A 72,089-nucleotide genomic window follows, 5' to 3' on the forward strand; every position below is an offset into this window, starting at 1 on the left:
TTTGTGTTTCATTTGTATATGAGCCGAACTCCCCCCCCTGTTGAAAGACGGATGGGTCTCGGTACACCATAGAAAAAAATCCTGCCTTTTAAAACCCCCACATGCCAAGTTTGGTTTCATTTCCTTGATTAATTCTAGAGTTATGAGGAAATTTGTATTTTATTTATATGGAAGCACCCCCACCCCTCTTAGAAATGGAAGGGGTCTCAGTACACCACAGAAAACATTCTTATCTCCAAAAACCCCACATGCTAAAATTGCTTCCTTTTGCTTGATGAGTTCTCTAGTTATGAGGAAATTTGTACATTATTTGTAAGGGAGCCCACCTCCTAAAGAGGGGAGGGGGCTCAATTCACCAAAGAAAAAATTCTTTCCTTCTGAAACCCCCACATGCCAAATTTGGTTCCATTTGCTTGATTAGTTCTAGAGTTATGTGGAAATTTGTATTTCATTTGTATTAGACCTCCCCCCCCTCTTAGAAGAGAAAGGGGTCTCAGTACACCATAGAAAAAAATCCTGTTTTCTGGAACCCCCACATGCCAAATTTGGTCCATTTGCTGCTTGATTAGTTCTCGAGTTTTGAGGTAATTTGTCACATTTGTATAGGAGACCACCCCCCTCCCTCTTACACCCTCCCTTAAATTACCCTTACCCTTAAAATTGCTCTTTTATCAAGTATTTTAATTTTATCGTATTCGACGCGCAAAAGCTGCTTATCCGTACCAATTTGGAGGCGATATACGCACTGAGGAATAATTTTGAGCGATACACTTATATAGGTATTTCAATACGATAAGATCCGATTAAGCGCGACCAGCTGCATGCAGCTATATGAATTTGTGCTGAAAATCGTATTTTTGTTAGTTACTAGCATTATAAACGATAAAATATCAATATTTTCAAACATACTGAGAAATAATTTTCAAAATTTTGAAAAAGATTAATCACATCCTTGAAAACAAGAATTTTGTAACTAAGAAATTCATAAGGAACTTTTTCTTGTATGCAAGAAAAGAAATGCTTTGCAATAACGAATCATTCACTGTGACATTTAGTAACACTCAAAGTGTTACTACAGGTCGGACTCGATTATCCGGGGTTTCGATTAATCGGGAATTCGATTATCCGGGGATTCGATTACCCGGGTTTTTAAACTCGATTATCCGGGTGAAAAAAAAATTATTTTTTTCAATGATTTATTTTAAACCTTAATGTTATAGTTTTCATGCTACATGATGATTCCAACTTGACAAGTATTGATACATCTCCCTAAAGCTACAAAATTCCTTTCTTATATTCCTTTTATGGGCGAACAAAACAAAAATAAATCCTGCGATGATGGAATCAATTTTTTTTACTTAAAAATCATCATCATCATCACCATTACCATCATCATCATCGTAATAATCAATAAAAAAAATTGCAACAACGGAATTTTATGACTTTAGGGGAGATTGATCAACAATAAAAAACGTTTATAATACCTAAATATTGAAAAACATAACATACAAAAAATAATATGGTACCAAAAAAAAATTATCAGTGGAAAAAATCGTAAGAAAGGAATTTTCTGACTTTTGGGAAGATAGATCAATAATAAATAAAACATTTCTGATACCTAAAAGTGAAAAAACATGCCTAAAAAATTTTTGTACCAAAAATGATGTTTCGATTATCCGGGTGATTCGATTATCCGGGCTGAAAATAAAAATTGTCACCCGGATAATCGAGTCCGGGCTGTACAGGTATGCCGATTTATTTGCTAGGGTGATTTATGTATTTTGGACAAGCGTTACGCCTCCTCTATTTTGGACATTTTCCATTTGATTTTACTGTAAAAGTCCAAAATAGAGTACGCGTAACGCCTGTCCAAAATATATAAATCACCCTATGTGTACATCAAGATCAAACTATACGAGCGATAAAAATTAACCGAAATATCATCTTTCTTCTTTAAAAACTTTCGGACATAACAGTAAATTGAATATGTGATTTTGTGTGTTGAATTATTCATAAGGAGCAAATACCTTCTACTGGCAGGCACGTGTTTTTGTAGCCGTTAATGATGTGCGCCTTAAACTTTGGAATGAGCGCCTCCGTCACTCATTAAAACTACTCGACAAGAAATTAGCATGAGCAATTTCTACTGGCTGCCATAAAGAACGTTTTTTTTCACACTCATTGTTAGTAATGGACTTTAGTTTATATAGATTGTAAGAGTCTAATTTGCAACAAATCGTTTAATAGAAAAATTTTAAATGCGGGGTAATGAAAACTTCAAATTTATACTCATAAATGTATAAATATATTAATTGCATGAAAAATTTGTCTTGACCTTATATTTATTTATGCTCAAATATAACACGTGAAATCCACCGAAACTACTTTGGTTAATGAGGCAATTTGCTTTATTTATGTGGAAGTGATTGATTGGTACAAGCAGCTCACCCTACAGCTTTGCTTAATTTACCTAAACTCAAATCAAAGTTAATGGTACAATAAAACAATAAAAACGATACCTAACACAATTTAGTTGCCGTATACAACACAATTCATTCGAAGGTTAAGTCGAGCTGATACAATTGATAATAATAATGCAGATAACCAAGAAATAAATTTGACACGTCTTGATTGCCTTGCAATGAGGGAGCAGTACGCGAGATAATTTTCTAGCTAAGTTTTAGTATGCAGTGTGACGTGCAAACGACGAGTGAAAATGAATAGCATCCTCTGTCATAAAAATCTACCGCACATACGTCGAGAAAGTGCTACTGAGAAGGAAAAAGAATAGATAAACGCATAGGAAAAACCTCGTAACTGCCAATGAAAAGGTTGTTAAAACCTGCTGTCTGGAAGGCTGACTTTTGCCCTAGGTCGTTCAGCACCCACTTTTATTGCAATTCGGGTGGTAAGAATTGTGTCTCTGTTGGTTGCTGCCTCATTTTTATTCAACTTTTATTTTTATATCCACGGCTTTTATCTGCTAGAAATTACGCATTTGAATACACTTTACAATGGGGACGACAGCAACGAGAATCGAGAGCAACGAATAATCTAAAGAAGAGATTTTCCCTAGAGAGGCAACCGCTAGGGGAGTGCACCCCCAAAAAAATGATTGTGGGAAGTCGCTACTTTCCCATGATGTGCACTCCTCTACGCTAGAGTGTAATCTTTCGGAATGATTTTGATTGTCATATGACGGTTTTGTAGTTTTTTTTGCATATTTCCGGCTCCCAGCTATGTGCAAACTGGCGTTCTGGATGAGCTAGGGAGTTGGAGTTGAAAACGGTAAAACCCAATTTCCTTTGCGTTTATTCGTTACCACAGCCGCCTTTATTGCTGACACACTGTGTTTATTAGAATTTTATTATTATTATCTTATCATTGAGATTCTTTATTGTTGCCAAAAAGATCGCCTAATAACATTGTTTTCTTTTTTCCGTTGAGGCTTGACGGTCGTAACTATTTGTTGCTTCCTGCCTTATTTATAAGATTTCTCCTCAAAACAGAAGCTTCGTAATTTTTACTACCTCATGTCCTTTGTTGTCTGTCGGTCGTACTGTTACCATCATTATTTGACACCAGGTCCTGTTCTCGGCGCTGTTATAGGGTGACACAAGTGCGGGTGTTGCCAGAACTGGGATAAAAGTCGTAACTGAGATGGAAGATATATCTGTTGATGCGGATATTATTTAGCCATAAAGGAAGCTCGTAAACTTGGAGTGTTTAATGTTTACGAGTGGAAGATTGATAAACCGCGGTCTGTTAACCAGAATATAGCGGAGCATCGGTTATCTGGCATGAACTGGACAAAGGATAGTGAAGTTCTGTTCCTTCGTGATAGTCCTGCTGAAAAATAATTTTATTTTGCTTATAGCAACTATGCTGGAAATAACAATATGATAGATACATGTTTCTATCGTGAGTTACTGGATGCTATTTAAAGGCTATAATTTAAAGGACTCATGGGTATGTGTAAAAGTTTCACAACAGACCACTACTAATTGTGCCGATTCCGAGATTTACACTATTGGTGTGAAATGTTCTTAAAAAAGTTTGAGCTGAGATATTCTAATTGATTCTTCTTCATTGCAGTATTCTTAATTATCATCGCAATGCAATGTTTATCACGCTGAAGATGGACACTCGTGAATGCTCCATCCCATGTGGTTTCGATTGACAACCGCATATGTTGCATCCTCTGAAGCATATATACGAGCTCTTGATTTTTTGTTGCACATCGATTTTGTTGCGTAGCTGTTCTATTAATAATTTATGACTGTATTTATAAATGGTTCCATTTTTGTGTGTCCGGATTGTCAGTCATCTACTCTTCCCATCGAAAAAGTAATGCATTCCATTCGAAAGTGCTAGAATATAATCAAACTGTGTGTACTACTAAGTTTGACTACATCTACACTAAAGTCATTTTAAATCCAGAAGACTATCGAATCAAATAGAGTTATCACAAAAACTATAGGAAAGCCCCCATCACACTACTAGGTATTTGAACGTGCTTTTTATTTCAGCCTATACTTTGCCTTCATTCACACTACTTATTAACGGGCTCGCTCGCCCGAAATGTAATTAACCGATGAGGAATAAATAAGCTGAATTAAATTCATTCAACAACAATGACATCTTTGTCAGCTTCAGTACACATTACTGTTTGTTTACCCAACCCGGCAGTCTTTAAGAAACCAGCTTTTTCAAGTGTGGCTTTGGATATAAGTTTTCGAATCAACGAAAACAGCGTTGTTTGAAGTAAGCCATGTGGGTAAAACTTACTGAAACAGATTTTAAACGCCGTTGAAGAATTTTTCATCACCGTGCATCGTCGCCACTGTGGCACAGCGACCTTCAATGATCAGCAAAAGCAGTCTCTGGCAGTAGCAGGTTCTTTGTGCGCCTCTAGTATTTGGCTACAGCACCCTCAGCAGTTGCCATGCGTATGTATATGTATATATCATCGGCATCAGTTCTTTCCAAGTGTCAACCAGAAGAACGCGCTCATTCAACGGATCATTGTGCACGGAGACACATATATGGCTTTGATACGTCGACTTTACTATATGCGTATCATTCCTCTTACGTTTCTGTCCCATCGCGTTGTCGATTCGTTTCACTTGTCGACCTCGTCGTCAATTGTCTGTGCAGTGCATAAAAAGCGAACAAGCTGCGGCATATTTTAATTGGTTAAACCGTCAACTAAGGAAAATATTTTAAAGGTTTTATTGTTCATATCAATAATTTAAAGTTAAGCCGCGTTTTAGGATTCCATCCTTTTAGAGAACACGTAATACAACCTCCTGTTCTTGATAAATAAAAACCAGTTTTAATTCACCGGGTGGTGTATTTTTACCTTTCTCATAACAGTTATTAGTGAGTTATTTACGTATTTCGTAAATTTACATTTCATTTCTGTTAAAATTATTTTGCAGTTTATAAAGGCCGCTCAACAATTGCTAATATTCTAAGAATCGAGTTGTCTTTATAAATTGTGAAAATATGAAATGGACGTAGAAGTATTGAACTATCTGCAGTCATACCTAACAAATGTAAGTAAATAGTTCACACTCAATATACATTGTCTGAACCAATAAAAGTCTCTTCTGGCGTACTTCAAGATTCTCATTTGTGCCCGCTACTTTTTGTTCTATACGTAAATGACATTTTCTTTCTTCTCGTCTCTATTTACAGCATGAGGTGGTAATTTTTATCCTTTTTTGTTCTAGGCTAATCTCATGTTTTTAGTCTTGACCTAAATGCGGTCATACATAGGGTCATTCCAGGTCAAGTGTCTGAGTCACCTGTTTTCGACCTTCTCGGATTTTCACCAAACTCGGCCAGATTGTTCGTTTTGGGTCAAGGAGCAATCCCAATCCCAAGTTTGGTGCCGATTGGACTTACCCTCGATTTTTGGGAACCCCCCCTTTTATTAGAAAAAGCATCATTTTCGTCAAATTCTCTTATTTTCTTTTACTTATATCTTCGTAAATATTCAATTTAGAAAAAAAAATTCGCTCTGCATTTTCATGGGAAATCATCTGAGGAATCCGATAAGAATATTAGTTTTTTGCGGCAGTGCTGCCAAATACTTTTATTTTTGATCTGAAAACTAAATTTGTATTTTTCTCTCAATGAGTACAATTTGATCTCAAAAATTTGAACACCATCGTGCTCCTCAGACTTTTTTACATAAGAATCACTCAAAACCACGAGGTGTTCCGTCCCGTTCTCGAGATATAGCGTTTTGAAACAAATAATTCCCAATTTCTCATGTAAAACTGTAAACAAAATTAAATTTCCTAGCAATAAGCAAATAACAAAAGAAGCAAAAGTAATTTGGTTTAATCTAAATCAACATTCGCTGTTGTGGAAACACATAAACAGTATATAACATAACAAAAGTTTGTTTTTTGAGCGTCTTAGCAGAATACGAAAGTTGAGTGAAAGAAAAGTAATTCATTAAAATTGTAATAAAACCATTGGCGGAACTAGCGCTCATTTCTAGGGGGGAGGGGTATTTTTTTCGACCATTTTATTAGTCGGCCAAGTCAATTTTTCTATGGGGGGCTAAACCTTCTCCTAGACCCCCCCCCCCTAGTTCCGCCAATGGATAAAACAGTCATAAAACTCTTGAAACTATAGAAACACGCACAAAAAAGGGTGCTCAAGAAAATTTCCAAAGCTCCTCTCAAAACTTGTCGATTGTATAATTCTCGCTGTAAAAAACACTTGCAGTTGCAAGACATCATAAAAATGACTAACATCTATACTATAACTACTTACATAATAGTCCCATATAAAGTTTCCTAAATAAATGGGACCGACTGTTATGCGAGTGGCATAAGAGAAAAAAAATTATTAGACATTGCTAAAATGGACATACAGTGGGATTTCGATTTTGATATGGTTTGAAAGTTTGATTTCGGAATGCCTCGATTTTGGCAGCAAAAGTATTCGTTTTTGGAAACATATAATATCTCACGTCCAAACGTTTTTGCCTTTCTACTATATAAATATATAGTATAAAGGTATAGAAATCACTTGGAAAACCGGAAATGGAAAGAAGGTCCTGCGGGCCGAATGTCATATACCATTCGACTCAGTTTTGAAAACTGAGCATTTTCTGTGTGTGTGTATGTATGTGTGTGTGTGTGTGTGTGTGTGTATGTGTGTGTGTGTGTGTATGTGACGCTTTTAATCTCACTCACTTTTCTCGGAGATGGCTGGACCGATTTTAATGTTCTTAGTGTCAAATGAAAGGTCTAGGTGTCCCATTGGTCGCTATTGAATTTCATACTGATCAGACTTTTAGTTCAAAAGTTATGTATAAAAATATGAAAAATATGGGACTTCATTATCTCATAGGTCCCTTAACCGATTTGAACAAAATTGATTGCATATGAAAGGAGCCTTGCAAACCCTTAACTTCCAAATTTCATGATGATTGGACTTGTAGTTTGAAAGTTACATAAAGAAATGTGAAAAAATAGTATTTAAAACATATTTTTGTAACATATAAGCATTAATTCAATGAAAAACATCACACATTTTATTATTATTTGAAAATTACTGCTGAGATCTATCAAACAAAACCGAGTTATTGAAAATCGGACGGTTCATTCAAAAGTTATTTAAACTTTAACATTTAAGCACCGTATATTAAACCGTTAAAACGTGTGAAATCAAAACAAATGTTGATAGTATTCAATGTGTGTGATATATGAGTGTATGTATGTATGTGTGTATGTATGTATGTATGTATGTATGTATGTATGTATGTGTGTGTGTATGTATGTATGTATGTATGTATGTATGTATGTATGTATGTATGTATGTATGTATGTCTGTATGTATGTATGTATGTATGTATGTATGTATGTGTGTGTGTAAGTAGTGACAATTCGCAATTTTTAAATTTGCATTTAAATTCAAGAAAAGTAAGAAACATGTCAATTGTCTGAAGTTTTTGAAGCCTCTTAGTGGAATACGAACTTTGAAATTAAAGAAAAGAAAAAACTTTTACCGACTAAATTCCACTATTTAATATTTATTCGCGACAGATACGTATACGCTTTGAAATAAGACACTGATGAAGCCTGCACGTCGTAGGTGAACTACGTACCTGTTGCAAATAAATATTAAATAGTGGGATTCAATCGAAAAGTTTTTTCTTTTCTTTGATTTCAGATTTCAATTGTCATTTTGTTCACTTGCTGTTACACACAATAGTACAAGAAAAGCAAAAAGCGAAGAAAAGAAGTTAAATTAAGCATGTAGGTATAGTGGTATATAGGATTAAAAATACTAGTGAGTTGATTTGTCCAAATAAATTTATACAAATTTCAAACAAACTTTGCGCATTAATAGATGCTCTTTTCAATCCATAGATACTAGAGCTTAGAAATGTTATATGAAAAATAGGAAGTAAACGTTGCACGGTAGTAATTTTGTAAGATTTGTTTCCGTTAGTGACATTTTAAAGGACAGATGTCTTATGTCATGTATCATGTTTTATCATGTTTAAATAAATCAAAAATGACAAGCACTGGAAATCATATCGATCATATTTCCCATTCTCAAGCATGTTTGTGACGCAGCTTTTGCACTATTTTTCGACCTCATCTTGTTTTCCCAACCCTCTAACATTGTAAAAACGATGCGATCAAGCTAATGATTATCTTTGCATGAAAGTACATTCAAAAGAAGCTTAAGTTTTGATTTTCATGCAAAAATAATTATCTGAATGAGCGCCAGCTAAGAAAAAGTTCAATTTCTCTTTTTCATATCTAATGCATTTCTAATCTAATGCATATCTATTCAGTTATTTTTTCTAATTCAGATATATTGCAAAATTGAAGCGAAGCAAACTAATAGTAAAATTTTTAGATTAATCATTTTGTTGTCGATATCCTTTTTCTTCAAAAGCGAAGTATAATAATAGTTTTTCTGAACTCTTGTTTTTCAAAGATGCTAGCTTTTGAACGCATGGTATTAATATCAAAATATCAAAAAATCTGCTGTGAACACATATTTTATATAGTCAATTCAAAACAAGTTTCATATGTGGCTCTGAAGCCCGAAAGTTAACGCCGACCGATTATAAAACTAAATAAGGTGTTACAGGGTGTCGATTATCCAGCGAAAATAAAATTCCCTGACTTTTCCAGGTTTTTCCAGGTGTATTTCTAACAATTCCAGACGCAAAATATCTCCTTAATTTCACTTTCCAAGTGTTTATTTGGCTAAATTGGTTGTTTACTCTTGAATTATCATTTCCTAATGAATTTAATTTTCCTTTTTATTTCAAATTCATCTTTTTATGCAAAATTTCTAAGTGCAAAATTAAAATTAATTCGAACTTAATTAACGCACATCAGAATTAAAGAATCAAGCTAAATAAAAATTGCAAGATGTCCTTTCGGAAAAAAATGAAATAGTCTGCTGGTTTATCAAAGGGTTGTGGGATTAGCCGTTTTGCCTGTTAGATCACATGTAATGAATGGGTATAAATCCACTTCAAACATTTAACTATGCAAAACAATAAACTTAAAAGTTGGTCTTTAGTTTAGAACATAATCCGAAGATATTTTCGAACACAAAGTCCGATTTGTTTGAGCAGCTATTTCGTTTTGTTATCAAAATAAGTGGAAATAATTGTTCCTCAGGAATATAAAAATTTTTGAGCTCAAATGTCTCAACCAGCATCGCAGCATCGTTATATTATTTAGAACCTGACCTGTTTTTATTCGACCTACTTGTAACCAGCTTTTGATATTCAGGAAAACTTCGGATTTGCGACTCTATTGACCCATTGCTCGAAGTCGAATTTCGAAGATATGACTAAATTGTTAGACTAAATCAGAATTTTGATGCTGAGGGTCTTTCATTAGAATACGCATACGTAGGATTTCACTAGTGATCGACATGAGAATAAAAATTAAAGTCCGGGTTCCGGCTCGTTCAGGTTGAACATCGTAGTAAATTTTCAAAGTCTGATCTAGGTTCAGTTTGATTAGTCCTCGTTCTAGTTACAGTCCGATCTCGGTCCGGAAGTCTGGAATTATCTAGAGGCACAATTTGCTAGTATAGCCTTTTTATGCCACTTTCCGTACAAAATAAGCAAATTTTCTATCCACAATTTTTTATCTAAATATCCAATTAATATCAAAGAATCCAAAAGATATTGGTAATGATCGATTAGATTGTGAGCACTTTCCTTTGAAACCTGAATCGATCAAATCGGTTTAACCGTTGTTGAGGTTTAAAGCAGGTCAGTCGCACATTCATGCATTTCGAAATTTCGAAACTCGGAAATTTATACACAGCAGATGGTTGCACGTGAGTAAAAATAACGTGTCGTATTCTAATTGATTAAGGCATACGCGAAAGTCTTGAATGAAAAGGTGCCAGATATTTGAAATAAATGTTATTCTTGCGAAGTCTGAACTTTTCCGGTATATTTTCTTCCCATGTCAAAAATCCCTGACTTCAAATGGAATTCCCTGACATTCCCTGACTTTTCCAGGTTGAAACGAATTTCCCTGATTTTCCAGGTAATCGACACCCTGTGTTACAAGTATTTACGCACCCAAGGAAAGAAAATTTAATTATTCTACGCAATACGTTGGGAATTTTACTGGCAAATAAGGATTTTGAGGAATACGGAACGGATATTTAAAAATATAGTCAAGTTAATTATAAATAGATGTTCCTGAGAAATTAAATAATGATTATTGTGGCAGTAGAAAGGCTAGGTCACGCCGCTAGGTGGATTAATTCGGGTTTTTTAAACATCAATCAGTTTCGTCATAGATATTCTGAATGACGAAAAAATGATGTCCATTGCATGAAAAAAAGTTTGTAGCTATAGAATGTTTCGAAAGGTTTTACCACAGACAAACAGACGAGACACTCGCGTTAATTCCAGCGTCCAATCAAAACCCACTCATTTTTCAAAAAAGCATGTTTCGTACCATGGCCACACCGCGGCGCGCGAGTGCTGCTTCGAGTTGTCAGTATAAAACCATACATATGTAAAAACCCTACAGCATAAAACCCTGCAAATGCAAGCTACTCCGCAACATGCATAACAGCGGGTGCTAGTGTGTAAGCAAAATGTGTAGGACGATGGGTTTAAAAGTATTTTCTTCTATGTGTCATGTCAGTTCGTCAGTGGTTTTACATTTTATTTACATTGCCATACGACTATGTCTTCCAGCAGGGTGCCAAAAACTTACTTGCACTGGCCCGACAGCTGTTGTCGGGATTTTTAAATATAAAATGGTTGCAATCGTGGAAAAATCGTAGATTAACCTACCTAGTGCATTGGGGTCGTTTTCGACCCATCGGCATACTTACAAAGCGTGATACTCAGTAACGGAATGAGCTAGAGACTTTAAATTTACTGATTTTTCCCAACTTTGGAAAACTGGCATTGCAGGGGAGTTTCAGCTTTCAGCGCCATCTAGAAGAGCCACAGCAAAAAAAGTTACATATTATGCATAGGGGTCGAAAACGACCCAAGTTTTGAAATTGCTCTCATTCATCCATTTTCTATCCGAATTTCGGTTTCTTTACCTCGTTTAAAAATATGGCCAAATATGGCACCCAAGGTATGTTAGAGAATATTTGTTGACTAATGGCCACTTCTGCGTCGGTTCCGAAACACCCACTACCAAGTCACGGGGGACATTTTTATACTTTGAGATAATTCATTTTGCGGCACATCAAATTACATTGGCCTGATAATATTTTTGGCCATAGCTTTCAAATGAGGTAAAGAAAATTAAATTCGGATTGAAAATGGATGAATGAGAGCAATTTCAAAACTTGGGTCGTTTTCGACCCCAATGAATAATATGTAACCTTTTTTCTAATGCATTAGGAAGGTTAATGTAAATTTTTACCGCATTTATTTTCTATTTCTTCGCTTCAAAAAAGGGTCTTAATTTTGGCAACCTAGGTGACACGCATTTGTTGCCCAATATGAAATTGTATGTAAATGAAAATTAAAAATAAATTGTTTCAAAAGCATTCTCTTTGTAGATAATGAACATAAATGAAATTTTTTTTAATATTACGCTCAGTTGTCGACGTTTTGTGACAAGAAGGGAAAAATATTTCGACGCACCGGTTATTTTTGTTAGATTATTGAATAATTTATTTTTTCTGAATATTCAATGATTTCCTGAAGAAGCTGGTAGTTACCAAATTTTAAACAAACTATAGTAAGAAGCCTTTTCTATGTTCAATCATTTATTCTATCATTATCAGTTAGATCACTTATGGCAATCATATGCAATTAGCTGCCAGTTTGGAAGTAATCAAAATAGCTGTTGTTCAATGGTTTTATCTGAGTCCTTCGTAAAGCATTAATAAAAATTATATTTCTTGTGAAGAAGATTTTTCCAAAATCGCTATAGGTTCATCTAAACTTATCGTATTCTTGAAGCAGACTTTATCTTCTTTATCTTGTTATACACAATCTACCTATGAAGTTGATTCAAAGCTTGTCAATACATACAGTGGGATTTCGAATTTGGCATGGTTCGATTTTGGCATGGTTCGATTTTGGCAACAAAAGTTTCCGTTTTTTGGAAACACAAAATATTTTCCTTACAAAAATATAGTTAAATATCAGCCAGTTCCCGCATAAATGCTTGAAATGACGCAAAAATGATACCCTTAGTGTGTTCTTGAAAAAAAGTTTGCTGTTATAGAAAGTTTCAAACAATAATCACCCTTATTCTGCGAGGCGAGTGACGTGACTATTTTGGAGTCGCCGCGAATCAGGTGACAATTGTCACCTAGGTGACTCGCTTTGTCACCTAGGTGACACGGTTTGTCACTTAGGTGACAGGGGTTTGTTACCTAGGTGACTCGGTTGGCACCTAGGTGACAATTGTCGTATTGAGTCACATGACTCGCAGAATAAGGGGTAATATTTTTATTGCCGTAGGACTACGTCTTATCGCAGGTTGTCAAAAACTTACTTGCACCGGACGGATAGCTCTTGACGGACTTTTCGAGCATAAAATGGTTGCAATTGCTAATTAATAATATTTACTCAATTTCTAGCGCATTTACATTCAATTTTTTCATATAAAAAAAAAGGTTTTCGATTTTGGCACGGTTTCGATTTTGGCAACAAAGGCGACACGCATTTGTCGCCAAATTCGAAATCTCACTGTAGTTAAATGATTAGTTAAAAACGGCCTCAGAGATGGTTTAGTTACAATTAATTTTAATTATACTAGAAGCATATAAACGTTGGCAAAATCTCACCCTTTCTAGGGAGTGACATTGTGCCGAAAACATAAAGTTAAGTTTATACTTCAAAAATAAACAGTAGCGTATCTATAAACATTGCACGTAAAGGACAATATGTTCATATGTGGACGATCATGAACGACGTGGACTATTAGAAGTAGGGGGACGACCAAAAACAACGTATCATAACAGTTATTATTAAAATATATAGGCGTAAAATACACGGTGGTCTATATACCCAAAAATGAGTGCGAGGTGTATACACAGCGTCTAAATAGGTTGTAGCATTTGCAGGTAAATTAGTATATGTACTTCGATCGAGGTTCCCGCAGTCACAGGACACGCACCCCGCCTTCCCCTTTAAAACCGTTAGTATATATATCAGGTGTAGCATATTTGTCTCATGTTACAGCATTTATCCAAAGTATCGGAAATTTTTAGAGAAAAAGTAAAAATAAATTTTAATTACCTAGAAAAGATGTTTGATTTTAAAAGTATGCCATCTTAGCAATAATTGTCAATGTTTTTCGGACATGTTTGATTAAAAATGGGCTAATCACAGATGTGTCTGCATGTTTTAGGCTTAGATTGTATTCAAATGTCATCACAGCTTGCAAGTTTGTTTTGAATTTTCATTCGTTTAAGAGTCGTGGTAATCATGGACGCAAAAAGGGAATTCGTGATAAGTCTGGGTTTGAAAAATTGTCGATCGAGTGATATTTTAAAGAAGCTAAAGCCACTCTGAAAGATTCATCTTTTGTACCATCAACCGATACAAGAAAATCGGTTCTTGAAAATACTACCCAAACCTGGCCGTAAACACACTATGAGGACACCGGAAGCCATCAAACGAGTAAGAGAGCAAATTCGACGGAAACCAGATCAGTCTGGATGTAAGAAGGGCAAGGAACTGGGAATTTCGCAGTCAACCATGAAGAATATTGAAAGATAAAAAACAATGGGTGCACAGTTTGACTGAAAAGCAGAAGGTTGGAAGAGTCGAAAGAAGTCGGCAGCTGTTCAAGCGGCACGGTGATTGTGAAATTCTGTTTTTGTTCAAAACGATGCTACAGGATCACCACAACCAACAAAATGGTCAGATATATGCATTCTTAAGTAAAGGTTTTATTGCGGTATTAATCATTACCTCTGGGTTTATTGTGGTATTGCGCAATACCAAGAGGAACACACTTTTAGCTAGCTAGAAAACCATAATAAAACTGTTAATAAAGCAAATTTATTGTGGTTGCTTATATTACCACGTTAAAACTTGTTTGCAACACCACGTCTCTTATAAAGTTACCATAAGTGTGGCGTAGCAATACAAAATGGCGCATCAATCAAAATTGATCTTACCGCGGTTTTTTGTTAAACCGGAATAAATCTGTTAGTTTTATAGAGCTATTAAAACGGTAACACCCTGACCAAACAGTTTTTTGCTGCTATTATGAAGAATACCAAAGTTCAACACTAAAATCATTTTTTTTATGCGAAGCCATATTGCCATATTCTAGTATTTTGTTTTAGCTCGCAAACAACAATTCATCAAAGCAAAGTATTTTGCAGAAAGAAAGTTATTATCAATCGGCTTTCCTGTCAGTGGAAGCAACTAAAATAATTTTGCTAGAAATTAAGATTGACTAACCGAATATTTTCACTTTGTTAAAACAACCAGTTTTTGAAAATTGCAAAATTTCAGTGGCGCGCTGATTTTATCGACCTATCATATCAATATGCACGATGCAATTAAATGCGCACATGCTGCAAACCAACGAAATTGCTTAAAATTTAATAAATATTCTGCGGGATGTTTCATTCTGGTTGCTATAAACCAAATCGTTCAGAATGATCTGTCCGTAAATCTTCGAGTCGACGATAGCAGAGTGAAAGTTGACAAAATAGCAACACTCACAGAGAGAAATCCTGCGAGGGTGGCCGTGAAGGGATGGACGTTAAGTTGGTCGCCATCCTAGCATCGGTGCACGTCTCGACAGGTGTACGGAGCAGTGTACAAACACAGCCTCCCCCCGAAGTAATACTTAACAGTAGTTCCGGGGGGGTCAAGGTCAGACACCCGTGAGGTTTTTAGTGGGTTAGAGTCCCACTCTGTGCCACATACATCATTAGTGTGCCTGGCGTTTCCTCACTTAAAAAAAAACACGCACACACACACACAGCAGAGAGAGAGGGAATGCTCAATTTTTGAAACTGAGACAAGTGGTATAACTCTATACTAATTTATTATTTAGGGGAAATTGCTGCAGATTGAGACCAATTTTGTTTTCAGTCCATAACGCTTAATCAGTTTGCTTTAATTATGAGTGTTACACTTTATTGGAAAAGTGTGTTTACTGTCTACAGAAAAAAATGCAAAATATTTTATTTTAGAAAAACTAAGAAATTGTGGTCATTTCCGTGAAGGTCCTGAAAATTTGCGGAAAAAAATTGTTGCTGCAGGTTGAAACATTTTTCGTTTTAACAATAGTGAAAACAAAATCAATTTTTTTAATATATGGTATTTTTCAAACATCAAGCATTAATATTAGACCATTTTTTCCGAAAATAATGGGCAAGAAAAGACAATAGCAATGTTTATTTGACCGACAACCCAGTATAAAGCTTTAAAACGCAGAAAACTTATTACAAACAAGTTTAACTTGCATATATAGTAGTTTTCAATTATAAAAATGGATAACCACGCCACGGATGGTGGCGAGAGTTCCGCAGAGTCGATAGTGGACAGTATCCACCGGATGTATCCGTAACTTTTGGGGAAAATGATCGTTCGATTTCTAACCGCAAGGGGGATGTTATCGTGTTCTATCAAAACACCAGTGGAATGAACGTTGAAGACTACCGACTACGGACTGTATCGAAAAGTCTTTAGCAACAATTAACAGTGAATAAAAATTAAATAAGATTATTATTTCAATTTTTGTTTTCGGTTTATTGAAGATCAGTACGACTTGAAACAATAACATGTCTTACATTAGTCCAAATATTAAGTTCTAAAGAATGAGCGCACTTTTGCTGAAACTCCCCCCAGCAAATTCTGCACAGTAGCTTTTGTGCATTTCCTGGATCTGCTATTCAATTTTTCTTAAATTCCTCCATGCATTGGGAAACTGTTCCTTCCCTCCTAAAAATCCTCTTCTCAATCGACCAGTAATGTTCAATTGGTCGGAGCTCTGGACAATTTGGTGGATTGATGTTTTTCTCGACGAATTGGATATTATTGTCTGAAAGGCACTGTAGTACAGGCTTAGCGCAATGTACAGATGCCAAATTCGGCCAAAAGAAAGGGAGAGACTGATACTGTTTGTTGAGGGGCCATAATCTTTTTTACAATTATTCATCTTTGTAAATTTGAGCATTTATTGCACACTTTGTGAAGAAAATACGCATCGCAGACCACAAGTATAAATAGCTTACCATACTTAAACCTTCTGCCCAAATTTTTCCAGCGCAATCATACTGTCGATATCGTCCACCACCTCGTCCGCCGATTTCGTGTAGAATTTCGGCCTTTTTCAATCCTGTTTGACGTAAGTTTCGTCGTCCATATAGATGCAGTTGTTGCCGTTGTCTATTATCCGTTTATAGTTACCGTGCCCTTATTTAGACTCAAGATTGTTGCTCTCCGGATTTTTTAGAATCCTCATGCTTCTTTTATGTCTTTATGAAGTTCCTGACGTTGATTCACTGAATTATTTTATTGCTTGTTTTAAGTATTTTAGCCAAATAAGACGTTGTTACCAATCGGTGCCGTTTAATATGACTTCCCAAGTAACAATTTGGGTTTGATTACACTCTTATGATGGCATTTAAGACCAAAATTGGTCTTGAAGACCACCATAAGAGTACAATAAAACTTACATTGTTGCTTGGGTTATTACTTCAGAATCTACCGGGGGTAACTGGAACCAGGTTTTCTTCCGGACCAAGGCAGATCCTACAAGAATAACTCTTCCTTATATATCGATGATATTTTTATGCTTGTGTAGTGCACTTTAAACCGTTTTGCGCTTTGGTTGAAAGAAAACACCGTTTTCAGTGTACCAAGTGTGCAGAATTTTTTTTCTGATTTCAAGATCAATCCGAGGCATAGCGAAAAGTAATCGAAACAAATCGATAGCACAACTTTTTTAAGATATTTAAACAAACTTTTGCTTGCACGCGCATAAAAATTACTTTATCCATGTTTTAGTAGAATAAAAAAAAAGTTGCTAATTACTTTTCGATACAGTCCTTAGCTGTATCGGACTATTACGATGTGATTGTTTTATGCGAAACATGACTTGACTCTCGTACGGTTTCCAGTCAAGTCATTTTTTCCGATTATGAAGTTTTTTCGTTGTGATCGGAACCCCAGTAATAGTCGCAAATCTACCGGCGGTGGTGTTCTGATAGCTGTTCGTCATGGTTTGCATGTTAAAGTCATCGAGAACAACTCAAGGAACTGTGTAGAGCAAGTTTGGACGGCTATCAAGCTGAGTGATCGCACACTTTTTTTGTGTGCTTAATATATCGCACCTGACCGTATTCGGGACAACGACCAAATCGACGCTCACTGTCAGTCGGTTTACTCGGTCATGAGAGATGCCACTCCACTTGATGAACTAGTCATATTGGGCGACTTCAATCTTCCAGGTATCTCTTGGAAACCCTTCCACAGCGGATTGCTCTACCCTGATCCTGAAAACTCTACAGTCCATGCTGGGGCAATGAATCTTCTAGACAATTATGGTGCTGCAATGCTTTTTCAAATTAATCATGTAGTTAATGAAAATAACCGCTTCTTGGATCTCTGCTTCGTGAGCTCACATGACAAGGCCCCATTCATCTCAACGGCTCCATGTCCACTAGTTAAGCCAGTTCCACACCATTCTCCTCTGATTGTATGCATTGAGGATAAGCTGCCTTGCGAGTTTGATGAACTACCATTGTGAACTTGCAGTGTCCTATAACTTGCGTAAAGCCGATCAGCATAGCATAAATGACGTGTTGTCCAGTATCGACTGGGGTGACATACTTGACCGTTGACCCTGACGACATCGAAGCTGCTGCCCAAACCTTCACTCATGTCAATACGTTATCGACCGACACGTCCCAAAAAGAAGTCACCGCAACTTTTCTCACCCTTCTTGGCAAACAAATGAGCTACGTAAGCTCAAGTCAAACAGAGCAGCATTGAGAAGATTCACGAAGTATCGCACGCTTTCCCTAAAACTCCATTATACGACGATAAATCAATTGTACAGGCGAGTCTGTCGCCAATGCTTTTCAAGATATCAATGCAGCATTCAACGCAAACTGAAGCTTCATCCGAAGCCTTTCTGTAACTACGTAAATGAGCAACGCAGAGAGTCCGGTTTTCCGACATCCATGGAATACAACGGGGAAGTTGCTGCCGTTCCTCAGGATATATGCCATTTCTTTTCCAAAAAAAATCGCAAGTGTCTTCACCAATGAGATATTGAGCAGTAACCTCGTTGCCCTTGCTGCCAACAACGGACCAGTACATGGTCAAACGCTGGGTGCCATTGATGTTAATGTGGAGACGATTTCGAAGCCCGCATCCAATCTTAAGTCATCCTTCAATCCCGGACCGGATGGAGTACCTTCTGTATTCCTGTAGAGACACATAGCCTGCTTACTGACGCCGTTGCACAGTGGGACCATTCTGGAAAAAGGCGGTCAAAAATCTTTTCACGCTTTTCCTGACGTTTTCGAGCTCAGGTGTCTTAGGAGAAGTTTCATAAAAAAGTACCTATAAAAAGGATTTCTGTCTGTCTGTCTGTCCCTATGTTCCTTATAGAATCGAAAACTACTGAGCCGATCGGCGTGAAAATTTGCATGGAGAGGTTTTTGGGGCTAGGGAAGGTTCTTTCGATGGCAAAAGAACCCTCCCCCACTAAGAGGGGGGGCTCCCATACAAATCTATGCCTATAAAAATGGATTGCTTTCTGCTCTATGTTCCTTGTAGAATCGAAAACCACTGAACCGATCGGAATGAAAATTTGCATGTAGGGGTTTTTGGTGCCAGGGAAGGTTCTTATGATGGTAAGAAACCCCTCCCCCCACTAAGAGGGGGGGCTCCCATACAAATCTATACCTATAAAAATGGATTTCTGTCTGTCTGCCCGAATGTTCCTTATAGAATCGAAAACTACTGAGCCGATCGGCGTGAAAATTTGCATATAGCGGAATTTGGGGCCAGGAAAGGTTCTTATGATGGTAAGAAACCCCTCCCCCTACTAAGAGGGGGGGCTTCCATACAAATGAAACACAAATTTCTGCATAACGTGAGAACTAATCAGGCAAATGGAACAAAATTTCACATGTGGGTGTTTTTGGAGACAAGAATTTTTTCTATGGTGAATTAAGACCCCTCCTCACTTTAGGAGGGGGGCTCCCATACAAATGAAATAGAAATTTCCTCATAACTCCAGAACTAATCAAGCAAATGGAACCATATTTGGCATGTGGGTGTTGTTGGAGGCATGATTTTTTTCTATGATGAATTGAGACCCCGCCCCTCTCTAGGAGGGGAATTATGACCCCTCTCCCTTTTAATAGGGGGGCTTCCATACACATGAAACCCAAATTTCCTCATAGCTCGAGAACCAATCAAACAAATAGAACAAAATTTCACATGTGGGTGATTTTGGAGACAAGAATTTTTTCTACGGTAAATTGAAACCTCTCCCCACTTTAGGAGGGGGAGCTCCTATACAAATGAAATAGAAATTTCCTCGTAACTCGAAAACTAATTAATCAAACGGAACCATATTTGGCATGTGGGTGTTTTTGGAGGCATGAATTTTTTCTATGATGAATTAGGACCCCTTACCTTTTTAGGAGAGGGGGCTCCCATGCAACTCCAGAACTAATCAAGCAAATAGAACCAAATTTAGCATGTGGGTGTTTTTGCAGGCAATTTTTTTTCTATGGTGAATTGAGATCCCTCCCCTCTATAGGAGGGGAATAAAGACCCCTCTCCCTTTTAAGAGGGGGGGGGGCTTCCACACTAATGAAATACAAATTTCCTCATAACTCGAGAACTAATCAAGCAAATGGAACCAAATTTGACATGTGGGTGTTTTTGGAGATAAGAATTTTTTCTATGGTGTGTTGAAACCTCTCTCTACTTTAGGAGGGAGGGGGGGCTCCTATACAAATGAAATACAAATTTTCTCATAACTCTAGAAGTAATCAAGCAAATGGAACCAAATTTGGCATGTGGGGGGTTTTGGAGCAGGATTTTTTTAATGATGGTTTGAGACCCCTTACCCCTGTTGTAGGGGGATAAGGACTCTCATACAAATAAAACAGAAATTTTTGCGTAACTCAAAAACTAATCAAACCATACGCCGCGAGTGTTGCCGGCGACCTGCCGTTTATTTATTTTCCTAGATCTACTGACCTCTATTACTTTCCTTCAGTTGGGTCACCCCTGCGAAATGGTACTTTCTACGAAAAGATTTTCCGTGAAATGGTACATCCCGCGTAAGGTTTTTCGCGAAATGGTATTCTGCGAAACTCTATATTCCGCGCTATGGTCAACCGAGTATTGGTGTTCCGCAAAATGGTATTCGGCGAAATGGTTTGAAATGATGGCGAATATTTAAATGCTATCCGCTTTATTTTATCAGGCTGCGCGATGGGGGGAGTTGTTTTCTACTTTACTGTGAGAAAAATTTGTATATTAAAACACCCATGAACTCCTCAGCAACTTGCAAAACTCGAGATTATGACAAAGGTCATCCGAGATTCACCATTTATGTACAACACAGTTTAATTTGTGGCAAGTTTTTCGGGTCAGCTAGTGTCGAATAATTGGATATTAAAGGGATAACAAATTTGAAAAAATTAATTTTTTATAAAACTAGATAGCATGGTCATGTGTTCGGCAAAGTTGTAGAACTTTGAATTTCATTAAACTTTGCCGAAGATACTAAGTATCTGCATCATATGGTTTACGAGATATAATTGACTTTCTGTCGTGACCCCCTTAAAGTCAGTTTTTAAACTTCTTGTACACAAAACCTCATCTAACAGGTTCGACATGTTCTACAAACTTTTGGATACTATCAAAATACGTAACTTTCTAGAAGGCGTATATAGCATATGTTGCTTTATTTGCTTTAAAAATGGATTTGAAGCATTAATTTTACCGTTTTTACAAGTATTTTTTTCCGTAAATAGGCACCTACCGGCAGCTAAAGTTAGCATCACTTGAACCGCCATAGAATGTAGTATAAGTGTGCCAAAAAATTTTGGCCGGGTCTGGCCGGGCGTTTTGGTTATTTGGTTATTACATACATATATGCTGGTTTTAGTAAGTTATCAGGGTTTTATTATTCGTACATGTTCATAATAATTTCATAGGACAGAAATTATTTTCGTTCTGGGATTTTTGTAAAAGTTTGTATGCTGCTGGTAACAACCGCATTGATTTTTTTGACTGTTGGTCTTCTTAAAGTTGAAATTAATGGATCCGACGTCATTAACGATCTTCTGAAAACATCTTCGTCTGTCGATATTCTGCCCAGAATGTTTCGTGCATTAAAGACCTGGGAGTTATCCTTGATTCGCAATTAACTAACAAACAGCATATTTCGTATGTTGTTGCCAAAGCAACACGGACTTCAGGTTTCATCTTCAGGATTGCAAAAAAATTCTCCGATATATACTGCCTCAAATCGCTGTATTGTTCCTTGGTACGGTTCATCCTGGAATACCGCTCGTCCGTCTGGAATCCTAGCTACAACAATAGTGCTGAGAGAATTAAATCAATTCAACGTCGATTTCTTCGATTCGCTCTGCGAAAGCTGCCATGGAGTAACCCGTTCCGTTTTTCCCAGCTACGAAAACCGCTGTCGACTGATCGACTTAGATCCTCTTCGTGTTCGTAGAGCTACGTCCAGAGCTTCGTTTATTGCTGATAGCCTGCAGGGTAGAATAGACTGCCCCGCGCTCCTGGAGCAGATCAACTTGAACGTACAACCACGATCTCTACGCAATCATGCAATGCTGAGATTACCACTTCGTCGTACTAACTACAGCATGAACGGTGCCATCGGTGGTTTGCAGCGTGCCTTTAATCAAGTTTCGTGTTTATTCGATTTCCATCTGCAACGACGGATATTATGCAGAAGATTTGCCTGCTTTTTTCGGGAGCGGTAAACCGCGAGTAAAGTGAACTTAGATCTAGATTTAGTCTTAGTTTTAGTTAACATTTTATCAATCACCTGACTGTATTTTTATATTTTGTGTGTTGTACAATCATTGGGGCTATATTAGCCTGTTGATTCAATTACAATAATAATACTAATAATAATAATAAAAACGCTGCAATAAAATTTCGACTTGCAAAAATTCGTATTTCTCAACCTACAGCCAGGGCCTTAAAGTATCACCGAATTTCAAACAAAACAGAAAATCTTTTTTCTCAGCACACATTGTTTTTTATGCCTCTGAGTTTCGTATGTACAACTGCACAGTGATTTTCATCATAGTATACAAGTTCAATATATCGTGAAAATAGAACAGGAGAAAGTGATTTTCAAATCCAGAAGGTGATATTCACTTCAGGTAAAAAACAATTTTTAATGCAGTTAATGAAAAGAAAAATCTTATGTCCAACAGCTGAACGCAATAGATGCTAAACCACAACATAAATTTTTTTATTGATTTTCACTGCTCAAACGTGAATATCAGTTTGTTACAAAATCACAGGGCGCTGATATTCTATATTCTCGTGCATGAAGTTCATGCTTGCTGCATTTAGTTATTATGTACGTTTGATCAAAGCAAACAGATTTTGTATGCAAGGTAGACTGATAATCCAGACGTTTGAACGTTATGCTGATGAATATTAACAGCACTGCCTACAGCACAGCCAAGCCATTTCAACATAACCATTTTTTATATCATCACAATAGGCTTAATTTGCTTTTTACGCGAAGGATACGTTCCGCGTTAATCAAAATCGCGTAAATTCCGAAATTCGCGTAAAAATAATCGCGTAAAAAACAAACCGCGTAAAAGGTGACTTTAGTGTATATAAGTACTTCAAAACTTAACAAATACATATAAAAGTCTTAGCCAATAGTTGGAAGAAATTAAAAAAAAATTGGCACCAAATAATTATGTTTGCCATTTTTTTATAACCTACTCGGCTTACGAAGAAAATATACATCTAGTTTCTTCTAAATCAACTAAAATATAAGATTTGGGGCACTATTCATATTCATAAACCAATTTTCTCAACCTGAAGCTGGTCTCAACTTGCAGCAGTCTACCCTCTATAATAGAAAGGCAAAAACTTTATTTCTGGTAGAACAACATGAACATCATAAGTTTAGACGAATCACTGATAGACAAGGGAAATACTCAAAAAAAAAAACGCATGCCCGCTGATTTGTGCATTTCACAAAGAGAACGCAAAGAAATCAAAAAATTAAATATACGATTAGACAAAGTTAACTTTATTTTACATGTAGTAAGTAATAGTCAAATCTCTTCTACGCAAATGAAAAAATCATTATAACGAAACAGTCCGCTTATTTTGCTTCCGGTTACATAACAGAGCTACCATTCTACCAAACATAATAAGAAACCACCAGATGGTCGTTCTGTGCTACTAGTGAACTCTTACCTATGAGCTAGCCAAGCAGGACATTTAAACATTTAGCCGGTGTTTGTGGCATCACTTGAGGGAAAAGATATAATAACAAGGCTAGCTGGATGGGATGCATAAAGGGGGTCAATAATACACCCTTGGGAATGTTGCTGATAAAAATAAATGACTCTTCAAGTCATTTGGCCGTACTTTGGAACTACACTCATTTTCGCCGCCTAGTGAAAGTATCGTCTTGGAACGATAGATTGAAAACTTGACTATCTCTCCCGGCAATTTTCCTCTCAATGTTTTCCGCCCCATAAACAAACACCAGAATAATCGTGCACTGAAGTATATATATTTCGTGGTGGTAATGTACTTGTTGTCTTCATTAAATAATTGCTTTTCTTTCTTTTTTTTTTCTACCGACCTCTTAACTAAATTCCGAACTTTTAGCGTTGTTCTTAAATCAATCACGCAAAGATTGGATGTTTAATTTGAACCCTACACACTTGGTAAAAGTAAGCAAATAAATCAAAACACGCATGCCTCAATGGGTCTACCATAAACTTTATATGAGTCGTTAGCACGTTATAAAAACCAGATGCTAATTGGTTTTATTATCTCGTGCCCAGTCTCTTCGCACTTTTGGGTGGTTTAAACCAGGCCTGTAAGTCATAGATTACTGTGTGATATGTATGTACATCTTTCTTCTGATCTTTCGTCTCGAAACATGCCATGACAATGCGTAATATATGCGTAGTCGATAAAACCTACTTGGTCACAGCGCGGCATCGTTGTGGTTCAAATTGTTGATCAGTCATAATTCGAAACCGCATTGTTAACTTCTCCGGCAAAGATTGAATAGAAATTCCAACTTTGAAGTATCTACTGTTTCTCAGTAAATGATGTAATTGAATGTTTGATAAAAGAACAACCGAATTTCATTCAAGTACCATAGTGGTAAAGATCAGTTCGCGCAAGGTATTTGTTGTTTTCAATAAATGAAAGAGCGCTGTGAAAAAAAATTTAACATCATCATTATAAATCATTTGAATGGATCTTGTTTATCATCATCGCCATTATAATTTATACTCAATTACTACGTTATTAGAATATTGGATGCGTAGACTTATCTATGTCTGGAGTCCGCTCGGTTAGCAAAGGCGGCCCTGACCGTCCATGTATGGCATTCTTTGCGAGTAAACGATAAAATAGTAAGAAAACGAACCTAATTGAAAATTGATAAATTACAGATGCCTTTGGTGCGCTGATTCAACCTGACTGATATTTCGATGGCATGGCATGCACAGACAAAACTAACGATTTCATAAAAAATCGCGTATGTTTCCACTTCAAATGCAGATGATAATAATTTTTAAAGAGCCTTCATAACAAAAAGTAATACGATGTATTGTCTAGAATATATTATGGTTATTGCTTTTATCAGAGATATTGAACAGGCATTAACGAAAAGCATCCAGTGGCACCGCTAACTGAAAATTTAGCGTCGCTTTCCGCTAACCGGAAAAGATAGCTCGCTAATCGCTAAATGCTAATCGATAAACTCAGATTAGCGAAAGTTTCGCTAAATCTAAATTACCCAAAAATTATCACATTTTGGGTTGAACATATACCATTTAGCGCAAATAACTGTCGACAATTATTAATTTTTGGACACACACTTCTAAAAAATCTTGTAATTTTACGTCTTCTGACCTGCACATAAATGAAACATCGCAAAGCATATAAAATTACGTGTTATTTCACTTAAAGGCTTGTTTATTTCGTGTGGATTGATGTAAAAATATATCTTTGAAAACGAGTTATGCTGTTTACGTTTTATTTAATGGAAAAATGAATCGAATTTCACTTTACGTCGAATGTGAGATTCATTTTTTCGTTCTGTGCATAATATATGCATTAAAAATAAACTGATTTTTGCAATTTTTTATGCGGTTACCCAGCAAACTGGTGATTGATCCACTTATGTTCCCCCAATCGTAGCAACTCGATTGTGTACAGAAATAATTAGGCAGCTATATCAAAAGATTTGCAGCAGCTATGACGAAAACAGTCAAGCAACTACACTCGATACTTTGTTCGTACTGCCAACTGCAACCCGGAGTGAAGAAGTTGAAGACATCGTGAAGCACTGCGTGTCCGCCGGATATAGCCGATCCGGCTGCTAACATCATCTCTCTTCTTTTTTTTTTTGTTCTTTCCGATTTTTTACACTCGCGACAAAGTCACGAAATTTCACCTACCCCGGGCGGTTGCCAAAGGGGGATTAGGCTCGGTGGATCTGCACTTTTTTTTACATAGCATTATCATCTGGGGTATATCTGTCGTCTTGACCCAGGAACTGACGGACAATTGCACAGGTATGCTGAATATTGCTGATTTCTGTATCGCAGCTAGCTCTCGGTCTAAACTCAACACCTTCAGGTCTTCCAGCAATACTTTCGGAACCACTCCGGTTGCGGAAAGCACTATCGGAACTATCCTTGGGACCTGTTCTAATCTCCACAACTCTTTCAACTCCACTGCCAGCGGACGATATTTTTTTTACGAGTTGGGAAATCTGCTTAGCACCTTAGAAGACACGGTACTATCAGACACCTGAGAATATAACTCAGAGAGTGGGGTTTAGGTATCCCGACCCCCGTAATGGGGCGTGAGGATCCCGACCCACTAAAACCCTACTCGAGTCTCCAGCCACAATCGCCCCTGGCACCACCTTATCGGTATTACTTCAGGGAGGGGCTATTGTTCTTAATGCACTCGCTTAGATAACTACTAGACTATGGTAGTTAGGCTGTTTATTCGCCGTTGATCGGCTCTCCAGTGGTTTTGAAGCTCGAGTACAATCTGGTTAGCAGCCGCATTGACCGCTCCCCAGACGTCCGAGCTGGAACATATCCTTTGGACTAAGTTATCCGGGGTAGTGTACTGTCCGCTCACTGCCATCATGTTGCTTCATCTCTCTTCTAGAGAAAGGTTAAGTTGCAGCTAGCTTCTGCTATCGAGGGATATCGAGAGCAAGGTGCCCTCAGTCTTCCGTCCCTTGGGAAGATGGGAGTCAAACGGTGAAGAAGTACACCGTCAAAATGAACATTTTTATGTCGATGCGTAAGCCGAGGTCGGCCATATCTGAGCAGCAAACAATCAAGACTGAAGGTTAGAGTGTCCCAAAATAGCACTATGTCAGGAAACTTGGAGGCTCACCCCTCAAATGATAGCTTTTATTTTTTTTTTGACAAAACTTTTATATAGCGTCAACATTGGTTGATGAGATTTAGGGGTCGCACAATTGAGTTTTATGAAAAAATTGCATTTTTAGGAGTAAATTCAAAAAAAATATTTTTAGAAATGTATTTTTAGAAAAGTAGGTGAAACAAGGTACTTAACTATTTTTTCACAATCATTGAGATCTGATACAATAATAAAAAAAGTTATAATGGCATGTATGGAGTCATATTTGATTACAAAAATTTATAAAAATTTATATTTATAAAAGTTTAAAATTTTGAAATTTCATTTAGATAAACGTCAAAACAGGGTATCAAACAGTGTTTCAGAGCAACGTAGCTATACTGTATAGAAGGGAAATTTCATGACGAACATCTTTGCTGAAGAAAGTATGGACATATATTCAAATATCGCTGAGTTATTCACGATTTCACAGAGGCGGAACAAAACACATTTCTGTAATTTTCAATAGCAGTTTTATGTGAAAGAGTTAAAATACTGAATACCGCCAACCGTTCTAGCGTTCCCCAACCACAAACAATAGAACATTTTTAGGCGAACCTCAAACGAAAGTTCTCGAATAATTTCGTGGCTATAACGGAGAAGCAGCTGATCGTCAACGCAACGAAAGAGCTGAACAACATGCTGACATTTATCATTTCATCGGCCATGACTAAGGTTCTGGCTAACTGCTGTAAGACTTACCAGCAGGGAGTCAAAGCATTTGTTGTAGAAGACTTAATAGACGTAGTATCTAAGGAAAATTTATTTCATTGAATTATCCTTTGTAGTTTTTTTATCGCCATCCGTAGTTTGTTTATTTTTTAATGCACACGTTATCAAAAATTTTTGGTGATAGCTACCAACAAGCTCTCCAATTCATTTGGAAGGTATATTCTTCTAGTTGTTTAAAAAAATTCAGTCGTGTAGGTTATAAGCTAAATTAGTTACAACCACATATATTAAGGTAGCTTTTTATCTCACCGTTCCCCAATAGGTGCAAAGAGTGTTTTTTTTTTCCTTGTTGGGGACCTTGGACCACTGCGACCAGTTCTTTGATCTATTGTGGTGTGTCCTCTTTTGCTGTATGTCTTTACAGCTACTATATTGTTTAGTAATTGTTATTTTAATTGAAGGCATCATCCCAACACGGTAATATGTTGAGAATAAATTGTATTACTTTCTGAGGAGAACTAGCCCATATTTCCGAAGGCTCCAACAGTCCTTTATCAAGAAATTTGCGCCTTTTATTGAATAATGCCGTGCATTCGCACAGTATATGATGAGCACTTTCACACTCTAGATTGCAGAAACGACATCTATCATCATTAAGCTTTCCTATTACCTTCAGATGATATTTGCTTGGACAATGACCAGTAACCACTCCGCTAAAAGTACTCAAATCTTTTTTTGAAAGATTCAATAGCTTTTGCGTGGTTGAGGCATTTGGCTTAATAAACCGTTTTGCATGACGAGCTGATAGAGTATTATTCCAGTTCAATTTGACCTGATTCTCTTCCCATTTTTTCAGTTCCATCTTGCACGTACTATTGGATACCCCACAGAAAGGTTCGGGACCTATAAATTCCATTGCAGATCCAGTTCTGGCTAACTCGTCTGCTCTTTCATTACCTTCTATACCACAGTGCCCGGGAACCCAAAAGAGGTTTACCCTGTTGTGTGTAGATAGCTGTTGAAGCAGTTTTACACAGTCCCAGACTAATTTGGAATATTATGCTTATTGTATACCATCGTATTCGTTAGAATGTCGGTGGTATACAATAACCATAATATTTAATCATGTCTAATTTCAATTCATTTTTGATTTTGAGTTATATCTAATACCTGCAGTAAATCAGTAAACGTGTAGACTAGAAACAAGATTTATATCACTTTCATCACTTCTATCACCTGTCATCATTGCTCATTAATATTTTTACTAAAAATGTCTTATTTCGGAGAATAGATATATAGTTTTACATATTCTTATATCCAAATATTAATAAATTATAAAACGACAAAAATAATCAAATACCGTGAAAGCACCTAATTCCGATCACCTAAGGCATGATTCATCTTTGAGTCCCTACTGAAAAATATAGCTTTGATATTTATTAACACAGTATGTGTCTTTAGCAAGTATTTTCAATTATGTTTCATGGAAAAATACTAAAATGCCTAAATTATTTACCGAAAGTTAAAAAAAATGCGTCATAGTATGATGCATCAGTGCACCTAATTCCGATCATCAATTATAAGGGGTGATTCTAATTCCGATCACAGGTGTATCTAATTCCGATCACGTCATGATGAACTGTTAAAGCAAAAAAATTTTGTCTACTCGTACCAAATGGATCTGAAATGTATTACTTTTATGTAGTTCGACGACAATCCCCCTACCAGTCATCTTCTGCTTGCGTTAATGATCATTATTATCATTAGCTTAATATTCATAAAATTTGTGTACTCAAAAGATCGACAAGCGGATTATAAAACTTTAATCTTCTTTTATCTTTGTTCAACTGTTACAATTGCAATAAAATTGGGTCACTTCGACATTTTTATAAAGCTTTGATCATAAACCGTAGTTAAAATCAAATCAGAAAGGTTGTGTTCCAGACATGACCGCGTAGTTGGCGTTGAACTACGTGAGGCTGGTTTTCGCGAAGAAACCTCGAATATTAAAGAAAACTTTTTACACCATATTGGTATATGTGTAGCGTAAAATAGCGTAAAGTGAGAAAAAAACAAACAATATAATAATAATATTATCTTGCTGTATCGTATTTATGGTAGGTGAGCTATTTTGCGATATCAAAAACGAATATTTTTACCAGTGCCAAAGCCGGAGTATTTCAGTATAGAAATTTGCCTCACGCATCCGGCTATTAACAAAGTTCTAGGAGAAAACTTAAGTCCTCAAAATAATATGTTATTGTTATATTAAAAGAACACGCATTAATAAGATAGTTCATAACTGCGCTGTCGCTGTCGCTTGTTTGCAGCGTTAGAAAAGCAAAACGTCTGAGCCTTTCAGTTGGCTTGGAGGTACGGCACTGGTTTAATAACCCGATCAAATGACTATATCAAATTTATAACAAGATGAGTTCTAGATAATAAGTATTTTATAACAAAGTCTCCCTTGCGTTTTGTTATAAACTTGGTCTCGTTAGCAGTTGCTAAAATAACTAAAATTGTAACAAAATTTGCTCAAGGCATATCACAAATATATCAAATTATGATATAATTTTATCTAGTTTATATCCATATGACTAACAAAAATCAGTATTCTATCTTGCTGTACAACCAAATTGTGACAAAGCGATTTATAAGTAACAGAACGAGATAGAATCTTGGTAGAAACATTAATAACAAAGTTTGATAGAAATATCAACTTGAGCAACAGTTCTGTAAGATTTTTGCTAGAATCATCTGATCAGGAAGCTAGACGTCACATGTTCGAATCTCGACTGAAAGAGTTAAAGGATTTGTAGCACAATTGTCCGTATTCTTACAGGCTACGAAGTCTGTTGCATAAAAACAGAAGGTCAAAATTCTAAATCGGAATGTAGCACCTAGGCTATACTGTGCTCTGTAGTAAACAAAAAACCCGCAAGTTTATTTTGCTTCTTTGTCTTGAATCAGCAGTAGCCACAAGCTTGATGCTTGTGAAGATGCAGAGGATTACCTGGTCTTTATTAGCAACAAGTATTGGGCTAACATTCCTTCCCATCCCACCAGGACCCGCATTCGGACGTGGCCGGCGTCTGTATTGATCAGCACGCAGGGACCTGATAAGGTTGCACAAAAAGGAACAGTGCGCTGTCCTAAGCATGCTTTTTCAGCCATCATTTTGTATTTTGTGCCTATGCTTATGCTTGCTTATGCTAATCAGCATCAGCCACAAGCTTGGTGTGTGTAATGGTCGTCCGTGCCTGCCATACAATTGCTGCATCGTTTATGATCAAAATCTGTTTTAAATTGGAATAGCTATTAGTGTTCAAAATCTTTCATTCTTTCGTGACGGTGGCTTAACTCCAAATTTTGGTTGACATCCTGCCGTAAGACGTAGTCCTACGTCAAAAAATTTCGATAATCCTACCATGTTATCATGTTGCAATAAATCCTAAAATCCAAATAGTAACTTCGTTAGCTTACATTTTGCCTGTTTATAACTTTGATATAGTGATCGGAATTAGAAGCAGAAAAAAAATTATGTCCATAATTCCGATCAATTACTTTAATGGAATAAATTCCGCAAATTAAGCATTTTTTTAGCCAAATTTGATATAAAACGGTTATATATGCTTGTATCTATTAGTTATCATAGAACACCGAAGAAGGTAATATGTTTTCACGCTGCTATGTTCTTAGCAAATTTGATCGTGCGCTTAGCACTTCGGCTAAGAAAATACATTTTGATGGCGTTTTTTGCTTCTGCCTGTCGAATTTAATTTATTTTGAAGTGCATGGTGCCCCAAAGGCAGTTATTTTTCAACAACTGACACATAAACACATAGCACAATAACTAAGCGTGCTCATTTACTACAGATTTTGGCTCAATTTTCTAAAAATTGACCATTTAGGTTGAGTGATCGGAATTAGGAGCTGATCGCAATTATGTGCGGTCACGGTATTAGTTAAACCTTTGTCCAAGATAGCATTTCGAACCAACTTTTGTCGAAGTTTGTAATCCTAAAACTCAACTTTGTGTTGTTTAGTTTTACTGCTTTAATCTTGTATCTTGTAATACTAGATAATTATTGCATTGTTCCAGGTATGTGACACTCTGATTCTGCAAATCTACGCTTGCTAATTTATGTTTTATCTATGTAAACCCTGTGTTATTGTCATATTTCTTGATTGCAGCTAAACATAGGGGTAAAAGTGTAAGAACGTTATTAGTTTATGTTTTGTTAGTGATGCTGGTCACGTGATAATAGAGTCGGGACGGAATGCCTCTCTAAACATTGTTTTCAACCCTACCTATTACCATCAGGAAGAAATTAATCTGCTTTCATTTTATTAGGAACCCCTTATGAAGGTTTGTCAACAAATGAGCGACGTGAAAAAAAATGTTCATGCGACGTGACCATACAGATCTACAACACACGCATTACTTTCTAATTTCGCACACACTGAAGTACAAAATTCTGTGATAAGTTTTAGATAGATTGCACGTTAGAAAATATTTAAGGTGCAAACACGCATCATTGGCTTTTGGGATTTCCAAAACAGCTTGATATGCTCTAAATAATATCTGTTCCCGAAAATTTATGATTGTTTTCTGACACACGCAAAGAATGAAGTGAAAACGAGGCTTGGAACATTATTAATTTGAATTATTGTTTTGAGATAAAAACTGCTTTTGAAATCCCAAAAATCAATTGCACGTGTTTGAATCTTAACTACGACAATTCTCGGATACTTTTTCAAAAGGACAAAGTGACAATGAGAGATATTCTTCGCGTGCCCTCTCTTCTATCTTTCACGGCGATGCAAACGCACTTTTATCACTTGCTGGCATCACTAGCCAGCTAAGCGTTAATAAAATTTTATTTCAAATACTTTTATACCGCCGTAATAATCGGAAGAGACCAAAGAGAATCTCTCAATATCACACTTACGTTCTTTTGTAAAGACACCTGAGAATTGGTGCTATAGCAACCATGGTGAAGGAAGTTTCATGAAGAGAATGTGAGAAAAAACGTGAATATAAAGCATGTGAACATGCAAAAAAAACCATGAATTAATTCACCTTGCAATGTGATCTGACCTTTCTGCTGCATCATTTTTTTCTCTTTGTTGGTATACTAGCTGACCCGACAAACTTCGTATTGCCACAAATTAACCTGTGTTGTACATAAATCATGAATCTTGGATGATCTTTGTAACAATCTCGAGTTTTGCAAGTTTCTGAGGAGTTCAACCTTAGATGATTCAGTTACGTAACTATGAAAGCATCCCAGGTAATTAATAAGCATCACCAATGCTATTTCAATGTAGGCTAATAAGCATTAAAGTCGCCTTAAATGCTAATTAAATGCTATTTTGGCAAAATATACAGCTACTTTACTGATAACCTTCTTATAGTGCTGACAATGCTAATTTACAGCTAATTACCGACACGAAGAATTTGAATACAATTTTAGATGCCAATTTACAACACCTATGCAGTCAAAAACATAATATACAACAACGTGCAGTATAAAATGCCAGATACGCTGATTTGCTGCTTATGTTAATGTTTATTAGTTACCAGGAATGGGTAGTTTAATATACAAATTATACAGTAAAGTAGAAAACAACTCCTCTGTCCCCTCATTGCATAGCCAGAAAGCGGATAGTAATATTCGCCATGATTGTACGCCAAATATCATTTTGCGAAAAACGTAAAGTGGAATGTACCATTTCACGGAAAACTTTTTTGTGGAAAGTCCCATTTCACGATCCTCTCCTTACTCGCTGTCGCTCGTTCCAGGAAACCCAGGTAGACCTAGGAAAACAAATAAACCTAGACAGTAGTGATTTCTGCAGGGAGTTGCCTCCCCCCAGTGGGCGGCGCTTCCGACGACGGGTCACCGGCAACACTCGCGGCCGTCTCGTCCTGAATGATCTAGTGTTACTATAGATAGCTTTTGTGGTCTTGTTATTGACTAATGTTTTATGGAAGAGTCTCGAATTTCTAGAGTTCGATTAGTTTTTGAGTTTCGCAAAAAAATCTGTTTTATTTGTATGAGAGTCCATATCCCCCTACCACAGGGGTGAGAGGTCTCTAACTATCATAAAATAAATTCAAGACTCCAAAATCTCCCACATGCCAAATTTGGTTCCATTTGCTTGATTAGTTCTCAAGTTATAAGGAAATTTGAATTTAATTTGTATGGGACCCCTTACCCCCCTCCTAAACAGGGGAGGGGTCTTAATTCATCATAGAAAAAATTTCTGCCCCCTAACAGCCCCACATGCCAAATTTGGTTCCATTTGCTTGATTAGTACTCAAATTATAAGGAAATTTGTATTTCATTTGTATAGGAGCCCCCTCTTAAAAGGGGAAGGGGTCGTAATTCACCATAGAAAAAAATCTTGCCTCTAAAACTGCTTACATGTCAAATTTGGTTTCATTTGCTTGATTAGTTCTTGAGTTATAAGGAAATTTGTTTTTCATTTGCATAGGAGCCCCCCTCTTAAAGTGGAGAGGGGTCCTAATTCACCATAGAAAATATTCTTGCCCTCGAAAACACCCACATGCCAAATTTTGTTCCATTTGCTTAACTAGTTCTCGAGTTATGAGGAAATTTGTATTTCATTTGTATAGGACCCCCCCCCCCCCCCTCCTAAAGTGGGGAGGGGTCCCAATTCATCATAGAAAAAAATTTTGTCTCCAAAAACACCCACATGCCAAATTTGGTTCCATTTGCTTGATTAGTTCTCGAGTTATAAGGAAATTTGTATTTCATTTGTATAGGAGCCCCCCTCCTAAATTAGGGAGGGGTCCCAATTCATCATAGAAAAAATTTTTGTCTCCAAAAACACCCACATGCCAAATTTGGTTCCATTTGCTTGATTAGTTCTCGAGTTATGAGGAAATTTGTATTTCATTTGTATGGAAGCCCCCCCTCTTAAAGGGGAGAGGAGTCCTAATTCCCCTTCTAAAGAGGGGAGGGGTCCCAATTTACCATAGAATAATTTCTTGTCACCAAACACACCCACATGCCAAATTTTGTTCTATTTGCTTGATTTGTTCTCGAGTTATGCAGAAATTTGTGTTTCATTTGTATGGGAGCCCCCCCTCTTAGTGGGGGGAGGGGTCTCTAACCATCACTAAAACCTTTCCTGGCCCCAAAAACCTCTACATGCAAATTTTCACGCCGATTGGTTCAGAAGTTTTTGATTCTATAAAGAACATCCCGACAGACAGACAGAAATCCATTTTTATATAGTAGATGATAGTTGCCAGTTGGCTTCGGGGTACGATACTTTTTTGACAACATAGTCATCGTATGTTCGAGATTAATGCTGTTAGAGTCAATAAGACCGTATCACTAGGCCTGCAATTATCCTGTAGTCTAACAACTAACTGTGAAATTTTTCCAATAAAAATCAAAAAGTCCAATTCCTAAAATGTAAATGTTGTGAATATTTGTAAGCGTCGTCATCGTTAGCAGCATAAAACCGGGGTGGCTTGTACAGTTCCAAGCAGTCGTCTCCATTCCATTCGATCTTGTGCCAATTTTTTAGTCGTCTCAGAAGTCGTAAATCACTTTCGACCTTGTCGAACCATTTTGCTTGTTTAGCCCCCTGTTCCTAGTGCCAGTGGGGTTGTTGAAGAGAACTGTTTTCGTCGCACTGTCGTCCGGCATCCTTATGACGTGTCCGGCCCATCGTAGCCAACCGACTTCCGCCAGATGTACGGCAGGAATCTCTCCAAGTCAGCTTCGTACGGCATTGTATGCGTCTTGATCGTAGCGTTTTGCGTAGGCCAAAGTAGACCCGATTTCCCGCCGTTGGATCACCTTACTAGTGTTGTTGTTTCCGGTCATCAGCGATCCCAAATACCGTGGACCCCCGTTCGTTTGACCGTTTTTAATCTGAACACTTTTTAATTTGAACCCCGTTGGTTTGCACGATGTGCAAATTAAAACCTGATTTAATCCACCTAGTGGTGAATGGAACCTTTGTTATACGTCTTACTTGCTATTTGAGATAGAAATCGACACGTTTGGTTTACATGAAATTTTTGTAAATTGAATAAGTTTACAAAATTTGAAACAAATAGAAGCACTTATAAATTTTGATAGTTACTTTTCTCATGAAATTGCTGAGTAAGTTGTTACTAATGAGGGTAAGTGCAAGTAAAAGTAAGTTGTAAGATGAAATATTATTCTTTAACATATACATTGCGTAGTAAAGGTCTAGTTAATAGGTTTTTGAACTATGCATAATTTCCTGTAACGCCATTCTATTTGATTCACAACAATAAAGTTTTCTTGAATAAATTTCATCAATTTTTATGAACCTTCGGTTACTCACGTTGTTGTATTTTGTACACCATATGTAGGTTTTTGAATGCCATATTGTTATATAGTTACAAATCGTATATTACGTATATACTAACGTATATTCTTCACTAAACTTGTTATGAGCAAAATGTCAGAATTATTCAATGCATTATTACTTTAAATTGTTAGGAAAATAGATTAGCATAAACCGACATCACAGAAACGAAGCAGGTGTACCGCAGTTGGCCCCAACTGGAATTTTCTTTCGTTTCTTCATATGGAAAAATGGTGTCTGTGTGCAGCAAAACTACCAGCAAATGTAAAATGTTTAAAATATATCCGTCTGTTGGTAGTCGAGTGATTCGGGGTCAAAATCAGGGTATTTTTTATAATCAAAGTTCTACAGTTCGTAAACAAGGAAACATAGAGGTATCTATGTTCAGCAAAGTTGTGTATTTTTATTATTTATACAACTTTGTAATACATGAAAAAGTCATACAACAATTACAAAAAGAGCTAAAATAGAAAAACTGATTTTTCAAATTCATATACAATAAATAAGATCTCTTCGTTGAAGAGATAGAAGGTTACTGTCTTCAGCAAAATTTCTTGTAATAATATGCTCTAAAACTTTGCAGAACACATCAATGTGTTATATTGAAACTGAAGGAAAATAATTTTTTTATTTCACTTTTAGGGGGATTAATCAAAAATCAAATTCTACCAAACGATAGAGCTTTCAATTTCAAGAAACTCTTCCAAAGGTTCGATAAACTTAAAACCAAGTTTTCCTAGTCAAAACGTTTTCTTTGGTTTTGGGCTATTGTGCGCGTAAGTAACCGTGTAATAAAAGTTGGCGCGAGTGTTCGAGGGTTAATATCTTTTGACCGGTAAAACCAATTCTTATGTAATTTTGCATATATATTCGTAGTGTGAAAACCTCTCGTTTGATATTAAAATAATTGAAATTAGGTTATTTTTCTTGGTCAAAATCATTATAAATTATTGTTAATTTTGGTGTGGTGTATTGAATTACTCATAACTTTCAAATTAACCATCCAATCAAAAAACCATTCAATAGTGATCTATCCGGCTATATTACCTGCCAAATGAAACTAATAGCACGTAAATCGGTTTGGCCATCTCTGAGAAACAGGCGATCATTTGAACCTTGTCAAAACTGGTTTTTTAGGCATAACTTTTAAACCACTTGTTTGTTTTCAATAAAAATTGGCGTGAAGTTTAGCAATAGTAAGAGCTTTTATTTGGTACTAAGATCGATGAAATCGGTTATGTGGTTCCGGAGAAAATCGTGTCACGTAACTTTCACATTTTTGCTTATAACTTTTAAACTAAAAGTCAGACCACGAAACCATCTAATAGTGATATACTAGGTAAAAATACCTTTAAAATAAAAGTTATAGCAGACGAATCGGTTCAGCCATCTCCGAGAAATAGGCGATTGAAAATTGAAGCGCACACACACACACACACACACACACACACACACACACACACACACACACACACACACACACACACACACACACACACACACACACACACACACACACACACACACACACACACACACACACACACACACACACACACACACACACACACACACACACACACACACACACACACACACACACACACACACACACACACACACACACACACACACACACACACACACACACACACACACACACACACACACACACACACACACACACACACACACACACACACACACACACACACACACACACACACACACACACACACACACACACACACACACACACACACACACACACACACACACACACACACACACACACACACACACACACACACACACACACACACACACACACACACACACACACACACACACACACACACAGACATTGCTCATTTGTCGAACCTGATCGATTGGTATATGTGACACGGCCCTCCGGGCCTCAGATTGGCTTCGTGTTTTTCGACCAATTCCTAAACCTTTGTTATATTGTATAACAAAGGTAAAAATGGTTCAAATGTCATTCTCAATATAACATCATTTGCTTATGCAGACAATGCACATAAACACGATTTGTTTGTACTGATCTAGCGTGTTAAATATGTTTCACAATGCGTTTTCCCAACGATTATGGTAGAAATCTGATCGGAGAATGAAATATTCGCTGCTTGCAACTTCCAACTGAATCAAACCACCAAAACAATAACAAAGAACAGGGCATCCAGTTCACACAAGCTCCAGCATATTTAGGGTTACCAGTTGTTCAAATTAAAAGCTAACCCCGTTAGTTTGCTTTGCTTTGGTCTTCGAGGCATTTATGCTTAGTCCAATCCTCCTAGACTCCGTTTTCTGTCTGGCGTAGATTACCTCTACCGTCGCAAAGTTCCCGGCCATGATATCAAAGTCATCTATAAAGCCTAGTAGTTGGCTGCTACCCTTGGTGAAAATCATGCCTCTCGTTTCGATATTTGTAAGCGTTACCCAGTTAATTTAATTTATCAGCGCTTCAATTATTCAGTGGTCACGTGGTTCATAAAGAAAATCTCACACATATAACGGGTGACAACTAAAATTTTGAAATTATTTCGAGGCCAATATACTCAACAACAAACGAGCTCAAAGAGAAATCAGAGTATGTGTGTGTTAGCTCTCCTCCTCCTCTCTCCTCTTTTCATCAATATTTTTTGTTTTGTTTATGCTTGCCCAATTTTGCTTAAAATGGCGTCGAAACAGGAAGCATTTTGGAAGCGCGTTGTACACTTCTACGAACTGCCATCTAAATCTGCGGCTTCGACTGTTTACTATATCCTAAGTTGCCCAACAATTATTCGGAAGCAAGGAAGTGGAAGACCAGCCAAAATGATGGTCGCAGAAGAACATCCTTCTCCTTCTCGTGCCTTCAACAACAATTCTCATGCTTTAGCTATCAATTAAAATGTGCACCAGATGAATGTTTGAAGAAAATTTTGATCCCGTTTCTACAAAAACATCATGCTGATGGACAATACGCGTTTTGGTCGGATAGAGCATCATCGCATTACGCAAAAAAAACACAATCGTTCCTGAATAGCCATTCGATCCCATTTGTAACCAAAAACCACGATCCGGCAACTCTGTCTCAGTGCGCCGAATCGAAGATTTCTTCGGGATTTGCATATTTGTATACAAAAATGACTGGAGAGCCACGAATTGCAAACAGGTGATTGGTAGATTCAAGAGATGCATTCGCGAAGTTGACATAATGGTCGTAGTGTATGACTCGTACAAGGCTCCTGTTCCGACATCAAACGGAAGCTTCGCCGAACAGCTGAATAGGGACCGTTTTCAAACGTACACTAATTTTTTTTTGGACAATGGATCTTTAATTTCGGTAAATTAGATCTTCTTCATGTATCTTCATCTTTTTTTTGACAGCTTGACAACTAGACCCGTTAGCAGTAGAAATGTCCCGGTGGTAGATTATAATCATAAAATAAAAATTTTCTCATCATAAACATGTTTATTAACCCTCTAACGGGCAACACCGTAAAAACGATGCAATCAAGCTAAGCACAAAGAAAAACCTTACGTTCTGATTTTCATGCAAAAATAATTATCTGGAGGAGCACCAGGTAAGAAAAAGTCCAATTTCTCCTTTTCTTTTTTCATGTCTAACACTCTGCCCAGATATTTTTTCAATTCAGATATATTACAAAATTAAAATAATGCATGAAATTTACTCATAGAAAAATTGTTTAGGTCAATCATTTTGTTCTAGATGTCCTTTTCCTTCAAAAGTAAAAATATTGGCGCATTAATTATTTTCGGAAGTTTTCGGAATTTTTGTTTTTGAAAAATGATAACTTTTGAATGCATGGTCGGAATGGTATGATATTAGTATCAAAATGTCAAGAAATCTGTTCTGAACACATTTTGCATATCGCCAATTAAAAACAAATTTCGAATGCGGCGCTGGAGCTCCTAAAGCGAAGGCCGTCTTTAGACGGTCTTACCCGTTAGAGGGTTAATGAAGCCTTCCCATGTTTTGCAAGAAAACCATATGTGATGGAGGAAATATGGAGAATATTATTTTAAAGCAGAGTTAGTGCGTTCAAATACGCTCACAGTCGATCATTCGACTGTATTCCCTAATAGATTTTCGTGTGACACAAACAGACGTGGGTAACACTGGGACAGTACTTTGGTCAAGCATTTATTTAACTTTTATTTCTTACTAGTTGATTGCCTGATCTTACTCGGGAAAAAATCCCTATTTTTCTTTTGAATGTTTCTACCCTTTGAAAGCTTCCCCTTCTGGTGTCTCCCATCCACTTTTAAATATATATTCTATTCGGTAATCTATATAAAGCGAGATAAAGCCTTTGTTACGTTTTTGAACCTTCCCTTGTCAATGGCCAACCCTATTCCCCCCTTTCAGAAATCCCCTCTTGTCATCCAACCACTTGCATATATCGTTCTAAATGCAAGAGAAGCGCTCCGTTTTACCCATATGAACCCTTTCTCCTCCCTTGTGAGAGTCGGCCCTTTTGCTCCCCTTACACTGCTTCTCTTATGTCAAAGAACATGTATGCTAAATTTAATGAAGAACCGTCCAGCCGTTCCGAAGTTATGGCGGAACATACATTCTTACTCTCGTTCTTCATCCCCTTTTGTTGGCGCTGTCCCTGTCAGCTTCCTCTTCTGTCACGTAGTATTATGCATGTGTTTACTCTAAAAATCCCTGTAACGGAAGGGAAATAAAGCCTTTTTTCAGATATCCGTCCTCAGCAGATTCCATCCCCCCTGTCCATATCTCTCCTCCGTATTCTTGTCTCCCAGCCACTTGCGCTACTGCAATCGGGCTAAATAGAAGAGAAACGCAGCCCCTTTTACTTATTTGGACCGCTCCTCCTTGTTACCCTACTAACACAGTTGTTATAAAGCAGTTGTGGCAACTGAGTTAAAACCAATATCAGTCGTTAATAAGTTTCTTCAGCTAAACGTGCCAAAAGTGTGCTTCTTGGGTAGGGGCCACCGCCATTTTGTCAACAACCCATTACTAATTCCTTTATGTCAAGAAAAAATTGTTTACATGTTTATAACAATTATTTCATCTGACAATGTCTTAATGTCTTAATGAATTAAAAAATTAACTAAAATAATAACGACCTAATTCTACACAAAATACGTTTAGCCGGTTCGTCAAACTCATTAACTCTTCAACAGCCGTAAATGCGCGAATGCACGCTGAGAAAACTGTTCGATAAAATATTGGCTGCAGCAACGTCGTATTTCGAAGAGATCTGCCGAAAATTTAACATTGAAAGTAGTTCGACTTCGAGGGCATCAATTTCACCATTTAGTAACTTTGCTATAAACAGTGCTTGCCGACATGTGAACCAAGTTTGATAAAAAACGGTCAAGGCATTCTGGAGTTATGCCGTTGCCCCTTGATAAGAACCACCCCCTTTTGTCAACCCCCAGTGTTGATTCCCTTATGTCAAGGAACATGTATGCCTAGTTTAATGGAATAATGGAATTAAATTGCATAAAGGTAAGAAATAGTTTATTTTGGCATTTTTGCCAGAGAGAATATTGCAAACATACCCGAATAAAAATGTATAGCGAAAAAACATTAAATTTCACTGTTACAAACATTGAAAAACTTTGAAAACAACATTGAAACAGTGAAAATCTTTGTAAAAGTTACACTGGAGTTACCATGGATATAGCTGTTTTCACAGTAAATTTTAATGGAAACCCCCAATTTTACAGCGAATAAGGGGGTGATTAAGTGATGTAACACTAAATTTTTCGGCTTTTTTTTGTATGCCAGAAGGGCATTGGGTTAAAAGGCCACTGCGACAGTCTTAATGATCGTCTTTTGTGGCAGGCCCCGATTAATTTTTCGGCTTTTTCCCATACAAATAAAAACCAAAAACAGTAAAATTTGTGGTACATTCACTATAAGTTTTACACCGTTTCACAACGAAGTTACAATGAAATTTAAGGTGAGTTCTGCAAAAAAAATTGTAAGCTTTCGGATTATTAGGACAAAATAAAACTGATTGCTGATTAATTACGGTATTTCATGTTTTAGAAAAGATATGATGACAATGAATTCGATTGGCTTCGAACTATTATGACTTTCGAGCCGCTAGGAAAGTATTAAAGGTCAGTACACCTACATAAACAAATTCCGCTCTTTCCCATTCACGGCTTATCTCAATCTGTTAGATCCTATCGACTATTTGTTTCATTACTGTCTTCTATCGTTCCCTCTGTCAATTATAAAATCTACCGTTATAAAAATTTAATTATATGCCTGACACCTCATTCGATGTCAAGACGTAGAAACAACGAGGTTGGTCTATTCCATAGGAACGAAGCCTTTCCCCGAACACGCGCGTTAAGAATCTCGGCTAATATGTTGACAGACGAACAAATAAGTCGCAAGCGCCTGCATAGAGTCGTCGTCCCGTCAGTAAAACGAATTATATTAAACTTCACGAACGGTGATTTCTACAGTAGACGGAGGAAGAGACACAATTTGTGTCTACAAATAACTCAACCTGCCAAGGATTGGACCTTAGATAGAGATTATTTCCTGCTTTCCTGCAAACAATTTGCATTGTTGCCGAATTATATGAAAAATTTTCCAAGAACGGTACAGTGAAGTTACAGCATAAAGTGTTGTAAACAGTAAAATTAATAGTAACCGTAATGTTTTGACGTAGGACTACGTCTTACGGCAAGTTTTGAGACAGGGTGTCATTCCGAAAAATCGAAAAATGCGAGCGTCACGAAAAATGAAAGGTTTTGAGCGCTAATAGCTCAGCGGTTTTCCGATCGATTTTCAATATTCTTACACCAATCGATCGGAAAATCTTCTAAGAAGTGACCCAAATGAAGAAAAATATGGATTCTTGATGTTGAACTATTGAAAAATTGAAAATAATTAACCTATGTTTTACCAGAATTCTCGCTTCGTGATTGGTTGGAAGATTCTTTACGATGATCTAAACCTATACCAATTTGATATCTGTGCTTGGGAAGCAAGCCAAAACAAGTGACGAAGTTTCCTCATTTCAACAATATTTATTATCACCGCGGTAGCATTGGGCGATACTGTATCTGTATCGAAAAAATCGATACTTTTGGGCCGATACATCGATATTTTGGATCGATACTGAGTGTCCCGATACCGGTCAGTATCGATGCTAAAACGCCGATATTTGTATCGATACCTTTATAGTAAAAGCTAGAGAAACTAAAATACTTATCCTAATTAATAACCTTACTTATACTAATGCGATGTCCGTTAGGATTTCACCTGCATAACAAACTCGGTCCATGGCTGTTCGCCTCCAATTTCTCGAATGTCCCACACTTTCCAGGACTTGCTCCATTAAATGGAGTCCATTTGGTCTAACCGTCGAGCACGCTGCGTACCTTTGCACCTTGTACCAACCGAATTCGAGGCAAACATCATTTTTACGGAATTGTTTTCCGGCATTCTCACAACATGTCCCGCCCATTGTACCCTTCCAGTCTCAGCAACTTTCTGAATACTGGGTTCGCCGAAAAGCTGCGCCAGCTTGTGATTCATGTTTTTCCTCCATACACCGTACTCCCATACACCACCAAAGATGATCCTAAGCACACAACGTCCAAAAGTGGCCATGGCCGCTGCAGTGCGTTCAAGTCTCCGTCGAGCATTGACCACGTTTCGTGCCCTTAGACTATCGGTCTTATTTGCGCTTTGTACATGGTACATTTGGTACAAGGATGAAGCTTGCCAGATTTTATGGTCTTGTAGAATCCGTAGTAAGTACGACTTCCGACAAGAATGGTGAGGTGCATTTCTCTGCTGCAGTTGTTATCCGACGTCATCAACGACCCGAAGTATACAAACTCGTTCACCACCTCGAACTTATAGAAATTAAAATAAGAGGTGTACCTAATTAAAAGTACGGCGGCTAATTTTTTTCGATAAATAAACTAACTCTGCAAAAATAGATACATTCCTAGTTCCAGTCTTAAATCAAATTTTAAGTAAAACTTCATTTTCAATTTGAAATCCAATTTCAAGTCGGATTTCTTGGGCGATGTAAAAAATCAAATTCAATTTCAAATCCTATTTCAAGTTCAATTCGAAGTTCCATTTTAAGTCCGATTTAACTCCAATTTCTGGCAAAGTTGTAAGCATAATTTCTAGTCAAATTTTACATCCAATTCAAGGTTAGTTACAAGTAAAATTTTAAGTTCTCTATTGTGTCCTATTTCAAGTTCAATTTCATGTCTCATTATAAGTTCTATTTCATGTGTAATTTCAAGTCCAATTTATATATTGTAGTCTGAATTGGCCCAAACTTAAGTTTAACGTTCAATTTTAAGTGTAATTTGAAATCCAAATTCAAGTTCCACTTTTAGTTTAATTTTAAGTTCAATTTAAAGTCTTAATTCCAGTTCAAATTTAAGTTGAAATTGATGCAAACTGAAGTCCAATATCATTTGATCATCAATATCCCGCATTTTGCACCTTACTGAACACCGCAGTCTAAAAGTGCGACTGGCACAAAAACTGCGACAATGCGAATGTTGTGAGTGAGAAAGAGTAACAATTGCAATGTTGCTGTTTTGTTTTGTCATATACATTGGCATTAGAGAAAATAATCTGGATTAATCCAGGTACAGCTGCAAAGCACAATATCAATTTGAAGTTCTATTTTAAGCATAATGCCATGCTTAATTCTAAGTTAAATTTCAGTTCCCATTTCAAGTTCAATATCAAATTTAATTTCAAGTTCAATTTTAAGTAAAATTTCAAGTGCAATTCCTGCTCCGATTTTAAAATTAATTTCAAATGCGATCAATTAGACAACTCGCAAGTTGCTGAGAACTACTCGCACTTGCTGAGTGAAGCTTTGCTTTCCTCAATGGAGCTAGCTGTCTTGGCACTCGAAGATGGATGTCGTTGGATACGCTAGGCCGTCAACCGCGTTGTTAAGTGAAGAAACCCTGAGTGCATGGAGTGACTTTTGACGGAGATGAACTGGAAGGGGTTGATGAATTCATAAATTAGGGATCTCTGGCAACCGCCATTAATAATACGAGTAAGCAGATTCAACGACGCATTCTAGCTATATCTGGTCTACTTTTCCCTTCGTAAGTGATTTCGATCAAGGAGCATAAACCGTACGCAAAATATAAGTGCATTTGCCGTATTTGAACGCAAGGTGTTGGTAACTGGGAGCAGAGAGCGGTCCAGACGTATAAACCACGAGCTGCAGGCACTACTTTGAAAGATTCCCATCGTACACCTGCCGGCTGGCATGTTGTACGAATGCACCATCGACACCAGGTTGAAACTGACTTGCGAGTTCTTGATATAGCAAACAAATTTCAGCAATGTTTAACTTTCATCTGTCTCAGCAAGTGTTACGTTCTACATTTATTTTAATGTTTCGATGTTTACTGTTTCGATGTTTTCGGTGCAATTTCCATGATAGTTAAGATTAGCTAACTTCGCCATAGCGTTCATACTAGAAAGCATTTGGCTCCACAGCGCGCACGAGCACGAGGCACCTCGGTTAAATTAGATATACCCTCAGCCATTAAAAAAATAATTTACAATTCTCCTCCACCTCAATACAATCCGCAAGTCGCACGAATCATTTCTAAAAGGGGCAGTTTGGTCATCGCTGATCTGAAGTCTCCAAAACACTTGTAGAGAAAAGTGTTTAATTTGGTTATCTGTATGGTTGTAGAGGTACATTCTCACGGTCATCATATTTGTCCAGTTTTGTATGGCTTGTACCTTCTGTAGCGTAAACAGAAGTGGAAGGGGGTTAAATTAGTTGGTTTGTCGAATATAAATCTTAATCCGCATGTTTGGGCAGAAAATGTTCTGATTTTTTAGTTCGACCGATATGGTTACCTCGTTTAATATTCATAAGTTCCATTTCTAGCATTTTTGTCTGTAAGGTTGCTGAGTGGTCGATTTCTGGCCGGCCCGGCCGGTTTTTCACTTGCAAAGCCGGTGACCGGTCAATTTGGCAAAAAATCGGTTTACCGACTTAAGAAAACGGATTTGTATTTTTTGTTCGATTTTTAAAATTTATTTTTTATTTCCATCATTCCGCTAGATTTTCTAATAAATGTATTAGCAATCCTGAGCAATTCGTTGCAGTTTCCGGTCAAAAGAGTTTAAAACCGCAGGCCTGACCAGTGCGACATCAGCTATTATTTCGTTCCTAACGAGATTTCGTATGAGTAGGAAAGAGAATCAACAGCAGCAAAAGCACACGCATATAATTTTCTAAAAATTAAGCTTATTTAGCTTAATAAACTTAAACAAAACTATGGTTTTCTTTGGGGTTGCGTGTACCCTGCCAGTGTATCGATACCAATATCGATACCACTGGTATCGATGCTTGCCGCCCGATATTTCAGTCGGATCGATACTTTTTGAAAATTTGTATCGATATTCGAATATCGATACTTCTCGCAGTATCGCCCAATGCTACACCGCGGTTAAACCTAGACCATTTTGATGTCCTTGCTTGGGAAGTACGCCAGAAAGAGTGTTAGAGTCCCCTCATGCCAACAGATTTCTTACGAACGCGATTAAACCTAGTCCAATTTGATGTCTGTGTTAGGGAAGTATGCCAGAAAAAATGACACGAGTTCGTCGTCCCAACAGATTGCAAATTCTTTACTGCGAGACTATTAAACCTCGGCGAATCTGATATCTGTGTTGGAAAAATGTGCTACAGCTGTAGTGTTCGGTTACAATACGACTCTGTATGAATACGCATGCTTGCCGTTTCATTAGAAGTGTAGTGAAAAGATGTACTGTTGATAAAATAGGATTCAATTGGTAAAATCCCTTCAATGTGGGGAACTATGGGTAATAAAAACAATAAAAACAAAGGTAGCAGGAAAGCAATAGTTTGTGTTCTTGATTTTGTTAAGTGGTTTTCAAATGCACAATCTTTTGAGAATTGAACGTATGCAATGTTACTACCGTGTACCCCCGTTGGCATGACCTTCTTTAATCTGCACAAGTGCACAAGTGCACAAGTGGGCACAATCTTTTGACATTTCTTGGAGGAGCGTCGAGTTCGCCCTGACGGAGTTACTATGGATACATTCATGATTGTTTGTTGTTCGACTGTAAAAATGTAAACATTGTTTAATTTTGCAGATCAGCTAAAGAGGAACATAATTGAACGGACAACAAGTTTTATGGATTGTGGCTTTGCAGTTTTCGCGAATTTCATGGAGAATGGCCAAATACGCAACGGAAAGTTTCTTATCAAGACGAGACGCTGTTCGAGAGCAAACTTGGCAAAAACGGGTCGACTAATATGAAGTGTCTCTGAGTTCACTCGGATGTTTAATTCGGACGATTGTAAAAAGTATCCTGAGCCGGTGCTTTCAGGAAATTATGGCCGCAAACCACTACAAAAGTTTGAATCCGTTCATTTATGTTCCATTTCAGCTGATCTGCAAAATGAAACAATGTTTACATTTTTACACTCGAACAACAAACAATCATGGATGTTTCCATAGTAACTTCGTCAGGGCGAACTCGACGCTCCTCCAATGAATGTCAAAAGATTGTGCCCACTTGTGCTCAATTACCGCCATTATCGCTCGTGGAAAGCTGGATATCCAGCTTTCCACGAACGATAATGGCGGATATTGAGCACAAGTGGGCACAACCTTTCCACATTCATTGGAGGAGCATCAGGTTCGCCCTGAAGGAGTTACTATGGGAACATCCATGATTGTTTGTTGTTCAAGTGTAAAAATATAAACATTGTTTAGTTTTCGCACATGAAGCGAAACATATTGCTAATTTTCCACCTTTTCGTGTACGATGAATAATTGAACAGATGAGAAGTTTTATGGATTTTGGCTTCGTAGTTTGCGCATACTTCGGGAATAACGTCCAAATGCGCAACGGAAAGTTTCTTATCAGACCGAGACGCTGGCCAAATTAGCTACGGCTTGACCAATATAAAGTTAATGTTTGTCTGAGTGTCCGCGAGTATTCAATTCGCACAATACTAAAGGGGATTTTTTGAGCCGGTGCTTTCAGGAAATTATGGCCGCAAACCACAAAAGTTTGCTTCCGTTCAATTATGTTCCTCTTCCGCAGATCTGCAAAACTTAACGATGTTTACATTTTTACAGTCGAACAACAAACAATCATGGATGTTTCCATAGTAACTCCGTCAGGGTGAACTCGACGCTCCTCCAATGAATGTCAAAAGATTGTGCCCACTTGTGCTCAATCACCGCCATTATCGCTCGTGGAAAGCTGGATAAGTTGCATATAGCATGTATACATGAAGAATCGAATGATTACAAGCATGAATACGTGCTACTATCACTAGAAAGAGACTTACGTAGTCCTGCGTTACCTATATATGCGGTCGTGTCTTGTACACAACCCCTCTGATTTTTTACATTAATATTCGTTATGCATTTCTATGCGGGAGGCCATTGCAAATAATTTTGAAAGTTTTTGTCACCTCCCCCCCTTGGAAATTGGCTTGAAAAATCGGGGGACAAAAAAATAATTTGCAGGATATGAGTTAATTTTTATACATAAAATCAATTGTCTGTGGGTTCTTCAGCCTGAAAAACACGAAAAATGAGTGTACAAGTTGAGTTAATGCTTCAAGCACGAAACAAAAATGGAAATTTGAACAACGGAATTTCCGAAAATCGACCGAAAAATTTTTCTTTCGTTTTTGTCTTTTTTCGTAGATTTACGCATGGAAAATAATAACGTATATATTAAAAGCAAGAATAGTTTGGTTTTCACGTTTAAACTTTAAGTAAAAATACCTAAAATCAATATTTTTTTTGCTCAATTAAAAAAATCTGTTTGTTTTTTATTCGACCGACCACCCTCCCCCCTTCAGTGATCCTGCATCTTTGGCTCGAGCAGCACGTTCTTCACAATCATGTGGAAGATTTGTGCCTTGTGGCCCAGTCGCCCAACACCGGAAAGACAAATACTTTTTAAAATATTTGTAATGGCCTTATTACCGCTTATGAAAACCCAATTAGAATGTTAAAAAGTAGAAAACTAATAAATTATAACAGAACAAATTAGTATTTATGAACTCTATAAAATTGTTTTCAAATGCCTCATGTCAAGTGGATAAGAAACCGAAAACATTATATTTTGAAGTATCATTGCAATGAACAATTAATAAAAACAATCATTAGCCTTCATACTGCCTTCATGTTCACACTGTGCCATTAATTCAGGCGAATCTATCTTGAAAACGCAAATGAAGAGCGTGAAGTGGAATGTGTAAGTGGCAAAAGTTTTCTCCCTATTTTCACGCTACTTCTTTACCATGAAGATTTTTGGAGTGGGCAATCAGAATCTAAAGGGTTGATTGACGCGCTACACTTTACCGATTCAAGATAAGTTCCTAGGTACGTTTAAGTCGGCATAAATGATAATCCATGATGACGATGTATAGGGATGAAGAATCTGTGCTCGACCAAGATCGAAATCGAGGTAGTCAAAAGTACTAAGAAAAGTTTTTCATAGATAAGAGCGGAAGTTTTAATGTTTGGAATCGGCGGTGTATGAGACGCCCTAAGGTATACTCTCTATTTGTATTTTATTTTCAGTTTTTCGATTTGTTTCAACTGATAAAACTGGCATTTATCAGTATTGAAGTAGGTTTTTAATTTCATACTGATTTTATTTTTTTAAAAACCGACGATAAATTGTCCAAGTACTATATATAATCCTTGCAGGTAGAAAATTTCCGCTTCGTACGAAAGATCTTCGAACGTCGAATTGTTCATCGTTTTACATGTTCGAAGGTAAAAGTTTCCGAAAGCTCTTCAATTTAAATGATTTTCCCATCCTCAGTATTTCCAAAATCTTCTTTTACTTCTGTTCTATTGATAATAACAATATTAAAGGTTTGTTTGGTGCCAGCCGCAAATTTGTACCGCATTGGTATTAAAGATTTAACCGATAAGGACACACTCGTTTCATGCAGGACTGAACGTATATACGAATGGCACCTACCAGCAGCGCGCTGTTGCGCTTGGATATCTGAGTCAACACATCTAACTTTCCGGATCGAATGCCTTTTGGGGTTGACATAATGCTTCTTAAATTACACGCACAAAAGAACCACTAGGCGAGAGAAGCAAGCGGAACAAAGAGTCCGGGAAGGAATGCATTAGCGGGACCCACGCTTGATCGAATTAAGAGATAACGTGGCTTAAAACATGGACAGAAAAGTACTCTCAGTATATAGAGAAATTTTGGAATAATCTAGCAATGTGCAGCTTTTATGTTTCCTGATAATGTTTAAATGCATTAGTATCGTTGAGCAGCAGTCTGTTAGGTGGATAGCTTTAATCAGATGTTTAATTCATTACGTAAACCCTAATGCTGCATGCGTGGGGAGAATACAAATTGTGACTAAATTTTGTAGCACGTGGATTGAACATGGGTAAACAATGCGTACAACCAGAGTCGAAAAAACTCTTACCTACATTTAATTAACATCAAATTAGATATTACAGGTGTAGTCAGATTTTATTACTGGGACAATTTGTATTTGTGTTCTTCGGGAAACATATTCCTATATCCAGTGTGCTGTACCATTCCTAGTATTTTTACCACATTGTTGTTGCTTGTTCAAAATCGAGCATACACTTTTTGTATTCATAAAGATACTAACAATAAATATAATTAAGCTGTTCTATTTGATGCTCTTGTCGCCCTTATTTACGAGGCGCGCCACCTTCCACGCGAATCCAACCACAGCATAAAGTACGGTTCAACTTCAAGTCAACCACAGGAAACTACCACTCTAATCGAATTCGACACGAATATTTTTCATTTACAATCTCTGTCCTATAGTTGAAAGCGCTTCGATGGTGTACACACATGAGACGGCAGGTCATGTGTATTAGACGATATTTTTAAAATATACATATTTAGCCATGAACAAATGTAAATAAATGTAATTCTCAAAAATATTTCTTTAGATTATTTGACATGTATTTAAGTTGGAAAAACCTGAATTAATTTACCAGGCGGTGAGACCTGCAACAATAATTTTTGTTTTATGAATGTCTTATGAATGTTTTATGAAATATATGAACACTTGTAATTCATTAAATTATATTTTTAACCCTCTAACTCTCCAGAGTCACATGCGAAATTTGTTTTGAAATGACAATATGCCAAATGTATTCAGAACAGATTTCTTGACATTTTGATATCAATATCACAACATTCTGACTATGCATTCAAAAGTTATCGTCTTTCAAATACAAAAATTCCGAAAAATTTCGGAAATAATTATTGCGCGAGTATTCCCTTTTCTACTTTTGATAAACAAGGACATCTAGAACAAAATGATTGACCTCAAAATTATTCTATGAGTAAATTTCATGCTTTATCACAATTTTGTGAAATATCTGAATTGAAAAAATATCTGGGTAGACTCGAGCAAGAGCGAAGAGAAAAATGATTTCAAAATGTGTTATGGAAATCGAATAACTCGTATCAAAATTTAGGCTTGTTGTGGCAGTTGGTAAAATAACAAAAAATACAGATGGGACTCGATTATCCGTGTGGAAAAAATTTTTTGAAATAGGTTTTTTAAAATGCATTTTCGCTCAAAACGTGTTTAACATTATAAAAAATCAGAGGGGTTGTGTACAAGACACGACCGCATATGACGCAGGACTACGTAAGTCTCTTTGTAGTGATAGTAGCATGTATTCATGCGTGTAATCATTCGATTCTTCATGTATACATGCTATATGCAACATATATACATGCTACATGCGTTGTATGTAACATTTATCAAAGTAGTAATATTGCATACGTTCGATTCTGAAAATATTGTGCATTTGAAAGCAATTTAACAAAATTGAGAACACAAACTATTGCTTTCCTGCTACCTTACTGAAATTAAAGATTGTTTTTATTACCCATGGTTTCCCACGATGACAGGATTTTACCAATTCAATCCTATTTTATCAAAAGCACATCTTTTCACTACACTTCTAATGAAACGCCATCGGCAAGCATGCGTATTCATACAGAGTCGTATTATAACCGAACACTACAGCTGTAGCATATTTTTCCAACACAGATATCAAATTCGCCGAGGTTTAATCGTGTCGCAGTACGTTGGGACAACGAACTTGTGTCATTTTTTCTGGTACACTTCCCTAACACAGACATCAAATTGGACTAGGTTTAATCACGTTCGTAAGAAATCTGTTGGCACGAGGGGGCTTTGTCACTTTTTCTGGCGTACTTCCCAAGCAAGGACATCAAAATGGTCTAGGTTTAACCGCGGTGTTAAGAAATCTTGTTGAAATGATGAAGCTTTGTCACTTGTTTTGGCGTACTTCCCAAGCACAGATATCAAATTGGTATAGGTTTAAATCATCGCAAAGAATCTTCCAACCAATCACGAAGCGAGAATTCTGGTAAAACATAGGTTCATTATTTGCAATTTTTCAATAGTTCAACATCAGGAATCCATACTTTTCTTTATTTGGGTCAATTCTTAGAAGATTTACCGATCGATTGGTGTAAGAATATTGAAAATCGATCGGAAAACCGCTGAGCTATTAGCGTTCAAAACCTTTCATTTTTCGTGACGCTCGCATTTTTCGATTTTTTGGAATGACACCCTATCTCAAAACTTGCCGTAAGACGTAGTCCTACGTCAAAAAAATTTTTCACCCGGATAATCGAGTCCGACCTGTAATACCAAAATGTAACCCGTTAGAGGGTTAAATTCCACTTAGGCCATTACAAAAATACCAATGTGAACTTTTTAAACAAGGAACAAAAATTAAACGTTTTTATTTAGTTTAATAGTTACTGAAAACCGAATTTATTGTTGATTTTCTGATATACGTTATTATATTCCATGCAAAAAAACCTATCGAAAGAGAAACAACACCAACAACAAGCCCGATTGTTGGGGTAATTATTGCGCACTTCGCAGTATTTGTACCTTGTCTCGACGGTTTATTATGTTAAATGTAATATGACAACAAGATCGGCTATACCATTTCATTATCCATGGAATGTTACGATTTTTCCTGCATTAACGTAATTTTTAAGAAACTTAAAGAAAATGGAAAAGACTACAGTTGTTTAAGGCAGTTTCAGCTTCAACGAGTTTGATTTAGATTCTAAAAGATTCTGCAAAATGAATGTCGATGCTTTGAGTACTGTTCATTCTACTGTGATAGATTCCGAGACCCAAGAGACCACTTTCGGTGCATGCCAATTTTGTTACTAAGATTCGTATTTGCATGGAGGACCTTAACTTGGATGCCCTGTGCATCTTAAAGTAAAAGTTTTGCAACCACTAACTCTGTTATGGTTAATTTACGTCCCCGATAACAAGAAATAGTGTATTTTCAGTCGCACTTTTGACTCTATCACCACTAATTTTTAATCGATTTTTATGCAACTAACCTAAAAAGAACAACACTAGCTGGCCTTTAATAAAAATATATGTTGCCATTTTGCCGGAGATATTCCTGATAGTTTTGATTAACGGACTGCGCAATAGTTATCTAGTTTATTTGTGGCTCATAAATATGAACCTATCGTATAGAGCGCTTCAAGCTTCACACTCTGGACCATCCGTTTAGAATGCTACTGGAACTTAAAACAGGATATTTTACATTTTTTTTTTGGAAATGTGGCAAATGGGGTATCAAATCACAGTGTTTTTCACCGAGACGATGACGATTATTCCGGAATGTCCAAAATAGGCTCCAAATACGTCGGGATATCCACCGAAGAAATCGTGTTGAACAATCCATTCTGATGCCCCATTTGCCATATTTCCGAAGAAAATTTGAAATAACCAGTTTTCAGTTCCAGTAGTACTCTATTCGGATATTCGGTGTGTGGAGTGTTAACCAGCGCTGTGCAAGATAGTGCAAGATTTATTTTTATTGACCACATGAAATGGATAACTATTGCGTTCGTTAAGAAGATTTGTAGTTTTATTGTATGTGCTATCTATGATGTCAAAAAAGAATCCCACTGCGATCTGGAATATCTCCGGAGAAATAGAATCATAATTTACCAACATATTTTTTTCATTAAAGGTCAATCTAATGTAGTTCTATTAAGACTAGTTGCATAAAAATCGACTAAAATTTAGTGAATCAGTGGTACTGAAAGAACCCTAATTGTTGACGTCGGGGATGCAAATATTAAGAATATAAATGTTAATAAATAAAGATATTTTTTTGGTTTTTGCTGAATAAGTTTTTTTTGTTTTTACGAACTGTTGGGTACTGGTACCAGTACTGGTATTACCGGTACCGATGCTCCCAGTACCGAAATATCGGTTCTCACGAAATGCTGTCGGTACTTCCAACTCTAGTAACACCTCAGGACGATTGCATTGCATTTTTATTTCGAAAAGTCTCCATTTCCCTAAAGAAAGTGAATAAAATAAAGTTTTTTATAACGGTAGTTTTTTTACAATCAACGGAGGGAACGGTAGAAAAAAGTAATGAAAAAAAGTTGTTGATAGTATCTCAGGAGAAACAAACTGTCTAGGGGAAAGAGCGGAAAATAAGGTAGGGAAGGGTAATTGAAGCAACGCTTATTAAGTTTGTATAACGTTTTTCTTTCCCCAAGCTGGAGGATCCGCGGATCGAACCAAGTTATAATGAGAGCAATAATGAATGGATTCGAACCCAATTTCTCCCCTAGACAATAAAAATTTCAAAAAATAAACATAAATTACAGAGTTCAATTCTTAAGTAGTACAAAATTTTATTTACTAATCAAAATAATTAGCAACAAACTTTTAATTTTACATTGATATTATGTACAGAAAAAAATCGTATTCGTTAGCATGCATATGAAAAATTTTTGTTGGAAAAACTTTTTTCGCTTAAATATGCACATCTTGTGATGCATGGAAGACCTATAATTCAAATAATTATCAGTTTTCAAAAAACAAACATAGTCTATAAAATGGTCAATTTGGGCAAATTGATATTCAATTTTTTTTAGAGGGAACCCTACTGTGGAAAGTCGAAAAAATCGAATTTTATTTTTTTTCCTTTTCGAGAGGCTTATACGTCCAGAAATGTCATGCCAAAAGCATTTTTTGATATCTGATCTCTTAGAAATGTTACGGTAAAAAGTGTGGGTCACTTCGAGGGAAATGCATTGCTGTACAAAACTTTCAACGCGTTTTTCTGGAAATCATGTTTTTTTCAGCCGGCGGTACGTGTATCTCAGAATCTAGTGGTACGATTTGGCATGTAAAAATGAATTAACTAAATTGTCACGTAGCTGTTTTTTTATATCTCAACTTTTTAATTTTTATGAGCTCGCAATTGCCGCCATTTTAGTAATTTTTCAAATTTTCAAAAACCGCTACGTATCAATTTAGGTATTCACCTAAAGCTTCAAAATCATCCTTGCCATCCGTTCTCCAATTCTCCTTTGGTTCCCGCCTGCAAGGAAACGTTTTCTAGAGCGCATCTACACGCCTAGTTTCCACCAGCATAATACAGCGGGATTTCGAATTTGGCAACATACGCATATCGCCTATGTTGCCAAAATCGAGACCCTTTTTTGATATGAATAAACTGAATGTAAATGCGTTATAAATTGAGTAAATATTATTAATCAACGATTGCAACCAATTTATGTTTGAAAAGTCCGCCAAGAGCTATCCGTCCGGTGCAAGTAAGTTTTTGGTAACCTGCGGTAGGACATAGTCCTACGCCAATAAAAATATTGTTCGAAACATTCTATAACAGCAAACTTTTTGTTAATGAACACACTGAGGCTATTATTTTTGCGTTATTTAAAGCATGCATACGGAAACTGACTGATATTTAGCATATTTTTGTAAGGAAATTATTTTGTTTTGCCAAAAACGGATACTTTTGTTGCCAAAATCGAGACATGACAAAATCTAACCATGTCAAAACTGAATCATACCAAATTCGTAATCCCACTGTAATCACTATTTTGGCATCCAAAAAACTCAAAATGCATCTTGAAATATAGCATAACCAATGACCAGAATACCTCAACACTTAAGTTTAATTCCAGTAGCCGAAAAAAATCTATTCCAGGTTAGGGTCCTCCCTTAAATGCTTTTTTTGTGTAGAATTATAATAGTGTTTTGTTTTTTCAGGATATTTTCCAAAATTCACTCATGGATAATTTTTTGTGGATCTTATAATTTTCGAATTAGCAGAATTTGCAACATGGCCACACCATTGCGCTTGAGTGTTGCTTAAAATTTTCAGAATAAAACCGTACTAATATAAAAACTCCACAAATATAAGTTACTTAGCAACATGCATAACAGAGGGTGTAAGTGAGTAAGCAAAAGATGTGGACGATGGTTTTGAAAGAATTTTCTTCTACGTGTCACGTCAGTTCGTTAGTGATAGCATCAAGCAATTCTGCAATAGCCTTCTAATGGAATTACTCCCAGCAAACTGATCTATTTCCAATACAAGGAGCGCATCTAAAGTATCTTTCACATGCCACAAAACATAAGTGATTTGTTCGACTTCGAGTATTCAATGAAAACGACAACTGAATGCCGATCAGCAAAGAGTGGAGAGAAGTGCGTACTTGAAGTAATGTTCTGGTGCACTTGAATTTCCCGTTACACACAAAAATGCGGGGACGACAAAAGACGTAATATGTTTTGTTACATAAACGATAGGACCGAGAATTTCGTCATTCGCACTCGTACGTCTAGGAGGGTTGGTGTTATATGGATTTTATATTGTGCTATTGTGCACATTCACACAAGCACCTAAGGATTTTCATAGTAGCTCACCACCATTTACTGTGTAATTATACAATTTCAAGTGAAAAAAGATTACAGACATTCTCAGATTCAGAAATTTAAGCAAATTCAGCGGCATTAGCCATCCAACATATATAACGCCAAAAGACAATGGCATTTGCTGTCAATATTGCATTTAATTTTTAATATTACTGTTTAACTTATATAATATAGTTTTCCATCGCATGGTTAAAATGAATATGCTATTTTTGTATTATTTACTTCAATCCTCTAAAATCATAATCACGTGCTTCACGCAATTTTGCAAAAAAGATTCAATAAAAATAAATTTATGGTTGGTAGGTTGTTTCTTGCGTATTCTACACACTGTAGGATGTACAGATACCGACGGAAAACGAACAAGCGTGAAATTAAACATAGTAAAAAGTCTTTCTTTACTAAGCCTTCTTATATTCAATTTAAAAATTAGTTATGTAATTTGTAGTAGTTGTATGTAGATTATCAAGCAGTTACTACCATTTCAGTGTAATTCCACTTTTGATTTTATTCATGACAGATACGCATTTCGCCTATCGAACTGTTTATTCGAACTGTTTGTTCAAAAACAAACACTGATGAAGCCTGCAAGTCGTAGGCGAAATGCATATCTGTCATAAATCAAATAAATAGTGGAATTTAATCGGAAAAAGTTTTCTTTTAACTAACATCTAAAAGTTTGCTAAACGGCAGTTGTTGGGCCCACTTTTTTCGCGATTTTTTCGGAAAATCGATACTCGTAGTACCCACCTCTTCCAGCCAGAGCTGGCGCTAGCCAATTTGTCGTTCCCCGCAAATTCTTAAAATGGTGCCCCAGAACAAATGAAAAACAGCCGGAGTTGCTGTATGCATTTACTATACATTTTACTACCTACACACTCGCAAACGCACAGTTTCGTAGCACGAAGCAAACAACTCGTGAGTAGCCAGCTGCCCGTGAGGGCTAGCGGCATACTGGAATACAGATTTTGCATTGCTTTTTGTTTTCTTCTTCATCTTACGCCCTCGATTCTACACGCGGTTGGGAGTGCGAGGCTGCAATGACGTGCGAAAGCGACGTCCGTGGCTGTTAGCTAAATACACACTCGCAAAAGTCGTTGCAGTGCATGAATAAACAAGAGCGAGAGTCCGAAAGGAATGCTTATGCCGGCATGTTCATTAGAACGAGTACGCTCTGATCTGATCTCGTTGAAAATTTACGGCGAATATTGTGGAGTCACTTCAAGGGAAGTTCATTGCTGTACGAAACTTTGAACGCGTTTTCCCCGAAACCATGTTTCTTTAGCTGGCGGTACGTGTATCTCTGAATCTAATGGACCGAAGTGGCTGAAATTTTATTTCAGCATGTAGAAATGAATTATTTAATTGTTTTTTGATATTTCAGCTTTTCAATTTTTTATGAGCTCTTAATTAAACTGTCGCCGATTCTTGTGAGCTGTTTGCAAACTTTTTCGCATCTGTCTTCGCCGAGAAAACAGCTTCGGATCTTGATGCGGATGTAGCTGCTGCGCATGTTCCGTCCGACTTAGTTGACTTGAGCTTGTTCGACATTTCTACCAACATGGTGATAGAAGCTGCAAGAAAATTAAAGCGTTCTTTTTCCGCGGGACCGGATGGTATTCCAGCTGTGGTGTTAAATCGCTGTGCCGAGCCTTTGGCCATTCCTTTGCGCACGATTTTTAACAAGTCATTCGACCAAGGTAAATTCCCTACTATTTGGAAGCAGTCATTTATGTTCCCAGTACATAAAGCTGGCGATCGTCATAACGTAAGAAACTATCGTGGAATTACGAGCCTTTCTGCTGCGTCAAAACTGTTCGAGATAATGGTGAGTGGAGTGATTTTGTCCCGCACTAAGAACTATATATCCACAGCGCAGCATGGTTTTATGCCTGGTCGTTCCGTTTGCACGAATCTGATGGAATTTACTTCGTTTTGTATTTCGGAAATGGAGAACAAGAAGCAAGTTGATGTAATCTACACGGACTTGAAAGCTGCTTTTGATAGAATTGACCATACCATATTATTGCGTAAACTTTCTCATCTGGGGGCTTCTCAACAGATGATTTGTTGGCTAAGCTCATACTTGCGTGGAAGAGTGCTGCGTGTGAAGCTTGGATCCTGTATTTCTTCGCAGTTTACGAACATGTCTGGAGTTCCGCAAGGTAGCAATATGGGCCCGCTGCTTTTCTCGCTGTTTTTCAACGATGTTACGTTCCTATTGGGTGCTGGTTGCAGACTTGTATATGCAGATGATTTGAAATTGTTTTTGGCTGTTGAAAAAATGGAAGATTGTCGCCGCCTTCAAGCTTTGCTCGACGTATTTGTTAAATGGTGTAAACAAAACTGGCTTACAATAAGTGTTGCGAAATGCGAGGTGATGAGTTTTTACCGCTCAAAAACTCCGATTCTTTTTAATTATCGAATAGATGGAACTGAATTGCGCAGAGTCGACCATGTTACTGACCTTGGAATTTTGCTGGACACTAAGCTCACATTTAACTTACACCGCGAATCAATTATCTCGAAAGCAATGCGTCAGCTTGGATTTATTGCAAAAATTGGTCGGGACTTCAAGGATCCCCACTGCCTCAAGTCGCTATACTGCGCTCTAGTTCGACCGCTGCTTGAGAACTGTTGCTTAGTTTGGAATCCTCAGCAAGTATCGTGGAACTTACGTGTCGAGAGAGTGCAGAGAAAATTTATCCGGATGGCCTTGCGACATCTACCGTGGCGTAATCCAGAGGAGCTCCCGCCATACTTGGATCGTTGCCGTCTTCTTGACCTAGATTCACTTGAACACCGACGTAGAATCCAGCAGGCAGTGTTTGTGGCAAAAGTCATAAATGGTGAAATCGACTCTCCCCAGCTTTTGTTACTCATGGATTTTCGCGCTTCACAGCGTAATCTAAGATCGACCGGATTACTGCAAGCACCATTTCATCGCACTGCTTTCGGTTGTAACGAGCCTGTAACTGCTTGCATTAGAACATTTTCGACAGTGGAAGAGCTATTCGATTTCGGACAACCATCGCATAAGTTTGTACAAAGACTACGTAACAGAAATTTTTAATTAGCAATTAGTATTCATGTAGACACTGTCAGATGAATTTAACAGAATATAAATAAATAAATAAATAAATAAATAAATTGGCGTTTTTTGATGAAAAACTCCTCTATTTTGGGAAAATTACCGCTATTTTGGTAATTTTTCGAATTTTCAAAAACCGCTACCTAACAATTTAGGTATTGACCTAAAGTTTCAAAATCATCCTTGAAATCCGTTCTACGATACTTCGTTGGTTCCCGGCACGTACCGCCAACAAAAAACTATTTTCTAGAGAGCATTCAAGCGTCGACTTGCCACCAGCATAATAATCTCTATTCTGGTATCCAAAAAATACAAAATATATCTTCAAATATACCTTAACCAATAACCAAAATACCCCGACACATAACTATAATTCTAGCATCCAAAAAAAATTTACGAAAATCTATTATTTTTCGGTCTTCCAGAGTAGGGTCCTCCCTCAAGGGAAGCGCCGGCCACCGGCCCTGCCCCTGACAGCTGTTTAACTATTGGAATTTGAAATGTAACTTTTGAGCTTACTTTGGTCAACTTTTATACACGTGAGTGATTTTTGATAGTCTACCAAAAGCTTTGACCTGTGTGGGTTAGTGCTAGAAAGGCAATATCAGAAACAGACACTCCAAATAGCGCCAAATAATAAAATGCAAGGCTAAAACTTTCTGTAAATTTAAGCAAAATCGGAGCACTTTTAAATTTTGATAAATACTTTCTTCAAGAAAGAATTGCTGATCAAGTATAAGTAAGTTATTAAAGGAAATTCTAATTCTTAACGTATATACATAGCTAGATAAAGGTATACAATGTGACACATATATTTGAACAAAAATCATGTTATGCTTGCACTTGCTATACAATTAATACAATGAAACTAAGACCATGTGTGTGTGGCATCATGAATTAAGTATTACTTAACGTAGTTTCATTTTCGTATTGTGACTTGTTCAGTGTGCACGTATCGGAGTTTGAATTTCGGTCGTTGATAATAAATAAATCATTGATCGGTGCTATATGCGGAACTATTTTTCGTGACCTTGAACATCACGGCATAAAAAGAGGATTCGAATACTATACACTAAAAAGATTTGTCGAGACGGAATGTGTTGAAAACCGTAAAAACCGTTGAAAACCGGAAAACTCGGTCGGCACGGTTTTTCAGAAGTGATTTATTCTGATGAGAAGTTGTTTGTTCCTCAAACACCGCATCATGCTCAAAACGATCGGTTGTGGTCAGTTACGATCATGGACGTTTCAAAGCACAAACGGAATGTACCACGATACCAAAATTCATCAACGGTCATGGTATGGGGAGCCATTTCAAAGGAAGGGAAGCTTCCTCTTGTATTTATTGACAAGGTTGTGAAAGTTAATGCAAAATACTATTTGATACCTTACGTTCAAGGAATGTATGGTGAAGAAGATTCCACTTTCAATAGGATGGAACTACAGTCCCCACTGCAAATCTCGTGAAGACGTGGTGCAAAGTCAATCCGAAGGATTACATATCGAAAAAGGAGTGGCCTCCAAGTTCTCCTGATTTGAACCCACTGGATTTTTGTATATGGCAGTACATGCAACAGAAGTTCAAGGATTATAGAAATCATAATTTGGATGAATTTACGTTAGTTATCAGCAAGATATGGGATGATGTTCCAATGGTAATAATGCGTGCCGCATGCAATAACTTTAAAAAGCGTTTGAAGCGTGTTATCCGGGCAGAAGGCGGTTCTATAGAGTAATGATTGTTTGTTGCGTTCTGTATCTATGGGTAAACAACTTCTAAAAGAAAAAATCGAAATTCAGCCTTTATATACAAAAACTATATGACTTTGTTTTTGTTCGAATATATATGTGTCACACTGTAGTTTGTAGGTTTGTGATAATATTGAACTATGCAGTTTCCTGTAATGTCATTCTTTTTGATTCATTTAAATAAAGTTTTTTTTTGAATAAAATTAGTCAACTATTTTTAATATCTTTTAACCGGTAAAATCAATTCCCATGAAATTTCACAGATACATTCGTAGTGTTAGGACCTCCCATTTGATGTTGAAATAATTGAAACTAGGTAAATTATCTTGGTGAAAATCGTTATAATTTATTGTGAATTTTACTGTGTTGATGATTGCTCATAACTTTTAAATTAAGCGTCCAATAAAAAAAACTGCAGTAGTGGTCTATGTAGCTATATTACATTTCACAAAAATCGGTATCGCCATCTCTGAGAAATAGAGAATAATTTATACCTAGTCAAAATACGTTCTTACCTTTTTTCAGCATGGACATGAAAAGTTTTTGTTAGAAAAACTTCCCGAATTCACATATAACCAATTGAATGTGCTAGCCTAGACCAATTTTGGAAAATCTAAGTATGCAAAGTTGCTTATTTACATGAACTCTTTATATACACAAAGTTTCATTGAATTCTGAGTGGGTGATGGTCGAGTTGGTTTGTAATCCATCTGCTATTTCCTTCCATTGAAACTTCGACAATAATTAAAATGTTTATCCAATGAAGGTAAATCTAGTTTTCGCTTTTATATTTATTATCTTTCAATGACGTTTTGGGCTACTCAGAAAAGTTAATATTTCGTAAAAGTTAATCGACCCAATCTCATTTTTAATGAGTTTTTCAAAGGTCAGCTGAAATTGCAAATTATTTTTGAAGTTTTTAAAATTGGCAAAAAATTTGCTGGGCGTTAGGAATTTTTATATATAAAATTATTGACCTGTAGGCTCTATGGACTACAGAACTGGAAAAATGAGTGTACGGTGTTTTAATACTGCTATCAGGATAAAAAAGTTCAAACAATGTGATGACCGCAAAAAAGCAAAACAAATCTTTCGATGTTTCTCTTTTTTGGTAGATTTTCGCATACAAAATACAGGAATCCCCCGAATAAGGTGACGGGTGATGTACGCCCAATGCAATATTTCTGTTATCCATTAACCAATAAAATTCTTTTTTGTAGTTGTATTTTTAGTATACCTGATACTAAAAATGCACCACAAATCAACTTTATTGAGTAATGTTATCGCTGTGAAATCGCTTTGGGCGTACACCACCACCCGTCGTCTTATTCGGGGGACTACTGTAAAAACGTATATAAACAGCCCAATAGTTTTTCGATGTGCTGGTGCCCGACCAAATAAAACAAAACAAAAAAATTACGGCTATATGTTAAATGCAAGAATAGATTTAGTTTTCACAATTAAGCTTGAGGTGAAAAAGGATAAAACACAAATATTTATGCCTTTTTACAAAAACCTCCTTAATCGCCCTCCCCCAATTGCTCAACCTCGGAGCAAATTGAATATATTAAATTTTAATAATGACCTAATATTAAATAATAATTGCAGAATCACTAATTCTGATAGACTGATAAAATAGTCTGAAAGCTAAACTAAAAATAAGTCTTATTTCCTACGTCACCATTTCGTACATACCATGTGGATATGTATGTAGAAATTCTTTAAATGGAAATGAACCTATTTGACAACCAAAGGTGGTTTGTTTACAATAGTCGATTTAGTCTACATAAATTCATACACGATTTGCCAGACGATTCTCGAAAATCGCCTCGCCTATTATCAAGCAGCTATGGTGAACGGCTGCTCTTCTTCTTGTCATATTTATATTCTGAGCAAAGCAAAGCCTAGGTCTAGGTTCGACTCTGGCCTGCTAGAATTCAGTTGAATACTTTAGACTTAGATCATGAGTAAATCATCCTTCTCTAGCATACAGTACCCAAATAATGATTTAGGCAATTGAGATCAGAAATAGTCGTGCAACAACATTTCAATTATTTTGGTTGATAGACAGCTTGTCTGACAATTTTAGGTCATATTAGGTTTTAGGAGATTCGATTTTCTTATAGATTGAATTCTGATCTAACTAACTTAATAACAATAACCCAACATATATTGTCCTTTTATTGTTTAGAATATCATAAATATTTAAAGTTACCATGGTCCATGAGGCCAGTGGCGACGTCATTCGAGGCGCGCGATTATGGACGCTGTAAGGTTGTTTTTACCTTTGTTATACTATAACAAAGGTTTAAAAATTGGTCGAAAAACACGAAATTGATCCGAGACCCGGAAGGCCAAGTCACATATACCAATCGATAGGGTTCGACGATTTGAGCAATGTCTGTGTGTGTGTGTGTGTGTGTGTGTGTGTGTGTGTGTGTGTGTGTGTGTGTGTGTGTGTGTGTGTGTGTGTGTGTGTGTGTATGTATGTAATGATTTTTTCTATCGCCTGTTTCTCAGAGATGGCTGAACCGAATGGTACGCTATTACTTTTGTTTGAAAGGTGTTATTGTCTAGTAGATCGCTATTGAGTTGTTTCGTGATACGACGTTTCGTTTAAAAGTGATAAGCAAAAATGTGAAAAATACGTGACACGGGTTTCTTCGAAACTACATGACCGATTTCAACGATCTTAGTATCAAATGAAAGCCCTTATTAAATCTAAATTGTTCAGGAATTTTTAATTGAAAACAAACAAGTAGTTTAAAAGTTATGCTTAAAAAACCTGTTTTGACAAGGTAATAATTATCGCCTGTTTCTTAGAGATGGCCAAACCGATTTATGCGCTATTAGTCTCATCTGAAAGATAATATATCCTAATAGATCACTATTGAATGATTTTTTGATTGGACTTTTAATTTGAAAGTTATGAGCAACCGTATACACCATACCAAAATTAACAATAATTTATAATGATTTTAACCAAGATAATCAACCTAATTTCAATTATTTTAATATCAAACGAGAGGTTTTGACACTACGAATATATATGCAAAATTTCATAAGAATTGGTTTTACTGGTCAAAAGATATTAACCCTCGAACACTCGCGCCAACTTTTGTAACGCAGTTACTCGCGCGCACAATAACCGCAAACCAAAGAAAACGTGTGCACTAGAGTTTTAACTGCGAAAACTTGGTTTTAAGTTTATCGAACCTTTGGAAGAGTTTCTTGAAATTGAAAGCTCTATCGTTTGGTGGAATTCAAATTTTGATTAATCCCCCTAAAAGTGAAATAAATAAAAAAAATTTCTTCAGTGTCAATATTATACATTGATGTGTTCTGCAAAGTTATAGAGCATATTATTACCAGATATTTTGCTAAAGACAGTAACCTTCTATCTCTGCAGCGAAGATAGCAAAATCTTATTTATTGTATATGAATTTGTAAAATCAGCTTTTCTATTTTTGCTCTTTTTGTAATTGTTGAATGACTTTTTCATGTACTACAAAATTGTACAAATAGTAAAAATACACAACTTTGCTGAAAATAGTATACCTGTATGTTTGCTTGTTTAGGAACTGCAGAACTTTGATTATAAAGAATACCCTAATTTTGACTCCGAATTACTCGACTACCAGCAGACGGATACATTTTAAACATTTTACATTTGCTGATAGTTTTGCTGCATACATTTTTCCAACAATTTATATTATTAATTCATTGAATAATTATGACATTTTGCGCACAATAAGTTTGTTGAAGAATATTCGTTAGTTAAACAACGTTTTGTAACTTTATAACAATATGGCGTTGAAAAACCTACACGTGTTGTACAAAATATAACAGCGTGAGTAACCGAAGGTTAATAAAAATTGATGAAAATTATTCAAGAAAACTCTATTGATGTGATTCAAATAGAATGGCATTACAGGAAACTATGCATAGCTCAAAAACCTATAAACTAGACCTTTACTAGACAATGTATATGTTAAAGAATAAGATTTCCTCTTACAACTTACTTTTATTTGCACTTACTCAGGTTAATAACAACTTACTCATCCTTACTCAGCAATTTCATGAAAAAAGATCTATCAAAATTCAAAAGTGTTCCTATTTTGTTCAAATTTTGTAAACTTATTCAATTTTCAAAAATTTTATGTAAACCAACGCACCACGCAACGATAACCAATAGATGAAATATGTTCCGGAGACGATTTCGATTTCTATCTCAAATAGCAAGTAAGACCGTATAACAAAGGTTCCTTTCACCACTAGGTGGATTAAATCGGGTTTTTTTTTTCATCAAAAAAATTGACTAGCTGATCGTTCGTAATTATCATATACGGTTCCTTCGCAGTGCATTCCCGCAAAAGGTTCGAAATTTTGGCTCTAACATGAAAGACCGCCTTAATGATTTCAAAAGAATACGCTGTGTCTGTTACTTTAGCGCGCTTTGAATCACGTGCCAACAATACCTACTCCAGTAAAACGAATGTAAGGCAATTATTTTGGGTGATACGTCAGTACTGTAATTCGTTTATCGAATGAAAGTGGTATAGTTATGAATTTATTTATGACCCCATTCTTCCTCCTGCTTTCTTTGGGTAAAGAGAAAAACTTTGAATTTATATTTCTGGTCTCACCTTTCAGTCTATTTTAAACCAAACGATGATTTGTATTTTTTACCCTTCCCAGTGCTGTCTATATGGAGTACACGGGTAACACCAAAAAATTGAATATTTTATATATGCACACTAAATTGAAAACTCGCTTAAAAGCAATTTGTATCACCTAACTCGTAGATCAGATAGTAAATTTACGTTTTTATGATAAGTGAGCCTTCATAATGTGTTAATTTGATGTTCAGAAGAAGTTTGAAAACCATTTAAATTATGCTCTACTGTCAATGCGAAACTTTTTCATTATTGAAATTATGGTAAAGTCAGGTGTGGTTTCGCTAATACAACGTTTCTCATGTGAAAAAGGCGATCTACTTCTAGTTGGTGGATCTCAGTACGAGGTCGTTGTATTAAAGCAGAACAGCATGATATACACATCTATACATATAAACACTGCACACTACACTATGTTAAGACACTCTGCGATGAGTGATTCTCGGAAGTAATAACAATAACAATAATAACCAAAATTCTTACTCGCACGAAAATCGGTTCAAAAAATAAAACAAAGTGATCGTTCACGCTGTGATGCTGTGAAGAATGTGTTTGGTTCATATACGGCACAGATCAGCTTAGACGTAGCAGAACAGACATGATAGACGCCTCATAGTAGAATCGATCCCTCCTGAGGAATTATAGTTCTTTCGCTCCAAATGTCTTTTTCAATAGAATGACCTGAATTATGTCATTTATACCAATTGATTTAGTACATATAAAATAATTGCAAATAGCATATGGGCTATTTCATGCAAAGCTACTGGGAAAGTTCAAAGGTCTAACCAACCTTCTCGGATTTGAACCAAATTTTGTCTAATGATGGAGGTTAAAATTATTGAAGGTTACACTATTAAAACCCTTTATAAGGCAGTGGCAACTATATTGCCACCAACAAAAATTTTTTATTTTGCTTCTATAATTATATTGATGTCATTATAGACGCAAAACAAATATTTTTCGTTGGTGCCAATTTTATTGCCACGGCCTTATAAAGGGTTAAAGGTGACATTTTTTAATTATTTGAATTAAAAAAAAATTGGCAGCGCTGTCGCTGGAAAATTCTTATCTTTATCTGTTTTTTGGGTAATCTCCTGTGAAAATGTTTTTTTTTTGTAATTGGCATTGCACTGCATTGAATATTTAACATATGAATTATTTTTTGTTGAGATTTATGAGTTTACATTTTATCGTTTGATTGATTAATACCTGGTCGTTCAACTATTGGATATTTAAAGCAAAAGTCCACACCCTGTTTCAACATATGTTCTAACAGTTTCTATGTGATTACGCTTCATTTAGGGTAAATTAATCATTAGTGGACCAGTTAGTGCTCGAGTAGTTTTCTTCTGCGAACTATTTTAAACTGGTAACGCTAAACACGCAACCGATGGCTCTTATAATACGAGTAACTTTCGATTAAGTCTAAAAAATATCAATTGATGTTGCAAATCTCTATATTTCACACATTTTGACGTAGGACTACGTCTTACGGCAAGTTTTGAGATAGGGTGTCATTCCAAAAAATCGAAAAATGCGAGCGTCACGAAAAATGAAAGGTTTTGAGCGCTAATAGCTCAGCGGTTTTCCGATCGATTTTCAATATTCTTACACCAATCGATCGGAAAATCTTCTAAGAATTGACCCAAAAGAAGAAAAGTATGGATTCTTGATGTTGAACTATTGAAAAATTGAAAATAATGAACCTATGTTTTACCAGAATTCTCGCTTCGTGATTGGTTGGAAGATTCTTTACGATGATCTAAACCTATACCAATTTGATATCTGTGCTTGGGAAGTAAGCCAAAACAAGTGACAGTTTCCTCATTTCAACAAGATTTCTCAACACCGCGGTTCAACCTAGACCATTTTGATGTCCTTGCTTGGGAAGTACGCCAGAGAGAGTAACAAAGCCCCCTCGTGCCAACAGATTTCTTACGAACGCGATTAAACCTAGTCCAATCTGATGTCTGTGTTAGGGAAGTGTGCCAGAAAAAATGACACAAGTTCGTCGTCCCAACAGATCGCAAATTCTTTACTGCGAGACGATTAAACCTCGGCGAGCTTGATATCTGTGTTGGAAAAATGTGCTACAGCTGTAGTGTTCGGTTATAATACGACTCTGTATGAATACGCATGCTAGCCGTTTCATTAGAAGTGTAGTGGAAAGTTGTGCTGTTGATAAAATAGGATTGAATTGGTAAAATCCCTTCAACGTGCGAAACCATGGATAATAAAAACAATCTTTAATTTCAGTAAAGTAGCAGGAAAGCAATAGTTTATGTTCTTGATTTTGTTAAATTGTTTTCAAGTGCACAATCTTTTGAAAATTGAACGTATGCAATGTTACTACTTTGATAAATGTAACATACAACGCATGTAGCATGTATATATGTTGCATATAGCATGTATACATGAAGAATCGAATGATTACAAGCATGAATACATGCCACTATCACTACAAAGAGACTTACGTAGTCCTGCGTCACCTATATATGCGGTCGTGTCTTGTACACAACCCCTCTGGTTTTTAAAACAGATTGGAATGTCCGTTTTCCTTTTATGCCCAGGTCCATTAAAGGAATTCTAGTGTATTTGGCATGAAGAGGGTCCACTAATGGCGACATTTCGCATTGTTAACCATAAAATGGACCCTAGCTTGTTGAAAATGTCGATTTTAAGGCATTAATCATTAAATTCAGCTGAAAATTTATAAACTGAACTGTGTGGTATGTTTAGTACTTTCTGTTTCATGTCATATATCTTCGGAAATAAGAAGCACAAGCTAATAAACGCCGAACCTGGTTAACTGTAGGTTAAGTTACCCTACATCCATTGTTTATTCTAGAAGCGCCCCTCCAGTTGGTCTAGAGATACGGCACGGGGCTAACTCGCCAGTCGTTGTATATTCGAAGCTCGATTTTTTTCAGGCAAAGCTTTAAAAAAATTACGTGTAGAGTATAGGGAATACCCTGTAGAACTCTGTATATACCCTACGTTTTATCAAGCCAAACTTGTAGACTGTAGGTGTAGAGAGCAACGCAAATATACCCAATGAGGTTTAAAGAGGTGTGGAAGAAGAAGACATTTGCTGGTATTAGCAACGAAGTAAAGAAGTAGCGAAAAATCAGCAATGGACGTCAAATTACAAAATACAAACCACGTCGGACAATGGGGCTTGTTTTTGGAGTTCGACGTCACGCTTGTTCGTAATTGGTCGATTTACGATTCTACCCGCACCATAATGAAATTTGTTCATTGCACTAACACCACTTTACCAATATCGCTACACCTGTATATACCACATTAAAATATATCAGCAGGACCCGTTAATTATTGGGTGATATGCTCAAAGTCATTTCACTCACCTCACTTTACTCGCGGCCCTTATTGTTACAGTCACTCTCACCTCATCTTACAGTTCCCATTTGAATTGTACAGCCACCCAGGTGACCGGAGAATAGGACCCATTATCACAGTTATTTGAGAATTTCAATTTTAAAGTTTACATATAAATGTGGCTAGGTTCATTGGGCATAAAAATTGCTGATGTACGGCTGTGTTAGTGGTTCTTTATCAGAAGCTATTCCGCTGGATACGTGGAGCTGCTTAGGACATATTATATTTAACTACAATACACAATATAACATATCACTAATGTACCACTAATCACACTTCGCTAGTTAACACTTGTCTTAACCTTATTGTATGGGGGGTGGGGAGGAGGGTTCTGTAGCCGCAAGGTTATCGAGTCTGCTTTGACAAGCGAGTGGTTGTGGGTTCGAATCTTAGTAGAATCAAGCTATTCGATGTCAAGTGACTTTAGCACGGGTTTATTTTCAGGCCCCTCCATTTGCCCTTCCTTCATGTTGAATTCTATATTTACCCTCTGACGCCTCTTGACAGTGCAAATGTCCCACCTATAGTTAAGTGTATTGGTCAGAGGTACAAATGAGTCCTCGCTAGGGACGGCTATAATATGGGATAATACTGGCAGCGAGGAATAAATGGGTAAAGTAGATCAAGCTTTGAAGGAAGGGTAAACCCCAATACACACAAGCACGCATCAAATTTGATAAGCATATCGCTCAGTCAATAGCGATTAAAGCAAAAAGAAATGCAGTGCAGGTCATACAGCAAACACCCGGGCGATATCACAATAGATCAACTATACTGGTCGCAGTGATGAGTCCACACATGAAAAAAACCTTATTGTATATCATGCTCGTCGTTATGTTTTGCCACATTTTTGTTTTCCATATAAAAAATGGATTGCGCAATAATACTGAAATCATTTAATTTAAAAACTTAAGCTTAGAATTCACTTAATACTTAATTGTGAAACTGTTGCCAACTGGCATTAAAATGTCTCTTATTATTTCAGGTTATAGCTAGAGTTAGTACTTTGATATTTTTAGAAACGAATATTCTGCATCAAATCTAAATGACCCACTTATTTTGTCTCCATCTTTATTTGATTGCCACATGTCCATTTTCGTTTTTCTGATTTTTAAATATAAAGGTATAACTGGTAATCGCAGCGCAGGTACAAATTATACCAAGCGAAATATATTTACTGATATACTTATAATAAATATATTTGTACACTCAAGTCTTTTTTTCTTTTTCAAGTTCTTTTTTACTGTCGTCTACAGTAAGATACTTTTTACCAAAAACTCTTGCTTTTTATGATAATTACCACTTTTTAAAAGGGTATACCTTTTACTATCATAAAAGTATACCCTTCTTCAAAAAAATTAGTCGTTTTGGCGCAAAGAACATACTAACAGGTCCAAATAAAATAATCGATATTTTGTGTGTAAAATCTGCCAGAGATTTTCTCCAGAAATAGTTTGCCAAAAGGCTAAAAAAATATGTTTGCACGTTTGGCAATACAGTGGCATTCCGATTATATCTACACCTGGTTTATCTTTTTTGGTTTAATCTACACCCGATTTTAGGTACCCCCGATTTTATCTACCATTTTGACCTGACTTTAATGATTTTATTACACTTTTCAGAATTTTAAAAAGCTTTTCAGAAAAAAAACATGATTTTTTATGATTGCAAAAATATTTTTTGTAGGAAACCCTTAAGATCACTTAAAAGCAAAGCCATGGGTTTATACCGTCTTTAGACATTACCCTTCTTTATCGACAGACTTCGCAGCCGCCTGTTAGAGTACAGGAAAATTACGGGGCCAGTGCAACAATTCTACTGACTTTAACTAGCAAGCACCGCCTAGCCGAGATTCGAACATACGACGACTGGCTTGTTAGACCAGCATCGTACCTCGAAGCTAGCTGGGCGGTTCGGTTTTAAGATCGCTTAAAACATTTAAAATATTAGTTATCTATTTTTTTAATAATACATTCAATGGCAAGCTAGCTGTTTACATACGATATCAAAAACAGATGTGACATGTTTAGTTTTTGAGATAGTCTCTTTTTAAGAAATAAAGATACGAAAATGTAATGGACTCGCATGGCGTTTTATTTTAGAGACGCATTTCT

The sequence above is a fragment of the Sabethes cyaneus genome, chromosome 1, assembly GCF_943734655.1.
Source record: "Sabethes cyaneus chromosome 1, idSabCyanKW18_F2, whole genome shotgun sequence".
NCBI classification, from domain to species: domain Eukaryota; kingdom Metazoa; phylum Arthropoda; class Insecta; order Diptera; family Culicidae; genus Sabethes; species Sabethes cyaneus.